Genomic DNA, 72089 nt, shown 5'->3' on the forward strand with positions numbered 1-72089 from the left:
GATGTTTTACTTAGAAACAGGAATCTTTCCTCTGAAGACTTACACATAGCCACCAAAGTATGTCACCACCACAACCACCACCACCAACAACAACAAAGCCTTTTAATCCCAAGTAGGCTAGGGTAGGCTAGAGTTGAAACCCAACATGAGCCCCTGGTCACGGTTCAGAAAATTAATGTCAAACATGTCCTCAGCTTCTATATTTTGAAAAAAAAATGTTACTAACACACAACGCCATCCACACCTTTTACCTGGCCTGCACCCCAGTCAACGAGAGCTGGTTCAGCGAGAAGGGCGACTCGTAGCTGTCGCTCGTGAAATTTTTGTATTTTAGTCTTTTTTGAAAATATTTTTTACAAAAAGACCTACGCCAAAATGTTTGCTGAAAAATAGACCATTTTTAGACGTCTTAGGACATGATGCCGAGGTATGAGGGTCGGCGTCGACTGATACGACGCCGAGGTCTTGCCACGTCACGGACGACCCCGGTCGACGGCGACACGGTGACGCATGGGGCCCACTACGTCGGCGTCGTGTCAGCCAACGCCACAGGCCTAAACTCGGCGCTGTGGGGAGTCACGCCGAGCTATTGCCACCATCCGACGCGCGGCCCAGCGGCCCAACAACGCTTCGTGGCCCAATAGCTCGGCGTGCAATCAGATGACGCCAAGACGCTAACCTCGGCGCGGCTCAACTCAACGCCGAGGTTCGATCAGAACCCCACCCCACGCATCACGATTCATGAGATCAGAGAAGCATGCATGCAGCTCGATCGGTTTCATTCCACTAGTGATGGACACATGGCATGTTCGTCTGTGGGTGCTGGGAGACAATTTAGAGCGGCAGAGACCGGAGGTAGTGCATGCCCGCTGCCTAGCCTGTTGCGGGATTGCGGCAAGCCGAGGTAACGTCTCGGCGTCATAGGTCATGGCGCCGACCTCTAAATTTAACCTAACACCCTAGTTTTACCGTAGGATTTGGCTAAGTCTTTAAATTTACCATGAGATGGACATGCTGAAATTTGTAGGACAGACATATGCAAAAATGGACTAGAATTTTACCATGACTTGGACATTGACAAATTTAAAATTTTACCATGACTTGGATATTGAGAAATATGGCTAACTCTAGAGTTTTACACTGACTTGATATTTGAGCACTTAAAACAACATAGAAATACTTAGGATAAAAATGATCTAAGGTTCATGTTGATGAACGAGCCTAAAAATGTTTCTAAGTGTTGGATCAGTAGTTAACACCATTTTTCATGATGCAGTTTTGACCACAGTAAAACTATAGTTTCTTTTCTAGATATAAAGTTTGACCTTTAATAGAAGTTGTAGTTTGAGTTGAGTACAACAAACTTTGTTTTTGGACCTAAACCTAAATCAGTTTTTAATATGGCCAAATAGTGACCACAAGTTTGAATACAGTGCTATTTTGTAGCAGTGAATTAACATGTTTGCGATATTTTATCTTCCAAATAGTGACCACGAGTTTGAGTACTCTCTGAGGATATGACAACAAAACAAGTCTCGTCAAGTTTGGATTTAGCCACGGTAAAAAATCAGACCATCTCGTGGTAAATATACATATGTCCATCTCATGATAAAATCACAGATTTAGACAGATTGTAACATATCCATGTCACAATAAAATTCAATATGGCATTGCCATGGTAAAAATTCAAATTACATATCCATGGTAATTCTAGTCTATAAGTCATAGCAAAAATTCAGACTTTAGAGCCATTTTTGCATATGTCTGTCCCACGGTAAAAATCAAATTTGACAATGTCCAAGTCATGGTAAAATTCCAGGCTTAGCAAATTTCAGCATGTCCATCTCATAGTAAATTTAAAGACTTAGCCAAAATTTTATATATCCATCTCACGGTAAAACTAGGGTGTTAGGTTAAATTTAGTGGTCGGCGCCATGACCTATGTCTCCATCACTAGTGGAATGAAACCGATCGAGCTGCATGCATGCTTCTCCGAACCTCGGCGTTGAGTCGGGCCGCGCCGATGTTAGCATCTCGGCGTCATCTGATCGCACGCCGAGCTATTGGGCCACGAAGCGTTGTTGGGCTGCCTGGACCACACGCCAATAGCTCGGCGTGTAGTCCCACCGCGTCGAGGTTGGGCCTGTGGCGTTGGTTGACACGACGCTGACGTAGTGGGCCCCATGCGTCACCGTGTCGCCGTCGACCGGGGTCGTCCGTGACGTGGCAAGACCTCGGCGTCGTGTCAGTCGATGCCGACCCTCATACCTCGGCGTCATGTCCTAAGACGCCTAAAAATTGTCTATTTTGAGCAAACGTTTTGACGTAGGTCTTTTTGTAAAAAATGTTTTCAAAAGGGACCCAAATACAAAAATTTCACCTGTCGCTCTTGGCGTTGGCGTTGGACCCCTTGACGTTGATGAACGGAGGCTGGGTGGGCCGAGGAAGCACCACCGTGTGATCCCTGCAGCTCAACATCTCCACCACCTTCCACATCGGCGGCGACGCCTGGGCGCACAGCAGCCCGACGTGGAACACCCGGAGGGCGCCCTCCTCCGAGCACTGCTCGCGGAGATCCGGGTCCAGCAGCTCCATCAGGGTGCCGGCGTTGCAGTGTCTCCATATCTGAAGAAAGTAACATACCTCTATCAGATATTTTTTTTTCTGAAATGCTACAGTGACAGCAAGAGCCTTTCAAGCAAAAACTCACTTTTTTTTAAATTTCTTTTACCATTGTTGATTCGGTTAAATTTTGTTATGCCTTGTAAAATTCAATCGCCAGATTTATCTGAGCTATTACTTCTTATCAACTAACCGGAGTGCCGTAGCATTGCTTCCATACCAGTGCCATGAGTGAAAGGCCTTCTTCCGACAACGCCACCGAGTTGTGGCTCTTCCTGCCGGTGACGATCTCGAGGACCAGCACGCCGTAGCTGTAGATGTCGGCCTTCTCCGTAAGCTGCCCATGGACGATGTACTCTGGAGCCATGTATCCACTGCGCAAAAAATTTGGTGATACTTTTATGATGATTCAGTCATGCAATTGGTTGCAATCACTCAAAATTTTTTTGATTGCACTCACAAAGTTCCGGCGAGGCCGGTGCTGAGATGGCTCTGGTCGTCCATGAAGTTCCTAGCGAGGCCGAAGTCGGCGATCTTCGGCCTAAACCTCTCGTCCAGCAGGATGTTGCCGGCCTTTATGTCCCGGTGTATGATCCTGACCTCCGAAGCGCTGTGCAGGTAGGAGAGGCCCTCTGCCGTGCCCAGCACGATCTCGATCCTCCGCTCCCAATCCAGCGCGGTCTTCTTGAACTCGTCTGCATTGCATTACATGCATCGAAATGTCAGTCAGAATCCATCCAATGAGCCCAATTGAGTGTAACAAGTAGCATATACAGTACCAAAGAGGTAGTGGTCGTGGCTGGTGTTGCAGAGGTACTCGTAGACGAGGAGGCTCTCGGGGCCCTCCATGCTGCAGCCCAGCAGCTTGACCAGGTTCTTGTGCATCACCTGGCTCCCCAGCTTCCCCTCGTTGAACAACTGCTCCGCCCACTGCTGCCTGTTGAAGAAGAGCCGCTTCACCGCCACCTCCCGCCCGTCTGCCAGCACGCCCTTGTAGACGGAGCCGTAGCCTCCCTGGCCGAGCTTGTTGATCTCGCTGAACTCGTCGGTGGCCGTGCGCAGCTCCTGGTACTTGAAGCTCAGGTGCGACGCGGTGATGGCGCGGATCATCCCACCGGAGCCGTCCTTGTCTGTATCATATATGTCGTAGAGTTTATTCATTATTTCACGCGCGGCGTCAAAGACTCGGAGGGGTTTCAGGTTTGCGTTGTATTGCATACCGTCATGATGGAGATCGTCTCTTGATGTGGACCTCATTCTTGTCCAGATGAATGCTATGCTCATGACGACCGCCAGTGCCGTCAAGACCGAAGCGACCACGATGACAGCATTGCGCCGTGCTGCCATGAAGAAAACCCAAAAGAGCATCTGTGAGAATTTCTTTGGAGGGGAGGCGGCTGGTGTTCTTCTTCTCTACTGATTTTGCAGTTTAGTCCTTTCGATCTTTTGTTTTTGCATGATACTAGCTCGCATCCACGATTTTTGGAGTTGATATCGCTCAAATTCAGACACGACACGCTTGTCTGATCTTCCCCGTGAAACATTTTGGACCAACAAGAACAGACCACAAAGTCTAACCGATGACGTCTATATCAAGTGAAACGGGGAAATTCAAAGGGCGGTATTGTTGGTCCCGAGATCTCTTGGACGGGTGAACCGACTGTTTCCGGCATTCTCACACACTATGGTTAGAGGTAGAAGAAGATATTGAGAATAGCTCACACACAGTACAAGCCCAGCGATGGCCGGAGCTCTGTAGAGCATATGGCAAAACTGAACTCTCTCTTTACTGAGTTGCAGTGGGAAGCTATATATACAACTCTATCCATCTAATCTTAGTACACAGATATGCCAGACTGTCATGCTGTTACAGTGACTGATGTGATAGCATGACTGACTTTGGCGTCTGCTCCTGCTGTGGGTACAGTGCGGCAGGGGAGCCTTTCGACGTCTGTCCCTGTCGCGGCTACAGTGCAGCAGCAGGGGAGCCCTTTTGGCGCCTGCCCCTGCCGCGCGTATAGATGGAGAGCAGCAGATTACTTTACAATTCTTCCTCTAATCCTGCTGCTAACCCTAAAACCTCCAGCATTCTGATAATCTTCTTCAGCTCCGTGAACCGAAGATGGTCGAGCGGCTTGGTGAGGACGTCCGCGAGTTGCCGACCAGTTTTGACGAACTCGATGACGATCTGCCCTCCATTGACACAGTCCCTGAGGAAGTGAAACTTGACGTCGATGTGCTTGCTCCGGTCGTGGAGAACAGGATTCTTCGTGAGGACGATGGCGGACTGGTTGTCTACCATCAGTGCTGGTGGGTGAGCTTCCACACCGGTCAGCTCGCCCAGCAGTCGTTCGCGGTTACCGCCATGCGCGTAGTTTGATCGTCCGAATTTTTTGTTTTTAGCCCTTTCTTTGAATTTTTTTCACAAATATGCTCCTAAAGGTATGCTTTCAAAATATGGACCCTTAGCTCGGTGCCATTGTTGGTGGCGCCGAGCTTACATATCTCAGTGCCATAGATTTTGATGTCTAGATCTTGAGCTCGGTGCAGACGTGGCGGTGACTTGGCAGGCACCATAATGCCGTAGATCTTGGCCCCGAGCTTGGCGCTGTAGATCTTGGCCCCGAGCTTGGCGTCGTGGTTATTGGCGCCAAGCTTGGCGCTGTGGTTATTAGCGCCGAAAACGACGCCAAGATCTATGACGCCGAGATGGTGTTTTAACCCGGCGTCCAACCTTATTGTCCGAGCCTTCTTCCTCTTCTTTCTCCTCCCTCTCGGGTTTTTCTCTCCCCACTTCGTCCTACCTCACGAATTGACATATTGGACCTTGAAAACTTTAATTTGATTCATAGATCTTCGAGAGCAAGGTATTCTCGCTCTCTTCTAGTTTTTTTTCAAATCGATTCGGTATATATTAGTCGGATTTTTTCAACTTAAGAATCGTCATTACTTAGGGTTCTTTGCAATTTTAATATTTATAACCGTAGAATGCCAAGGCGTGAAAAAGCTACCAAACCAAGGTAATCTCAGCGCACGTTGTTATGATATGGGTTTATTGTTGTGGATCAAATGGGAAACCCTAGGTGTAGGGTTTAATGTTAATTGCTTTCGGTTCTTAGAACGAAAATGGCTAAATTGTAGTTATGGCTGGATAATCAGAAATGCCTTCGACCCATTGCCTCTGCCTAGTGGTGTTTCAGTGCCCATGTTCTTTTGCGGCGATTCTTGCAAGGTAGCCAAGTCCGATGAAGAGGACTTGTATAGGCAGAGGTATTGGATGTGTTCCAATTTTGTGTTTGAGCCTACACTTCGTCAGTGCCGCATTAACAAAATGGTAAGGAATTGATGTTTGTGTCATATGACATCTTGCATGATTTTTTGTTTTGTAACAATTGCATTTTGAAAGTGCATCTAGACCTATAGTGAATTTTGGATGATTGAATGACAACACGATTAAAGGTCTAACATGTTTGCTAAGTGTGAAACAGAAAATTGAAAGTCTCACATACACTTGAGTTCAAATATAAAGCCAAAATGATGTGTTGTTGTATAAACAATCTAATTCAAGCATAAGACAACAATTCAAATGGAATTCATGTAAAGGCTTATTTATTGTGGGATTTCAATGATTGATGAAGATGGTGTTCTATGGAATTCATTGTATGATTCAACACAAGATGTGACTTGATGGTTTAAGATGGTGAAAATAGCAAGAAAAGGCTTCGAGGTACTAAGCAAGGATGGCGGCTGAAGAACCTAGCTAGGGTGAAGAAGAAAGTACTTGCATTTAGTTGAGATACTAATCAAGCTCTGAAGGTCATATTGAAGTGGAGGATCAAATCTATATTAGACAAGTTGATGGAAGTGACTTGATGTATTTGGAGTTATTCATATTGGATGAATAGAATCAAGTCACATGCTCAAGATGGCTATGCTCAAGTAAAAAGATCAATATCGATATATTGGACCCTCACTTGATGAAGATTGAAAAAGACGACATCAATTCAAAAGAAATCAACTCAAGCGGTATAATCTTATTTTTCCTTTTAATATTGAGTTTATAGGAACGTTGTACTATTAAGAGGGATGCATCATGTTGATAGATGATTATTCATAAGTGCTCAAGCCAACATATGTGAGGTTTGAGTGAGAGAGACAAGAGATTCTAACTCTCTGCACAGTACCCGTGCATACCGGATGTGTCCGGTATTTGGGGTGTGCACTTTCTGTCTTTGTAGTTTTGGAAGAGTTGTGTGTTGGAAGTCCTAACATGTGTCGGGAGTTCCAGGGGTCGGAAGTCTCAGAAAGCATCGGGAGTCCCAACACCTTACTGACTTGAGAGTTCACTGTCCGAATCATACCGGACATGTCTGGTATGGCCGACTAGGGCCCAACAGCTAGTTTTCAAATGAGCTGAGGGTCGGGAGTTCCAACTTGAGTTGGTCGGGAGTTTCGGTAGTTGGAAGTCTCAGAAAGTGTCGGGAGTTCTGACACCTCGCATACTTTAACTCAGTGACCATTGGCGCAATGCAAGTCATACCGGACATGTCCGATATGCATACCAGACGTGTCCGGTATGGCAACGGCTAGAAAACAACTAGTTTTTTTAGGGAGGCTATAAATACCCCCAAGCCTCCACCATTGGAGGTTGCTGATTCTGCTGATCCTCTAGCATGTTTTTGAGCCTTGCAAACACTCTCCAACCCTCTCTTAGTGAGTGATTCATCCAAATTGCCAAATACTTTTGTGGGTTGAGAGAGAATTCGAAAAAGAGAGCAAGCCACCACTTGAGCGCTTGTGCATATTGTCAATCTCATGATTTGCATTTGTTACTCTTGGACTCTTCTGTTCTAGACGGTTAGGCATCGCCAAAGAGCACCCAAGAGATTGTGGTGTGCCTCAGAAAGTTTGTAACGGTCGATTCCACCACTGCAAGGGAAGGAATCAACTTGTGGAAGGAGGAAAAGGAGTTGGAAAAGACTCCCTCTAGGGCTAACCTTCGCTGGGTTGCCCGTAGCCTCCTCAACGGATAGTAGGACCCAACTGAGTCTGAACTTCGGTAAAACAAATATCGTGTCTCAATTCACATTTCTTTTGATATGTGTGTTGCTCTAGCTCTTCTGTAAGTTATCTGTATATCATATCATTTCTAGTAGGTACCTGCAGCTTGGATTGAAGATTGAAATCGAAAGGAGCAAGTTTGGGTCCGTTCCACTGAATATGTGTATACTGGACACGTCCGGTATTGGTGCCTATGCAAAACTTAATTGTATTTTGATTTAACTCTTTGGTTGTAGGTGTCTAGCTCCCTAGATTTATTTAGTATCTTTTACATACCCTGTGGCTAACTTGTGAGGGGTGGTATTACTCTTATTTAGAGTTTCCATTTTGGAAACTTCCATTACTAATCGCTTCCGCATTTAAAGGTGTTAATTATCATAAATGCCTATTCACCCCCTCTAGGTGGCATCCTAGGTCCTTTCAAGTGGTATCAGAGCTAGAACTCACCTAAAGCTTCACCGCCGTGAGAAAAGGATGTCGACGCCTATCGAGTTGGAGCCGGTGCTTCTCCAAAATTATGGTTCAAACTTTCTACCTTGGTCAATTAATGTACTCAATGCTTTTAGGGATATTAGTCTTGTTGTTGAGCATATTATGGATGCAAGCATGCCTCTTCCTATAGTTGATTGGAGCAACTACAAAAATTTGTCAAAATAGGAAGAGATATGCGTGCAACTCAATGCTCAAGCTATTAATATCATTTTGAGTACATTGAGTGCAGAGGTTTAAGATGAGGCAATCTTTAATGGACAACCACCTCTAAAGAGTGCTCATCTCATTTGGACTAGACTTGTTGAATTATATGGAAAATCTAAATGTGATGATGCTATTGAGTGCAATTCAATGGAAAGTATGTTCATTATGTCTTCATGCAGCGAAGAAGCCTCACAAGACCTCAAGAGCGCCGAGCTAGAGCAAGAAGTGCAAGCAGTGCATGACCTGCTATCTGCCTACACATACCAGACGTGTTCGGTATTCCTACCGAACGTGTCCAGTATGGCCGAGGCAGCAGAGCAGCAAGCAGCTGTTTGCAAGGATGCAAGACTGGTGGTGACCAAGTGATGAGTCAACCTTAGTATCTCATGATTCTCATCACTTGTGTCTCAGGGCCAAGAAAAGCAAGAAGACTAACAAGAAAGAACAAGCCAAGGGGATAGCACAAATAGATGATCAAGTGGAGAATGATATTGAAATTGAAGATAGTTACACTCTTAATCATCTAAGTAGCAAAGATAAGCTCATCCTCATGAAGCTAGTTGAGAAGAATGATGAGCTAGAGGAAGAGAATGAGAAGCAAGAGCAATCACTTCAATGACAAGAAATGTTTCTCATCTCCAAGTTAGAAGAACTAAAGGAAATCAATTAGAGGTATGAAAAATTGTCAATTGAGCATACTTTAGTTACTAACTCCTTTTCTAGTGTTTCACAACTAGAGAAGGACAACTTTGAGCTCAAGGCAAGGCTAGATGAACTATCAAGCAAGTATAATGTGCTACAAGCAAACTATGTTCATCTAAAGTGCTCTCATGAGGAAGTAGTAGAATCAAGCATCATGCTTGAGGTGGCTCATGAGGTTGTGATCACATCGGTAAAATTTTCTCAACCTCTCACACATTCACTCACTAGTACACTATCTCAATTAAATATTTCTTGTACTAATGAGTGTGCTCCTCAAGCAAGCCAATCTTTGATTGAGCTAAATCTCATAGAAAACATAGATGTCGCACCCAATTTTGCAAAGCAAAACTAAGTACTCATATATGTGCGCCCAGGATACCCAATTTTCGCCTGGAGGGGAACGCGGCGTCCGGGGAGGCTCCGAGGCTGGTCGTCGACGGCGGCCGCGAGCTAGAGAGAGAAAAGGTGCGCGGGTGAGGGTGTAGCCGGGCAAAACAACGCCAAAACGCGAAATGGGGAGTACCTACAGGTGCGGGAAGATCCGGCGGTGCTTCGGGTGGCCTTGGCGTCGGCGTTCATGCTCGGAAGTGGGGGGTTCTCACCGGCGGCGGTAGCTCTCGGTAGCGGGCAAAGATGGAGAAGGGCTGAGGGGAGGCTCGGCCTTTATAGGCGGGCGACTGCGGCAAGAAAGGAAGGGAAGCAGGGAGGGGCTCGGCACCTTCCAAACAGTGCCGGTGGCTTTCCATCGGTGACGTGCCATGGCCGGGCAATAGAAGGAAGGGGGCGCCGGGGATGGAAGGTGGACGATGCGGCTGACGAGTGGGTCTAGACGCGCAGCAAGAGAGAGAAGGCAATGCGCTCACGGGTGAAGCCAAGGCGGGCCGCGGCTAAGCTGGCTGCGCTGGTGGGCTGGCAAACTGGGCCACGCGGGGTGCGGGCCAGCGCGCCGATGCGGGTCGCATGCGGTGCAGGCCGGTGTGCCGATGCGGGCTGCGGGCGGTGTGGGCCGGTGTGACAGGCCGCCGAGACAGGCCAGCGGGGGGGGGAAATGAAAGAGAAAAGGGCTGGGCTGATTCAGTTGGGCTGAAAAGGGAAGGAGATGAATTTTTTTCAAAATCAAATCCTTTTCCAAATCTATTTCTCCATTTTAAATTTTAAGCCAATTTCAAATGGAATTTGAATTTAACTTCAAACCAACTAGCCCTACACTCAACCAAACACAATATGCTTTGGCATGAATGCAACAAACATGTTTCTAAACCTTATAGTTTATTTTATTTAACCAACATTTATTATTTGGCCTAAGTAAAAAAAATACTTAGAAAATGTAATAAAGGCTAAGAATTAATTGCTAATTTGTAGTAAAAATTTTGGGTGTTACAAACCTACCCCCCTTAGGATGAATCTCGTCCTCGAGATTCGGATGGTTCAAAGAGATTGGGATAGTCAGTTCTCAGATCTCCCTCTCTTTCCCACGTTGCCTCATCCACTGAGTGTCTGTTCCACTGAACCTTGCACATTCTTATTATTTTGCTCCTTGTGATTCTCTCCGCTGTTTCTAGGATTCTTACTAGATATTCTTTGTATGATAGATCCCCTCAGATATCCAGTTCTTCCAAGAGTAGTTGTTCCTCAGGTACTCTCAAACATTTCTTAAGTTGTGACACATGGAAAACATCATGAACACCTAAGAGCTGCTCCGGTAACTCTAACTGGTAAGCAACTTCTCCTCTCCTATTGATGACCTTGAATGGTCCCACATACCTGGGTGACAACTTTCCCTTAGTATGGAATCTCTTTACTCCTTTCATAGGTGAAACTTTGAGATAGACAAAATCACCAATTTCAAATGCCAAATCTCTTCTCCTTGTGTCTGCATAGCTTTTCTGTCGGGACTGTGCAACCTTTAGGTTTTGCCTTATTGTTTGCACTTGTTTTTCTGCCAGTTGCAAAACATCTGGTCCAAAGACTTGGCTTTCCCCCATTTGATTCCAAAACAATGGTGTTCTGCACTTCCTGCCATACAATGCCTCAAACGGTGCCATTTTAAGACTCTTTTGGTAGCTATTATTGTAGGAGAATTCGGCATAAGGTAAACTCTTATCCCAACTTGTCCCATACTGCAGAGCACAAGCTCTTAGCATATCCTCTAAGATCTGATTTGTCCTTTCAGTCTATCCATCTGTTTGAGGATGGTAAGCTAAGCTGAAGTTCAACTTCGTATCCATTGATTCATGCAATTTCTGCCAAAAATGTGATGTGAACTGTGTACACATATCCGAAACAATCTTCTTTGGTACACCATGTAAACATACAATCCTTTCCATATATAACTCTGTTAACTTTGCACTCGAATAAGTTACCTTGACCAGAATGAAATGGGCCACTTTTGTCAATCGGTCAACAATCACCTAGATAGAGTCAAATCCTCTCTGTGTATGGGGTAATCTAACTATAAAGTCCATTCCAACTTCTTCCCATTTCCACTCGGGTATCTTCATAGGTTGTAGTAAACCTGCTGGCCTCTGATGTTCTGCTTTCACTCTTTGGCATGTGTCACATATAGCCATATGTTCTGCTACGTCTCTCTTTAGTCCATACCACCAATACCTCTCTTTAAGATCAAGATACATTTTAGTACTTCCTGGGTGTATGGAATAGGTTGAGTCATGAGCTTTCCTCAAGATAGACTCCCTAATAGATTTTACTTCTAGCACACAAATCCTTTTACCGCACCATACTGTCCCTTGATCATCCATATGGAATCCTGGGGCTTTACCAATCACTATACGCTCTGCAATATCCTTGATCCTCTCATCACCCAACTGTCCTTTATGAATCTCTTGTTCCAGAGTGGATTCTACCTCTAACTCCATGGCGTTGGCCACAATACCCAAATTCAAGTATTTGAACTCCTCACACAACTCTTCATGTAGTTGAATTGTATAGGCCATGTTCACATAACTCCTTCTACTCAAGACATCTGCTACAACATTAGCCTTTCTCGGGTGATAGTGGATATCCAAATCATAATCCTTGATTAACTCGAGCCATCTACGCTGCCTCAGATTCAGATCTAACTGCGTGAATATATACTTTAGACTCTTATGGTCTGTGTAAATCTCGCACTTATGACCAATCAAGTAGTGCCTCCAAATCTTAAGAGCATGCACCACAGCTGCCAATTCCAGATCATGAGTCGGATAATTTAGCTCATGTTTTCTCAGCTGTCTAGATGCGTAGGCAACAACTCTGCCTTCTTGTATAAGAACACCTCCTAGACCTTGCCGTGAGGCATCACAATAGATAGAGAAACTTTTGGTGAGATTAGGTAAGATGAGCACTGGAGCAGAAGTCAGTCTCTTCTTCAACTCCTCAAAACTGTCCTAGCATTGTTTAGTCCATACAAATTTGGCATTCTTCTCCAACAACGCAGTCATGGGCTTGGCTAACTTAGAGAATCCCTCGATGAATCTCCTATAATACCCAGCCATACCTAGAAAGCTCCAAATCTCACTAACATCTTTAGGTGGCTTCCAACTCAACACATCTCTAACCTTCTTGGGATCTACTGCTACTCCTCCATTAGAGATTATGTGACCAAGGAAAGATACTTCTTTTAACCAGAACTCACATTTGCTGAACTTGGCATAAAGTTGATGTTCTCTAAGCTTTTGCAACACCAATCTCAAATGTCCTTCATGTTCTTCTTCATTCTTAGAATACACTAGTATGTCATCAATGAACACGACGACAAACTTATCAAGGTACTCCATGAATACTTTGTTCATCAAATACATGAAGTATGCAGGTGCATTAGTCAGACCAAAAGACATGACTGTGAACTCATACAGTCCATAGCGGGTCACAAAGGTGGTCTTGGGGATGTCAATACGCCTTATCCTCAACTGATGGTATCCAGATCGAAGATCAATCTTGGAAAACACACAAGCCTCTTTCAATTGGTCAAATAGGTCATCAATTCTAGGCAATGGGTACTTGTTCTTAATTATGACCTCATTAAGTGACCTGTAGTCTATGCACATCCTTTGTGTACCATCCTTCTTTTCTACAAATAGTACTGGTGCACCCCATGGTGATGAACTAGGTTGAACATAACCCTTACCTAACAATTCCCTTAGTTGTTTCTTAAGTTCTGCTAATTCATTCACTCCCATTCTATAGGGTCTCTTAGCTATGGGTGCAGTTCCAGGTAAAAATTCAATTATAAACTCGATGTCTCGGTCAGGTGGCATACCTGGTAATTCCTCAGGAAAGACATCCGGGTACTCATTTGCTATCCTTATATCTTCTAAGGTTGTGCCCTCCAACTGATTAACCCGACAGATTTCTGTAGCAGACTGAGTTGCCACAAACACCACTTCTTCTCTAGTTGAAGTGATAAGATTCACCGAGCTATTATCACAATTAATAACTGCTTTCTGCAACCTTAGCCAATCCATACCCAAGATGACATTGATACCGGTGGAATTTATGACTACAAGATTTGCTTGAAATTCTACCCCCCTTATGCTGAGACTAGCAGCTAAGCATATCCATTCTGCTTTCATTATCCCACCAGGTGAGCTTACTAACATGTGTTTCTTCATAACACTTACTGGAATACCATGCTTCTTTATGAATGTATATGTTATGAAGGAATGCGAAGCACCAGAATCAAAAAGTATTGTAGCTGAGTTTGAGTTGACCGAAAACATACCGATCACCACATCCGGTGCCTCCTGAGCTGTTTCAGCAGTAACATGGTTCACCTTTCCCCAAACGTAGTTCTGCTGTGTGTTAGTCTTCTTGGGGCATCTATTAGAGTAATGTCCCGGCTCTCCACAATTGAAGCACTTGTTGTCATTAACTGCATTTGGCGCTTTTGGTGCGCCATTCCTCTGCGGAGCATTGGGGGCATTATTCCTCACTAGTACATTGTTGGGTTGCTGCTGGCGCTGAGCTGGTGCCTTATACTGCTGTTGCTGCTGCTGTGCACGCTGCTACTACTGGTTGTGGTTGAGACCTGTCTGACCTTGATAGCGCTGCTGAGATTGAGTTTGTTGAGGGTTGGTACGGAAGAGAGAGTTGCTCCCAGATTGCTGTCCTTGAAATTTTCTCTTCTTGTCCTCCATCTGGCGGCGCTTGTTCTCAATCACTAAAGCTTTGTCCACCAGCTGCTGGAAGTTAGCAAAGGTATGGGACAACAGCTGGTACTGGAGACCATCATTCAAGCCCTCCATAAACAGCTCCTGCCTCTTTCCATCCTCGTCTACCTCAGTAGGTGCATACCGTGACAATTGTATAAACTTGTCACGATATTCAGCAACAGTCATGCCCCCCTGCTTGAGAGCTAAGAACTCCTTCTTCTTCAGCTTCATCAGTCCTGCAGGCACGTGATGAGTGCGAAAAGCACTGCGGAACTCAGCCTAAGTGATGGGATTAACTTCGGTGCGGCCGAAGCGGAATGAGTCCCACCAATCCTGTGCAGCTCCCTGCAACTGTCCAGAAGCATATAAAACTTTCTCCCTATCATCACATTGGGCAATCTCCAGTTGCCTCTCAATGGCACGTAGCCAATCATTAGCTTGGAGTGGATCGGCAGAGTGCTTGAATACAGGTGGGTGCCCTTTCAGAAACTCTCCCCTCTTATCCCTGATATGAGGGGTGCATTTCCATTCCCTTGCCCTATGTTCTGCATGTTCTGGGCCATCTGCTGAAGCAACTGGGTCTGCATCATCATCAGCTGCTCCATGGAGACTAGGGGTGGTGGTGGTGGTTCCTCGCCTCCCTGGTGGTTCCTCCTGGTGTTCACCATCTGTAGAGGCATCATATAAGTCTTACATGTCCAAGCATATAACTCTTACAAGATACTGGTGTAACAAGAGTAGGTGTAGACAAGAGATATATGTAGGGTATGCAAGAAGATATTTGTTCTGAATTTTTCCAGCGAGTTGGATAACAGCAGTGCTGTAAAACGAGCATATCTCAGTCTCTGTTTATCATATGATTGCTTAGCATACCTTTCTGGAAAGCTTATGAAATTCTCTACAACTTTCGTTTAGAACACTTTTTTAGATTCCAACGTTTACTTAGTCAATTTCAGACGATAAGAAGTACTGTTCCGGAATCCTGACAGCACAGAAACCTCGACTTACAACAGTTGTATCTCACAATTTATAATAGCTATTGAGGTGATTCCAGAGCCAGAAGAAAGATGTTGAAGTCTACTTATCTCCAAAAAAATTTCATGACCTTTGAGTATCTAGATTACGAGATATGAACCGATAAAGACAGACTGTTCCAAAAGATACAGAATAGACAGCATGATAAAACGAAACCCAACTATTTATTCATAATATCCCTAAACCTTAACCTTAACTAAATGACCGTGGACATGCCCACAAGTCATCACAATCATATCAAAGATCCAAATCAAACATTAATCATAATGATAAACATCCAACCATGCAACTAACACTTGTCCAACCATTAAAAAGAAAGAAACTAAATACTCTCTCGCGTAGCTACGCGTGCTTATTACATATTTTTATGACTCTCCTATGGGTACGGGTCGATGGTGGTGCTGGTGCTGGGGTCTCCAAACTTTCCTCTGGTCCTCGGGGATGACTGAGCGGGTACTCCTGAATCTTCCACATCTGGACCTCCTAGCTGCTGCTTCAGTGTAGCGTTCTCACGAGCCAGCTGCATGTAGGCCCTTCCCATGACATCGAGCTCATCCAGGGCCTGATCCAAGTCAGTGTGGGTTTCAGCCAAGCACAACAGGGTAGGCCTCAGTCTCAGGTTTGCCTCTCCAAGTGGGGTAGCGATGTTGCACGTAGACTGTCCGCTCCGACGGCGGGGAAGATAGCGGTCATCCTCCCAGGCGATGTCGTCGAAGTGACGGTCACGGTTGACCATCAATGCCTGTCGAGCTGCATCCCTGATGACGGCCGCACGTGTGAGCCGTGCAGTGGTGGCGCGGTGGATGTAGCGCACCCGAGTCCCCTCTCGGATGTACACTTCTGTCTCCCAGAAGCCGGTGTAGTCGGGGTGGGTCCAATGCTCCGTCCTGTACTGAACAGTGCCTCTAGGGTGGTAGCGATGCATAAGTGCGAGAAGCCTAGGGTGGTAGTAGCCATCACCCTCCAAGTCATAGTGGATCTCCGCAGTCCATCCCTGAGCTAACGGTGCATTATGATCATCATCATTGTCATCATCCCCATCGTCTCCACCGTCTCCATCGTCTCCACCATCTCCACCATCTCCACCATTACCATCATCACCTCCATCAGCATCAGAATCATTAGAACCATCTCCATCATCGAGGTCACCTGCTCCCTCCTGGCCACCTTGTTCCTATACTTCCTCGGGATCTTCCTTAGACTCCTCTATCTCAATGGGTCCCTCGAACATGGGTCCCTCCTCTGTTTCTTCATCCATCGGATCCTCCAACAAGTCCTCTAGAGGTTCCCCCATGGGTACCTCCACAGGCGGTTCCTCCTCTTGGTTCCTTAGAGCCTCCACAAGGTGTGTCGGGACACGCTTGCCCAAAGTGAACCTGGTCCTCCTAGTGGGCATCAGAATGGTCCTCTTGCGTGGGGTTTTCTTGGTACGGGCCATCTACAAGAATGAAAAGGTTGAGTATTAGAACAAAATAATTTTGGCAACAGATAAAGAACAGGATATAAGCAAAAATTTTATAGCAAAGTAAAAGTAGTAAAATAAAGATAATGAAATCCTAAAAACGTCTATTTCTATCTAGGTTGTTCGTCCTACAGTCAGTTATAGCTCTGATACCAATTTGTTGCACCCAATTTTGCAAAGCAAAACCAAGTACTCATATATGTGCGCCCAGGATGTCCAATCACACACATATATCACAAATTACAGTAGTATCAAAGTAAAGTACTTATTACATCGCATATCTCATCATAAGTTAAATACAAAGTTTGCTCGAAGGCAATATTATTACAAACACAGCGGAAAAAACTAGCCCAACTGCCACAGGGACTCCAACTGGTGAACGTCTTCCTAGTAGTCTTGGACATCCTCTGGAAACTCTTCATATCCATTATCTGTTACCCATCCAGGATTTTCATTGGATGTAAAGCAAGTGTAAGCTCACCATGCTTAGCAAGTATAACAAAGGGATCTATGAGGCTCAAAACAGGCTTGACACTGTTTGACTGCGGTTCGCAATTTTAGTTGATCAATTTTTAGCAACCTGAATTACTACTTTAATGAACAGTCCCAATTCCCAAGTGGTATTAAAGTATCATCCAGCTTTGTCTCAATTCCCAACCATCCATCATCCACAGTAACCACTAATCTCGAAGGATCCAGACCGCTCGTATCCGTGAGCACGGCTGTTATAACAGGTTAATTATTTCTGTAGAAATTGTACATCTTTACCCACCGAGCCGTGATTCCCAATGCCGGGGTTCGTGAGACCCACTACACCTCTTCCCAGGAAGTGTGGCAGAGTTTCACTATGAAACCCTTAGCTAGTTGCACTAACAAATCGTAGCTACAAAGGAATGGCACACGTGGGCATCGCAGCACAGTGCACACCCTAACAGAAAAAGGAAAGATACCCTCTTACCCCTTACTGGAGCTACAGACAAGCTAGTACAAACTAGATAATAGGTTAAAGTCAGAGCCATTTGACACTCGGGGTTGTACGGTCCCTCCTGGGTTGCCGCTTTAGGATAAAGTCCTTATAGAGAGGCACTAGAGTACTCAACCCCGTACTCCAGCCCCTATCTATTGCTAAAAAGTTCCATTTTATCACATTGCATATAGTCTTTAAATATGTTTAACAATTACTTCATGTTAAGCGCTGCAACATCTATCCAAAATGCCTACCCAATAAACCCAAGTATCAAGGATATGTGATACAATGAATCATCTAGGTAAAGTCCTTAAAGGCAATTCAAATTAAACTCATGCATAAATGTAAGTGGTAGTAGTTCATAGGTAACAAGGGGCCTTTGGTACACTTGCCTTCCTCAAAGTCGTCCTAGGAATACTGCTGATCCTGCTGGGGGTCCTCAGTCACCTTGAATGGCTCACCCTCTAACCGTGATCCAATCATCAATCAAGCATCATTCCAATCATTACATGCATACAAGATAGAACTCTATTAGAACAGTACACCAAACAGTGAAAACATATGTTGAAAAGCTTACAGATCTGTTCTACGCATTTCTACGAACACATGAGCAAAAAAATCACTCAAATCGGACTTAAAACGTGAAAGTTATGCATGAAATAAGATGTAATGGCAATTCTGTAAATAAACTAACCTATTTTCGAATTAAAATAATTAAAAATCTGAATTTAAATGAAATCTGGACTGGGCTTACTATTTCTGGAAACTTCAGGGACTTGAATGAATAAAAACAGGACTAAATAAAAATTAGTTTGAACTGGACTGGACCGCGGGTTGATTACTGGAAAAAACGGGGGCTTTTCTGCAAAACGCGCTTGGTTGACTGGGGTTTGACCCGATGGCTGACCAGGCTGCTGACTCATCGACACGTGGCGGCTGTTCATTGGGCGCGGTGCACCACACGGGCGTGGGCGCGCTGACGCGGCACGGTGCGCCGGGTCCACGGGTCTATAGTGGACCGACCACTTAAACCCAACCGGTACCTAATCCTAGCCATCCACGCTAGATCCAACGGCGCAGGGCGAAATCCGGGCGGTGGCTCGCCGGGGAAGAAAGAGAGGCCGGCGGCGCCATGGCCGGTGCGTCGGGACCTTGAGCTACGGCTTCCTAGGGCGCCAAAGCGAGATCTGAGGGCACAGGAAGGTGGAGGGGCTCACCGTGAGTCGCCTGGAGGGGAACGCGGCGTCCGGGGAGGCTCCGAGGCTGGTCGTCGACGGCGGCCGCGAGCTGGAGAGAGAAAAGGTGCGCAGGTGAGGGTGTAGCCAGGCAAAACAATGCCAAAACGCGAAATGGGGAGTACCTATAGGCGCGGGAAGATCCGGCGGTGCTTCGGGTGGCCTTGGCGTCGGCGTTCGTGCTCGGAAGTGGGGGGGGGTTCTCACCGGTGGCGGTAGCTCTCGGTAGCGGGCAAAGATGGAGAAGGGCTGAGGGGAGGCTCGGCCTTTATAGGCGGGCGGCTGCGGCAAGAAAGGAAGGGAAGCAGGGAGGGGCTCGGCACCTTCCAAATAGCGCTGGTGGCTTTCCATCGGTGACGTGCCATGGCCGGGCAATAGAAGGAAGGGGGCGCCGGGGATGGAAGGTGGACGACGTGGCTGACGAGTGGGTCCAGACGCGCAGCGAGAGAGAGAGAAGGCAATGCGCTCGCGGGTGAAGCCAAGGTGGGCCGCGGCCAAGCTGGCTGCGCTGGTGGGCTGGCAAACTGGGCCGCACAGGGTGCGGGCCAGCGCACCGATGTGGGTCACATGCGGTGCGGGCCAGTGTGCCGATGCGGGCCGCGGGCGGTGCGGGCCGGTGTGACAGGCCGCCGAGACAGGCCAGCGGGGGGGGGGGGGAAATGAAAGAGAAAAGGGCTGGGCTGATTCAGTTGGGCTGAAAAGGGAAGGAGATGAATTTTTTTCAAAATCAAATCCTTTTCCAAATCTATTTCTCCATTTTAAATTTTAAGCCAATTTCAAATGGAATTTGAATTCAACTTCAAATCAACTAGCCCTACACTCAACCAAACACAATATGCTTCGGCATGAATGCAACAAACATGTTTCTAAACCTTATAGTTTATTTTATTTAACCAACATTTATTATTTGGCCTAAGTAAAAAAATACTTAGAAAATGTAATAAAGGCTAAGAATTAATTGCTAATTTGTGGTAAAAATTTTGGGTGTTACAATAGAGCTCAAAGAAGAGGTGGAAAGATTAAAGAAAGATGTGAGTCAGTTGAAGGGTAAGGAGAAAGCACAACCTTCTCAAGATAACTGTGATAACATGGTAAAGAAGCTTGAGAAGGGTTCAAACCTTGCTTCCTCCAAAGCCCAACAAAAGAATCACATTTCAAGCAAGGCCAACACAACCAAGAGCAAGAAACATGGAAAAAGGTTATGCTATGGCTGTGTATTATATGGACATGAGTGGGCTATGTGTCCATATAAGAGTTGGGCCGACAAGTGTGAAGCGGCCGAACAAAAGGCTTCAAACAAGTTGGCCAACCAAAAGAAAAGTGATGGACAAAGCGCTTGTCTCATGTGCAAGAAATTGGGGCATCCTACCAGGAAATGCCCAATGTACAAAGAGACAAGAAAGGAAGCCCAAGTTGCAACAAGAAGATGCTATGGATGCAATGAGATAGGCCACAAGGTTGATAGATGTCCATACAAGCAAAATAAGCATAGAGCAAACAAAGGCCACATATGCTATGCTTGTAGAAGAAAGGGGCATCCAAGCTATGAATGCCCAAATGGTAACACTCCTAAGCCAAACACATTTGTTTATAATGATATGCTTAGGAAGACCACAAATGGAGTTAGCACTAGCAAGATGATGTGTTCACCACAAACTAGTACTAAAGTCGTTTGGGTACCTAAGCACTTATTGACTAACCCAAAAGGACCCAACAAGAGTTGGGTACCAAAGTGTGCTTAGGTTAATGATGTAGGTACTTGGTGATGAGATGAAGGCTTTGAGGTGGTTGAGCAAGCAAATTGAAAATATTCACTCAATCTATCAACCAATTCTTATCATAATATCTTATATGGTTGACCCAAAGATAAATTATTAAACAAATCATCTACTTCATCCTCACCATTGGTAACAAGTGCCTAAACCTTTTAGGATAGCCACTTTGTGTGTTTTGCGCTCAATAGCTCACAAATTGGTCTATTTGTGAAATATTGAAAGTGACTAATTAGATTCAATTGAAAAGTATTTTATTTTGCCATATGATGCTTTTAATGGCTCTCTAGTATAGCGATTCATTTGTTGAGATGCAGGGCATATAAGAAATACTAGATATAAAACAAAGAATCACAAGTAGTGCTTTAATTGTTTCTGTCCTGTACCTACTGGGCGTGTCCGGTATGGCTAGGGACAGAAAGAGAAGTGTTTATGTTCTGCACATGCCAAACGTGTCTGGTATGTCTACCGGACGTGTTTGGTATTGCAGGAACCAGAACATTGATTGGATTGCAACTGAGTCTTTCATCCATATATTTTCATATATCCTTAATTTACTCCAAAGCGTGTGATTTATCAAATCTAAGTGGATTGTGAGCATCTCTTGAACTCAATTCTAAATATGGCATTATTACTTCGTGTTGGTCAAAATAGAAAATTGACTCCCACAATTCTTAATAGAATAAAGTGCTTGTTGAAAGTCATTCAAATTACTTGAGACGCTTATTTAAGGGGAGCTCAGTTTTTATTTTACACCACTATGGACTAATAAATTTATCTAGCACTCTTTGTAGTCCTTTGGATGAAAACCAATTTCATATATGACATGACTACTTGGCAAATGAGGTCAACATAATGATTATCATGCTATGTATCTCAGTGGTGATATTATGGGCTCAAGGCAAAGGTATGTATTTACATACATGCATTGTAAGTGCATCTAAGGCCCCTTATATGTTAGAATGTGCATTTGTGTGACATAGGATAGATGTATTTCAAAATCCCTAACTAGAATGCATAGGTGGTGTGATTTTGGAAAACCTATTTGGTTCTTGGTCTTTGTGACCTAAGTCATGCCATTTGTGATTATTGCTCCCATTGATTGCTTGCTTAACTAATCACAAATGGAATGACTCTCTCAAGTCCATAAACTCATATATATCTCTTTATCATATCTCAATGTCTCACTAAGTCTCTCTCAAATATTTAAAATCATAAATATGCCAAATATTTGGAAAAGAGAATATCAAATCATGTCATTGGATAAGGAAAATAACTATACTTAGTTTGGATCAAGATTGTATATCTTTTGGACTAAGTTTTTGACCTAGAAGGGGTTTTGGAATCAAGAGAATGAATTTTGGAAGAAAGATAGCCAGCCCGCAAATATCGGACGTGTCCGGTATGCGCAGGGTAATAAAACTGAACGTACCTGTTTGGCCACTGTCTGCCCTATCCTTCTTTCTCCTAGAAAAAACACCTAGCCACCCTTTCTTCTCCCCATATTGGTGATCCATTGATTCAACCGTGCAAAGAGGAGAGTAGAGATTGGATTGGAGGAGGCTTGCATCTAGATTGAAGGCTCTGGGACTTGGATTTCGAATCTCATCTTCATCCTCACTATCAAGGTACCCTAATCCCATACCTCATCCGATCTCAGTGGTTAATGCTTCAAAGTCAAATTCCTTTGGTAGAGATGCTACATTACCTATCTAGAAGCAATGTCTAGAGTTTGAATTGGATTGGTTGAAGATTGAGCCAAGGGCCCAGGTTAGGGTTGCTGTCTGCTCATACCGGACGTCCGGTATGAGGCAGCAGAGCAAGCTTTGCTCCCTTGTTTCAATCTTCTCAGTGGTTGATTCTTAGGACTAAGTTTAATTGTCTTATATTTTGTGAACCTTGTGACCTAGTTTGGTTGAGGTGATTGCAAAGTATAGGATAATTAATCTTATTTCTATATTTCAACCGAAATAAGCTATCTCTTGGGCATGTATCTAAAATTCTTTACAAATTCATTTGGATACAGGGAAACAGACATGAGTGGGAGAAAGGAGCCCATATCCAAGCATAGGCATGATCCAGCTTTGGATAGATACAAGAAAGTAAGGCAGGATATGCACCCCAGACTGAGTGAGCAGACTAGCAGGAGGTCTGCTAGAGCAGCTGCCAGCATAGCTCCACAGTATAAAGAGGGAGATAGCAGTTCATCCTCTGACACAGATACAGAGGAGTATAGAGTGGATCCTAGAGATAGAGGAAGAGCACTGACAGAGGTTCTGATGGTGGTAGCTCAGATGATGAGCAAGAGATTGAGGAGGAGCATGCAGTACCTCTGGTTCAGCACCAACTAGGTTAGGGTATGCACTATGGCTTACTTGAGACACATCCACCTAGTGTACCCTCTTATGTTTCTAGGTTGACTATCGAGGGAAAGGCATGACCAGAAGAGCCGGAGACGAGAGGAGAATTGATCCAAGGAGCTTGCCTAGGATTTAGTTTGATCATCGATTTTAGACAACCTTTCACATGGATTTCTACTCTAGTGTGATACTCACCAGGAATCTAGTGGTTTCTATATCTCAGTGGATTGACTGGCAGTACGTTAGAGAATTGTAGAAGCCCTCCATAGATCATGTAGTTGCCATTTGTCGGCATATAGGGGTATATGAGATCATGGAGTTCTAGCATGACTGGAACACAGAGGTGATAGCTCAGTTCTATGCCACCCTATTTGTTGAGGAGGATGAGAGGTGGATGCACTAGATGCTTGAGGGTCAGTGGTACATTGTTGATTACGACACCTTCATAGCTCTACTTGGTTTCTCAGAGGATGATCTCCAAAGAGATAGGATCCACTTAGAGCAGGTGCTACCTCTAGAGCAGCTTGCCTACATGTATCCACCAGGGGTGAGAAAGGAGCAATAGGGAAGGTTCTAGGTCTTCACCCTACCTATAGATAGCTAGACATGATGTTTAGGAAGACCATTGACTGCAAGGGTGGATACAAGGGCAACATAACAGACTATTCTAGGAACTTACTCAATAGGATGGCACCAGATGCACGACCCTTTAGTGTATTTGACTTCATCTGGTGTGAGATTAGGAGTGTTGGAGAGAGGCCCCTCAAGGGCTATGGTTTTGCTCTGTACTATATCATATGATTGAGCAGGTGATAGGGCATACCTTTGACTATGATAAGATTCATAAGGCCTAACGATAGTTGTAGATTTGCCTAAGATTGGAGTACCTCCAACAGGTCAAGGGGAAGTAGTAGTAGTAGAGGCAGATGCACCTGTAGGTGGTGCAATAGCAGGAGGAGCTTCCCCTCCGCCACGTGCTTCTCCACGTTCTTCTTCACGTTGTGGCGATCCTTCCTCACCTATCCACAGGTTTTTTAGCTCCATATTTGGAATGTGCAAAGACATAGGTTAGGCAGCAGAAGGAGAGGGAGGATAGGAGAAAGGACACTCGGACTCTTAAGTAGATTGCTGCTAGACTTGAGCTTGATCCTCATAAGTCTCCACTATCAGATGACACAGCTAGTGAGCCTAAGACTAAGGAGCAGCAGTAGGCCTAGTATGACAGATAGTTTACTGAGTTCTTTCAGCGTCAGTAGGCTCAGCAGGAGACTCAACAGCAGTAGATTCAGGAGCAGGCACAGCAACAACCACGTCCTAGTGCTAGAGAGGAGTTTGGTTCCACTTTCTGGCAAGATATTTTTGGTAGTGGTCCCGGGTACTCGACTAGCGACTATGGCTTAGGTGGTCAGGGCTTCTACAAAGGTCTTGGTGCTCTAGGTCAGAGTTCTTCTCTCCCACCTAGTGCTCTACACTTAGATGATGACAAAGAAGGTAGAGATAGATATGATGATGATGATGAGTGATCTCAGTGATTAGATGCAGCTTGCAGCCCCTCTTTGTGCTTAGTTCTTTTTGTCAAACCTTTTATGGTGATGGATGACAAAGGGGGAGAATTTGTGATTAAAGCTTCTGGGTTGTGCTTTATGAGTTTATCTTTTATACCTAAAGATATATACTGCAACTGTAGTCTTTTCAAGTGGTATCATCTTTGTTATATCTTGTTGAGACGGGACAGCTTATGAGCTTTATCTATGTATCTCATGAGACATGATTTAAATTAGTGGCTTGTGGACTTGAGAAATATTTGTGATGAGTGCTATGTGTGTGATATATATGATGTATTTACTTTCATAAGGACCATGCATGTTTTAGATTGAAAATGTATGGTGTGATGCTTTCTATTTATTCTTATGTGATATATCATGCCATATGCATCCTGATTTTTATTTTGTCACACACACTTGCATCCCACGTATGCAATGATTTAGGGGGAGTCTCCTATGTGTTTTAGTATGTGCAAATCAACATTTGTGGTCATTTGTGAATTCAATTCATATTGCACATATTAAGGGGGAGCCTTCCATAAATCATTGAACCCAAAATCCTAATTGTTTATATCATTTTGTAAGCTTTAATCGGGTTGTTATCAATCATCAAAAAGGGGAAGATTGAAAGTGCATCTAGCCCTTTAGTGGATTTTGGATGATTGAATGTCAACATGGTTAAAGATCTAACATTTTCTCTAAGTGTGAAACAGGAAATTGGTTATCTCACAGATGCTTGATGAAGCCAAAATGATGTGTTATTGTATAAGCAGTCTAGTTCAAGCAAAAGACAATAATGCAAATGTAATTCATGCAAAGGCTTAATTATGGTGGGATATCAATGATTGATGGTGTTATATGGAATTCATTGTATGATTCAACACAAGGTGTGACTTGATGGCTTGAGATGATGAAGATAGCAGGGAAAGGCTTCGAGGTACTAAGCAAGGGTGAAGGGCAAGCGATGGCTTGGCGGCCGAAGAACCTAGCTAGGGTGAAGAAGGAAGTACTTACATTTAGTTGAGGTACTAATCAAGCTATGAAGGTCATATTGATGTGGAGGATCAAATCTATATTAGACAAGTTGATGGAAGTGACTTGATGCATTTGGAGTTATTCATATTTGATGAATGGAATCAAGTCACATGCTCAAGTTGGCAATGCTCAAGTAAAAAGATCAATATCAACATGTTGGCACCCTCACTAGATGAAGATTGAAAGAGACGGCATCAATTCGAAAGAAATCAACTCAAGCGGTATATTCTCATTTTTCCTTTCTTGAGTTTATAGGAACGTCGTACTATTAAGAGGGATGCATCATGTTGATAGATGATTATTCATAAGTGCTCAAGCCAACCTACATGAGGTTTGATTGAGAGAGACAAGAGATTCTAACTCTTTGCACAGTACCGGACGTGTCCAGTATTTGGGGTATGCACTTTTCTATCTTTGTAGTTTTGGAAGAGTTGTGTGTCGGAAGTACTAACATGTGTCGGGAGTTTCGGGGGGGGGGGTCGGAAGTCCCAAAAAGCGTCGGGAGTCCCAACACCTTACTGACTTGAGAGTTCACTATCCTGGTCATACCAGACATGTCCGGTATTCATACCGGCTAGAGTCCAACGGCTAGTTTTCAAATGAGCTGAGGATCAGGAGTTCCGACTTGAGTTGGTCAGGAGTTCGAGCAGTCGGAAGTCTCAGAAAGCGTCGGGAGTTTTGACACCTCGCATACTTTAACTCAGTGACCATTGACGCAGTGCAAGTCATACCGGACGTGTTCGGTATGGCAACGGCTACATAACGGCTAGTTTTTCAAAGGGGCTATAAATACCCCTTAGCCTCCACCTTTGGAGACTACTAATTCTACTGGTTGCAATACACGTTTTTAAGCCTTGTCAACTCTCTCAACCCTTTCTTAGTAAGTGTGTGATCCAAATCACAAAATCCATTTGTGGTTGAGAGAGAATTCAAAAAAGAGAGCAAGTCACCACTTGAGCACTTATGCATACTGTCTATTTCGTGATTCATATTTTTTACTCTTGGACTCTTTGGTCCTAGATGGCTAGGCGTCGCCGGAGAGCACCCGAGAGATTGTGGTTGCCTCAGAAAGTCTATAACGATCGATTCCGCCACCACAAGGGAAGGAATCATCTAGTGGATGGAGGAAAAGGAATTGGAAAAGACTCTGCTAGAGTGACCTTCATGGTACCCTTTAGGGATGACCTTTGCTGGGTCACCCGTAGCCCCCTCAATGGAGAGTAGGACTCAACGGAGTCCGAACTTCGGTAAAACAAATATCGTGTCTCAATTCGTATTTCATTTGATATTTGTGTTGCTCTAGCTCTTGTGTAGGTTACCTATGTGTGGCACTATCTTTAGTGGGTGCCTATAGGTTGGTCTAAATATTGAAATCAAAAGGAACAAGTTTGAGGCTGTTCTGTAGAACACATGTATACCGGACGGACACCTACCAGACACGTCCAGTGTTAGAGCCAGGGGCGGAGCTACAGGGTGGTCCCTGTGGGCCACGGACCACCCTGCGCTCGGCCCAACCGAAGCCCATCCATGCTATACGAATTGATCGTGTACACGCTTGGACGGCCTTCTGGAATTGCAGAGACCGACGGTTCACGTTATCACGTATTCTCCTCCGTACGGCGCGGGTGCGGGCGTGCAGCCATCAAGATCGGATCGAGCACAGCCTGCACAGGGAGCGGCGACTCACGAGACCTCGAGTCCACGACGGCAAAACGACGGCAAAACGCAAACGCTAACTCACTAAGCCGTGAGCAGGTCCGTCTCCGTGAGCAGCAACCAGCACCCCAGCAGCCAGGATCAGGTACGTACGTACATCAGTACATCAAAAACCTAAGATGAAGACTCAATTGCTATTTGCTAAGTTAAAGCCCTACTCTGTACTCACGTTTCTCCTTTTTCTTTCAGCTTCTTTTTCTTTCAGCCAGGATTGGAGATTTGGAGGATCCACGTTTCTGCAATTGGCAAGCCAGGAACAGCAAAAGTGCACAGGGTATGGGTATATAAAACTGATTTAATTTTAATTATATATTTTTTATGGTACTGGATTATTGGTTTGGTAAATTGAAGCGTCATATAATTCTCATGCAGATTTGTTAAAAATGAAGAGGAGTGGTGATATTGCCTCTCTTTTCCAGAAATATGAATCAAAGAAGAAGGCTTGTTCTCAATCTCCTTCTGTGGCTGCAGCTGTTCCAGAAGAGCAAATGGAAGAACAAGAAGATGGACAAGATCAAGATAGAGTGATCGAAGAAAATGTAACTCCAACTCCAATGTCTGAACAAGAAGATGGTACAGATCAAGATAGAGTGATTGAAGAAAATGTAACTCCAACTCCAATGCCTCCAAATCCACCTCCAGTTGCCCAAAAAGAACCTATTTATGATATCAGTCGGCTTCCACTTGATCCGGGGGAAAGACAACCCATTGCAAATTATCCAGTCAATGATCAAGATGCAGTTCGACGATCATATATTATTAAAGGTCCATTCCAACCTTATGCACATCAATTTGAAAGTAGAAAAATTGGAAATAGGGATCGACAATTCAATCCTATGTGGTTTTATAAATATCCATGGATTGAATACAGTGTCAAGAAGGAAGCATCATTTTGCTTTGTGTGCTACTTATTTGGAAAGGAGAAAAGTAAGAAATCTGCATTTGTTGAAGGTGGTTGGAGAAATTGGAATAGAAATGATGCACTTGATTTACATGTGGGAGGTGTAACAAGTGCTCACAACGCAGCTCAAGAAAGATATAACTTATTTATGACTCCCCATGGAGCAATTGATGATAAAATTGTGAAGGTGGATAATGAGGAGCGCCGTCTCTACAAGATTAGGTTGACTTATTCACTTAGATGTTTGAGATTTCTTTTGCAGCAAGGATTAGCATTCCGTGGGCATGATGAAAGTGAAGAGTCTAGCAACAGAGGGAACTTCATTGAGCTTTTGAAGTGGCTTGCAGCAAATAATGAAGAGGTCGACAAGTTTGTTTTGAAGAATGCTCCAGGTAATTGCACATTAACTAGCCCAGACATACAAAAAGAAATTATTCAATGTTGTGCAATGGAGACTAGAGATCAAATCATTAAGGAAATTGGGGATGATCACTATACAATTTTAGCTGATGAGTCTAGTGATGTCTCTCATAAAGAACAACTAGCCCTTTGCTTGCGTTATGTTGATAAATCAGGAAGGCCATGTGAGCGGTTTCTTGGAATTGTTCATGTAGATGATACTACTTCTTCATCACTTAAGGAAGCAATTCAATCTTTACTAGTTAGTCATGGTTTGACGATAACTCAAATCCGTGGTCAAGGCTATGATGGGGCTAGTAACATGAAAGGAGAGATTAAAGGGCTGAAAACCTTGATTATGAAAGAATCACCATCTGCTTATTATGTTCACTGTTTTGCACATCAACTCCAATTGGTTCTTGTTGCTGTTGCCAAAGACAATGATGATTGTGTGTGGTTTTTTGATCGAGTATCACTCTTGCTAAATATTGTTGGTAGCTCTTGTAAGCGTCATGGCATGCTTCGACATCACCAATATGCCAATGTCATGAAAGCACTTGAGTGTGGTATATTAGAATCTGGAAGTGGGTTAAATCAAGAGATGGGGCTGCCTAGACCTGGTGACACTCGGTGGGGCTCTCATTATAAAACTGTGGTCAACATGATTGCTATGTATCCCACAATTCGTGATGTACTCATAGCTCTTGGACGAGATACTTCACAAAGGGGTGAATGGCCAAAAATACATACTATGGTTGGAGTGTTTGAGTCATTTGATTTCATTTTCAGTGCTCATTTGATGCTTGATATTCTTGGACATACAAATGAATTATCTGAGTGTTTGCAAAGAAAAGACCAAGATATCCTTAATGCAATGTCACTTGTCCGTTTGGCAAAAAGTAAAATGCAGCAAATGAGGTCTGAAGGGTGGGTTTCATTTTTTCAAAGGGTTACAATATTTTGCAACAAATATGGTATTCAAGTTCCTGGAATGGAACATAATTATGTGCCATATGGAAGATCAGCACGTTTTGCTCAGGACCAAACAAATGATGATCACTTCAGAAGAGAAGTATATATTGGAGTCATTGATAAAATTAGTCAAGAGCTTGACAGTCGGTTTGATGAGGTAAATATGGAGTTGCTTACTTGTATGGCTGCTTTGAATCCAGCAGATTCCTTCGCTTCTTTTGATGCAAACAAGGTACATAGACTTGCTAAATTTTACCCTAATGATTTTTCAAGCTCTGACTTGCTAAGACTCGATCTGCAACTTGAAACTTTTATTGATGACATGAGGAAAGATGAAATGTTCAAAGGCCTAAACAATCTTGTTGACCTCTCAGTAAAACTTGTTGAAACAAAGAGGGATAAAGTTTATCATTGGGTCTATTTACTTATCAAATTGGTATTGCTTCTACCGGTGGCTACTGCAAGTGTTGAAAGAATATTTTCTGCAATGACCTTTATCAAGAATAAGTTGAGAAATAAGATGGGTGATAATCTTCTCGATGATTGTTTAGTGACTTTTATTGAGCGAGATATGTTCTTACAATTGAGTGAAGAAGAGATCATCAACACTTTCATGGCTATTAGAAGGCGAAGGCCTGACAAGAAGAAGAAGTAGTGACATATTTTTTTTTCAACTATTATAGGTATGTAATATTTCGATCAATTCTACGTTAAGAAAGCTATACTCGTCTATTTTACGAACTCTATTTGTCCTTTTTTCCCTTAATTGTATTTTGTAATTCATATACTTGTGTACTGATAAGTTAAATTTATAGCGGTTAAAAAAATTTAGACAATGGACCACCCTAGCTACAAATCCTAGCTACGCCACTGGTTAGAGCTCAGTGCTGAATTTATTTGATCCGTATTCTAACTCTTGTGTTATAGGTTCTAGGCTCCTACGATTATTTAATATTGTTTATTTACTCGTTGGCTAACTTGCGAGGGGTTGTATTACTCTGATTTGGAGTTTCCACTCGAAAACTTCTATTACTAAATTGTTTTCGCTTTTAAAGGTGTTAATTTTTAGAAACGCCTATTCATCCCTCTCTAGGCGGCATCCTAGGTCCATTCAAGTACACATCCGTCAGCGAGCGATGCTCACCATTCTGGCACCTAAAGATGATGGTGCCGCGCTCTCGGATCACCACCCTTGAGTCGTCACCGAACTTCACCGTGCCGGTCACGTTGCCGTCGAGCTCAGAGAAGGCTTCTTTGGAGCCCGTAATGTGGTTGTTGGCGTTAGAGTCCAGGTACCACCGCTGCTCCTGGTCGCCGCTCACACGTCCGAGGTGGACTTGGGCGCGCGGTTCGTCGAGGTTGACAGCCTTCAGAGCCTTCCAGTGCTCTTCCACTGCCATCACCTCTCTCTTCTCCTTAATCTCAACGTCGTACAGTGCACAGAACGTCACCATCAGGAGTGTGGCCTCATCATCCTCATCAGCCTACGCTAAATGAGCCTCAGCCTTATTCTCCTACTTACGATTTGGACGCTCCTTTGTCCAATGGCCTGTCTTTCCGTAGTGCCGATAGGTGTTGGGGTCGACCTTCTTCTTCTTCTTCTTCTTCAAAGACGCCTTGCCGCGGCGCTTACCATCGCCACCGCGGCTAGAGTAGGCTTCCCCAGACTTCTTCATCTAGGCAGCCTACTCCTCTTCTGTCAGCAATAGCTTGATGTTGTCCGTCGTTGCTGTGGCCTGCTCCATGTGCTCGTCCATCGTCCGCAGATGGCCTATAACATCCTTAATGGTGAGGGTGGACAAGTCCAGCATCGTCTCCATAGAGAGAGGGATCTGGATGTACTTCACCGGCATGGAGTGAAGGTACTTGGAGACCTCCTCTTCTTCATCGATGGTGATGCCATGGATCCTTAGCTTGCTGATGAGCGACTGCATGCAGAGAGAGAAGTCCTCCACCGACTCACCATCCTTGAACTTGATGTTAACGTACTCCTGCTTCAGCAGCTGGGCCGTCATCTTCTTTGCGTAGTCGGAGCCTACGCGCATCGCTGTAATAGCCTCCTACGCCTAGCCTCCTACGCCTCCTTAGCAGAGTTCTTCGCCCACAACGACTCTCAGTACTCTGCTGGCACAATAGCGAGGATAGCCTCCAACGCTGACATGTTATCTTCTTCGTTGTCGGTGCCCTTGTCAATTGTATTCCAGAGCCGTCGGGCTCTGAGCTTGACCTTCATAGTCACTGCTCACTCGTCATAGTTGGTGCGAGTCAGCGTCATCCAACTGGTGCCGTTGACCTCCCGCACCATGCGCACGACGAACTCCTATTGTGGCTGGACAGCCATAGCAGTGCCGCTACTGTCGCCCATCTCCAAACCGTCCGTCATCGCCGGCGGTTAGTCCGGCGACGACGCTTGTATGATTCTGATACCACTTGTTGGTCCCGAGATCTTCCGCATGGTTGAGCTAACCGCTCACCGGTGTTCTCGTACACTATGGCTATGGGTAGAAGAAGATATTAAGAACAGCTCACACACACAGCACAAGCTCAGCGCTGGCCAGAGCTCTGCAAAGGAGATGGCAAAACTGAATTCTCTGTCTTTACTGAGTTACAGTGAGAAACTATATATGCAACTCTACCCATCTGATCCTAGTATACAGATATGTCAGGCAGCCATGCTACTACAGCGACTAGATATGACAGCTGAGTCTGACTTTGACGCCTGCCCCTGCTATGACTACAGTGCGGTAAGGGAGCCTTTCGGTGCCTGTCCCTGCCATGGCTACAGTGCAGCAGCAGATGAGCCCTTTCAGTGCCTACTCCTACTGCACGTACAGAGAGAGAGTAGCAGATTAGTTTACAGGTATGTGGTAGAAAATGTAATCACCTGACGATCCACCGTCCCCGCCGCCGCCGGCAGGTAGAACGGCCGCGTGGAGTAGACGACGCACCCAGCGTTGAGGCCGGCCGCGTGGAGTACCTGACGGCGCACCCAGCGTTGAGGCCGAGCAGGCACTTGCGGGCAAGCTGGTCGTGCGCGCTGGCCATGCACGCGTCGCACGCGCCGGCGTTGAGCGACCTCCAGCACGGACGCTGATGACGCCGCCGCGTAGTAGTAGTCCTTGGCGCCCAGCGCGGCCGCCGTGACGTTCCGCACCAGCGCGGCGGCGGCCGCAGCAAACCCGACCGACGCGGTGGCGTTGGAGCACGCTGCTGTGTCGCTGGAGTCGGTGGCGGCGGCCGTGAAGTTGTCGCCGCCGTAGCGGAGGAAGCAGCCGTCGAGGTAGATGCGGCCTCCGTCGGCGGGGTGGCAGTGCGGCAGCTTGACGCGGCTCTGCGCGTAGCAGAGCAGGCAGTCGGGGGGTAGAGGTAGCTCATGCACTGCCCGAGGCCGAACACCGTGTTGTTGCCCTCGTCGGAGCTGACGGCTCCAAAGCCCGAGCGCTTCACGTTCGGGTAGATCATCACCATGGTGGTGTCGAAGCTCACGTCGAAGGCCTCCGGGTCCGCCGTCTGCGTTGCCGCGCACACCGTGTCCAGAATCGCCGGCGTGCCCGCGTCATCGGCGCCGGCAGCGGACACGGCGCTGAGGAGGAGGAGGTGGATGTGGATCGAGGCGGCCGCCGCCGTGAGGAAGGGGCGGCGGTGCGCTGCTCGTGGTCGTCGCCGCTGCATGGCGCCGAGCGCACACGCCGCACAGCACTGCAGCAGGAGTCCTCGCGCGAGTGCTTAATTTTTGTACGTGTCGCGTGGGGTGCCCGGCCGGATCAAAGTTTGTAGTCTGTCTGTCTGGTCGACAGCGTGACGTCGAATAATCAACATTTCTTTTATTTTGATTTATTATTTTATTGTATTGCTGTAAATGTAAGTAAAGGTATATAATGCTTCAGTGCTGACTTAGTCAGTGACGAATTTGACCTCCCCAGAATCAATCAAAGAATTCATTCATCGTCTGTACATCTACAGTAGAACGTGATCATGTACGTGCAAGTGGACATTTCAAACAGGTGGTTGCATTATCCTAAAACTGTCTAGCTTGTGTGTTGACTGTGGAACGCTGTTCACTTGTTAAGGCACAAAAAACTGAAAACACTCTATGGTCAAGTGGTCATGAGGATTTTTTAGATAAGTGAAAATTTTGCATTTTGGTCTTTTTTGGATTTTTTATACAAATAGACCCCGGCAAATCTTTTCTAACAATGGACCCCAAGCTCGACATCATAGAACACACCGAAGTTCGTGGTTCGACGTATTGTCAGTCCATGCTGAACCCTGCCACGTCAGATAGGACGCCGGGCGCCGTAGCCGGCGTGGCGCTGGGCACATAGAGCTCAACGTCATAATATGGTCAATAATAAATATTCGTTCGAATACAATGGTAGCAAAATTATACTTAAACCTATGGCTGCTACTGAAATTTTAAAAGATCTCATAAAAGTAGAGAGAAGAAAGAATGAGCCTTTTAGCAAAGAACGAGCAATTTCAGATGATATAATATTTTCATCCAAATCTGATTTTTTTACAAAATAAACATTTTGCAGCGTGTACAAAAAAAAGAACAATGTGATAAAAAAAAGAACAGGTAATTATCTCAGGTAAGAGCTCTCTTGGTGTGTTGGATTTGTCCATCAATGATGCTATATTAGAATCTTCTCTTGATTTACCTTTGTCACGTGATGATCGTTTGCTGATCTTTGTGATAAAGAAGAGTTGTATGATAGCGCTTTTGTTATTCCTGTGCCACAACTTGTGAAGGAAATTGATTCTTCTGTTTTGGATCAAAATACTTGTGCTGAAAATAAACAATTGTTTCCCATTGCTACTGAAAAGGGTGAGCTAAAATTATCGTCTTCTTTAAATACTTTGGGTTATATTGAGTTCGATACTCTGTGTGCTCTGAGTAGTTTGAAAGAGAAATTTGTATGCGCCGAATTGCTATGGTTATCTAGATGTACATATCACTTTATTGGCAAATATAATTGTAAAGGATACTATATGGTGCATCGTGTCGACATTTTTTTAGATCTGAAATTTCCTTTTATTTTGCAAAAATATAATCAACTAGAGTGTTGCAGACTTGCAGTAGTTATAATCTTATCATGTTGAGTTCCTCTGGTTTTGTTTTAAAGAAATATGATAAGTCACAAAAAGGAGAGCATTCTTGGCTGCTACGTACAACATGTCCTCCAACTAAGTTTAAAACGAGGACGGTTTGCTGTCAAGAATGGGGTAAGATGAGGACATACGACCTTCGAATACAAACATTGATTATAATGGGAGCTCGTTCATATGTTTGCATAATGATAAAACTAAGAATTGGTTGTTAACTAATATTGATATTTTAAATGTGCTTAGGAACAAATGATGATTATGATGATGGAGTATAAATATGCCATGAACAAGATTGGTCTCAAAGTGCAAGTCCATCTAAGTAGAACATTCGGTTTGTCGGTAGCCCAGCACTACTTCATTTCGATGGCCATCACTCTTTCATACTAAGTGCGATTGAGGCAAATGAGTACATAATGAAAAGCTTATTTGATAAGCTTTCAAATGGATCTGGTTTGACCTCAAGAACACGTCGGCAAGGCTTCCAAACCATCAAGACAAGTTGCCACTCATGTTTCTAAACTACTTCACTTTACGTTCTTTGTGGAAATTCAATACCTTGGAATACTCCTGCATAAAGGCTACATTAATATCCGTGCACTTGCGTATTTATTTGTTTGCCATAGTAAGTGTCCACATTCGGCAGCACGGCCGGATCTGACACTGCCATGTCGCACGGTAGGCAAGGGGCCAAGTCATCAACGACTCCAGTGCCACTGCCAATATCTCCATCAGCTGGTGCCTTGGCGGCCGCCCTCGCCACTACCTATGAAAACCCCACCACCTGGCATCAGCTCTCCTTGGCAGCATCGACAATACTCTTGGTCGCCAGCGGTGGAAGCATTGACAGATCTAGGATTCCGACATGTGTAGCCCTGTCTTCCGTTTGAAGAAGAATGGCATGAACGTCGACACATCGGAGCCCATGACCTTAAATTGCAAGAGAGCACTGTCAGCGCCATGGGACCTGGCCTCCAACAATCTCCACTTGTCTAGCTTCTCCGATCATAAAGCACCAAACTTTTAGGCCATTAATGCGCTCAAAGTTAGCTCCACACGCGTTGGGCAAGTGGTGGTGTGTGTGCACCCAGTGTGGCAGTGGTGCCCGCGCATAGGGCCGACGACGGTGGTTCTAAAGTGAACCAACACCCTTATCCACTTGAAGTCGGAGGGCAATACTATCCATATGGAAATACCTGTATGCCACGTAGGCCTGCAGCTGGGTCCAAGACCTCCCTGAACATATAGAGTGGCATATTTTAAAGAAAGAGGGAACAACAATGACATGTTTCAGAATACATGAGTTATGATGGTATTTCTTTCTTTTGGGGAAGATTGTAATGGTACCTATCCAAATAAGTCTAGAAAAGTAGGCCACACTAGAAAGTGGCCTTTGGTCGAAAAGAACATGACCTTGAAGAGGAAAACAAAGAAAAAAAAGCAGCCATGGACGTTGTTCCCAGAGGGGTGACTCAGGCAGTGGCGATCCCGTCACAGCACCAGGCTCTCTCTTGTGGGGCCTCCATCTCGTTGCCACCAGAGTAACCCTGGACTCTGATACAAGTGGCCACGAGGAGAGCGGCGGCGGGGACTTACCTAGCGGCATTGTAGCAGATCTCTGGTCGGGGCAATGTGACCTGGTGGCACGCGGGCATTTTGAGTGGAGCAGCGTGTTGAGGTGAGGCAGCGCAAGAGCGAGGTGAAGTGGTTCGGTGGAGCACACATGTGTTGTGAGCGGTGCCAAGTAGAGGGTTGCGTAGCTGCCAGAGTAGCGGGGGTGCTGCTCTAGCTCTCTATAAAAACCAGATCCGTTGGGTGTAGGGTAGCTTCTTTGGTGGTGGCTAGATGCGTTGGCTCCCTAGCTCGATGGCTTCTCCTTGGCTCTAGCCCCTGGATCCAAATTTAGAAGAAGCTCGAACAAAGACACACCAAGAAACAAAGTTAAATGGAGGTTGTTGTGCAGCACCGGATCTGTTTGGTGTTATCTAAGAAAGAGCACCAAACTATGCTTGTGCATTGTTCTTGGGCGTCTGCAACAGGAGCGCTGGATTGGTACGGTGCACAGTGATGAGATGCACTAGAACACGAGGTATCGGCCAGTGGAGAATACAAAGGCTGAAGACTTCACCAGATACGTAAAGTGGCATCACTAGAATGCTCAATAGAGCATTCTACCGGACATGTTACAACGCGGGAAAGAGGTGGCTTCAATGCACCGAATCAGTTCGGTGGTACACCGGATCAATCAACCTCCAACTGTCATTTTCCAATGGCTAGCTAATGTGGTTGCACCAAATCTGTTTGGTACCACCACTAGACTAGTCCGGTGAGTGCACAGACTATCCAGTCTGGTGCCAATGGTTGGTTTTGGAGTTGGAGGCTATAAATACCACCCTCAATAGGGCATTTGAGGTGTGTAGGAGTTGAGGGACATATCAAGGGAGATGATGCTCCCTCTAGTGCTCTTGGGACCAATAGTGCTTAAGGAATAGATGATTAGTGTAGGTGGGTTCAGTCTAAAGAAACAAAGAGGACAATTACAAGATAAATCTAGTTCAAAGTTGGAACGACTAGTAAAATGTAAATGCATAGTATCCTTTCATCCATTGTCCAGGAAGAGTTAATGTGTAACATTCTACTTTGTGCAAATAAGCTGACACAAAGATGAGATGCTATTATTATATTCGATTCAATTTGTGAAACCAAGTTAGCAAAATGGGAATACATTGCTTACCATAACTAAAAGGGTAAAGTCTAATTTACACCCTCCAACTTTCACCAAAGTCCGGATTTCAACCTCGAACTTCAAAATCGGATAACTTTGGCCCTCCAACTCTCGAAACCGTTCAACTTTCAACCTGCTGGGCGGTTTTGTGGGTGAACAGTAACTTTTGATATTTTCGGGTGGCGCCGAAATTTTATATTATTTTTTCAAGCATCTTAACATCCTCAAATGAAAAAACTCAAAACTACAAAGCTGTAGATCTCATCGAGGTCTACAATTTACATATAAAACTTATCTTCATCCGACATCTTATTGAAGGGTTTTCTATTTTTTGAAATTTGAGTCTCATCACGCGATAAAATATGGTGCTGAAATTTTATATTATTTTTTCGAGCATCTTACTGTCCTCAAATGAAAAAACTCAAAACTACAAAGTTGTAGATCTCATCGAGGTCTACAATTTACATATAAAAATTGTCTTCATCCGATATCGTATTGAAGGGTTTTCTATTTTTGAAATTTGAGTCTCATCACATGACAAATTGTTTTGTCGCGTGATGAGACTCAAATTTCAAAAAATAGAAAACCCTTCAATAGGATGTCGGATGAAGTTAATTTTTATATGTAAATTATAGACCTCGACGAGATCTACAACTTTGTAGTTTTGAGTTTTTTCATTTGAGGATGTTAAGATGCTTGAAAAAATAATATAAAATTTCGGCGCCATCCGAAAATATCAAAAGTTACTGTTCACCCACAAAACCGCCCAGCAGGTTGAAAGTTGAACGGTTTTGAGAGTTGGAGGGCCAAAGTTATCCGGTTTTGAAGTTCGAGGTTGAAATCCGGACTTTGGTGAAATTTGGAGGGTGTAAATTGGACTTTACCCTAACTAAAAACAATTTAATGGCACAACACAACACAATAGATAGAAACGCATTCAACTCCAAATGACATGTGCATTGAAAGTTATGACATGTCCAAGTTGTCCAAGGTGTAAACTCCGGTGTCGAACCCAAGGAAATCAGTCACCTCGTATGATGTTGAACAACCCTTTCCAACGAATAGTATGTGGACCCGTTTGGAGGAGCTCCTAGAGGCTCCGGCTCCGGGGCTGTTCATGCACTGTAGCATGGAGCCGGCGGAGCTCGAAATTGTGGCTTCGCCGGCTCCTCCTCTTTTCGGCTTCTTTTCAGTTCATTTTGTGCTACAGTGTTGCTACAGTACCTCAAGGTGAGGAGCCGGAGCCGCCGGGAGCAGCGCCAAACGGGTCAAGGCACCATGAGCCAAGTGTAGATTATGTGACCGGGATCTGTCGTCTTGAGTTCGCGTCATTTGGAACACCATGAAACGCCACGTCTCACAAGGAGGCAATTTGACGACCATCTGCTGTTCCCCTCAGGACTCCATGAGATACTAAACATGGGGCTGCTGCTCGTAGGCGCAGTTCTTATGTGGCTGGACGAAGCAGAGCCCCTTGTTCACTGCTTCTAGAACTCCCTGTTGACTAAAAATGGGCCAGCAGAAAATAGATGCCCCCAAAATCCCCTGCAATCAGGAAATGAAACTCTCATTTGTAGTAGACGACATCCTCAGCCTTGCCAAACATACATCGTGAGGAGCCATGGCGAGCTGATGCCCCATGCGCCAGAACGTGATCTGCCGACGGTTTCAATTGTCAAAGGGCGCACAACGAACGATGGCAGCACCGACGCAGCTTTTGGGGCTGGCGTGGCTGCTTTTGGATCGTCCATGCACTGCGGCAGTAGATCAGGGACCAAATAGTTGCTTTTTTTAGTTGGATGATGTAGATGGAAATGTCTCAAAAATTTGAGGACCCTACATGCATTTTACTCTTTTAGATTTTTATCTAAAAAAAAAGGTTGGCTCGAGAGCTGTTGGCTTTTTGCTATTGGTTTTTATAATAAAATTTTAGTTTCTCAGCACACTAAAACTGGAATCTCCATTGCCTTCTCTACCTCTTAGTATTCTCATATTTGAAGATAGTGGTAGGTATCCAATTTTGTGAACCTCCTAGGCAGTAGAATGGTGGAACTCTTCATGGCCGATCATGGTTGTCATGGTCATCCATAGCTAGCATCCTATCTCACATCCAAAACAGAATCTTCATTGTCTGCTCTACCTCAGATCAAAGAATAGTGGCCGAGAGATTCAATTCTAGCAAACCTCCAAACAGCGACGGCAGTCAAGTGCGACGGTACTGGGGCACCCCAACACCAATTGGGAGTCACGATTGTTTGTGTTTTCCTAAGCGGGGTTAGATTGGGGGTTAGGATAGAGATTTGTTGGAGAAAGTTTTTTCATCTTGCCAAAAGACAAGATTGGAAGTGGATTACCAAACTGTTGGAGATGCTCCAAGGCCTTGCACCAGGGATGGAAGTGTGTATCCAATAGTCTTAGTCAGTTAACTTAGGTTATTTTTCCTAAATTAATTACTTGGTATGCCATTCTAACTCACTTTAGCTAGCAAGTTTAAGGTCCACCCATGTCACCCTAAAATTTCAATTCTGGGATATGAATAGAAAGCGCTAGATAAAATTTATGATTTCAATATTTAAAAAATGCAATATTAATTTATATTGTTGTCAATTTAGTGAGAGAAAAAGATTTCTTATTTTTTAAAATTAATTTCACAGGTTTTTGTTTGATGTGTTGCTTTCATGTTGGTTGTGTTTGGTGTTATGCATGTATAAGTTTTTAAAGGCCTGCTTGGTTCGCGACCAAAATTTGGCAAGTCAAATGTGAGAAGTTGGCAAGTTTTGATAGCCAACCAAATACTAGCCAAAATCACAACTTGCCAAATCCTTTGCTTGGTAAATTTTGAAAGTGAACCAAGTAGGCCCTAAAATACATTTAGGAGATGAGTATCTTTTTTTAGGAATTTTTCTAGACTTTTCTAGAATTCAAATTCCTTTCCCTCTCGACTATATCCTTGTATCTTAGATTCTAATGATCTTTTGTTGCGCCTCAAATGTTTCATTTTGGTTCATCGTGTTCCAAAATGCACTGTCAAAACATATTTTATTGAAAACTTCAATGAAACTAATTTAATGTTAGAGATCTTGGTGCATTTTTTTGTAAGCTTGGCCATACTTTAGGAAATTTAACTTAGCATAAAGTTAAAGTGGTCTATAATTTTGAACTAAGGGAGTAGTGGTTTTATGAGCCCACCACAGTCGTACTAATTAATACGACCTCTGCTAAAAACGATGCAATTCTAATTATTTATTTAGAAAAACTATCTAAAATTTGACTAAATTTATAAAAAATACTAATATTTATGACACCATATAGTTATACTATATAAATGTATATTTTTGGTACCATAAATATTGATACTTTTTGTCATGAATTTTTAGGTTTAAAATGGTTTGACTCTGGAGTACGCTACATTGTATTCTTTTTATTAGGTGGGAGTAATAGTTAAAGACTTTTTTTTAAGAAGCAACAACAATGCGTTTAAATTTGGGTAACATATCAGGTGCAAACCAACCAACCTGTGCAAACTTATAAACTACCGATCAAAACCACTAGATGTTGATCCAATGGATGGGATGAGGAGGCTTAAGCGCAAAAAAAAAAAGGCCAGCTGGTGAAGGGCTTGAGCGCAAAAAAAAATCCAACCTCTCACCACATCCATTGAATGAGCATCTATCACCACATCCATTGAATGAGCATCTAGTGGTCCTGATTAATAGTTTTTAAGTTTACAATAGTTGATTGGTTTACACCTAATACGTTACAATGTTATATATGAATATTTGCAAGAAGAAAAGTTTTTGACTTAAACAAATGATTTTAAGTGTTTATATCATGTACCGATGAGAAGGAAGTTTTTTAGAGTTATTGATTCAACTGATTTGCAGAGTGCCACGTCCAGACGTCCTATGGCAACCTCTTTGGTGCTATCGAACAGCTAGCCACGCTGGAACCAGCCCAGAATGCAACTTCTATCGAAGAGTTCCCATAAATTTCAGTTCCACATCAGAGTCTGACCCAAGAATTCTGAGCGAAAAACTTAAAAAGAATAAACCCTAACAGGAACGCAGCCTGAACTAGACCATTCATATCACATGAATACAGTCCCTTCTGCCTAAGATCACGTTACTGCTAAGGAAGGGCATTAGCAAAGTAAGGATATGAAAGAACCGCCAGGAAACTTTCCCATACCTGAACTGCTCAAAGAAAACTCTTTGCCTTTTGCTGAAGATCTTCTAAGAAACGTTTCATTTCCAATACCTAATGTACAAAGTCCAGCATTCTAAATACATGCTTAGCTTCTGCAAGCATACATTGGCACCATGTTGCCAACCTTGATTGGTTTGAAATACTTTACTGCTTTCTCGCTTTTATGCACAGAATGGTTACAAAATTTTGCTACAGCTACCCTAAAAGAATCAACAACTTTCCTGCTACCTCTGAATCATGTTGTGTACACACAGAGTAGTTGGTTGTACAAAATGCCTGGTTGTCAATGCGGTGGTCGTGGAGAGAAGCTATTCCCTGGCAGAAATCTGCTAGTTGAATGGAATATTGAAACATGATCAAGATAAGTCCAATTAACACACACACAAACACACACATGTAAACCAACCGCTAATTGAGTTCAAGTGACATTGAACTTACGCGTAAGTCAATCCTGTCTTGTTCAGTAAGTTCTCTGGAACTGTTCCATTTAAATTATTGTGCTGTAAAAATCTGATTAATGAAGAAAAAAAATCATCTGGTAAGTGGCATTACTGTAGATTAATTCAAAAGCATATGCTGACTGGAGTATTGGCATCCAGATACAAGGTGCATGAAGAGATAACACCAATCTCGGGCACTCTACACCTAACCAACAACATGGCAGCGTTACATTTAAATGTCACAAACTCCAGGATTGACTTGGTACTTGGGACACTTCCATTTTTGGTGCTGGGAACTCATATTGCATTACTCGTGGATAGAGTTACAAACAAATTCAGCTACTTTCAAGCGGGGTTAAGGTAGTATCCGACAAGTTTATCTCTTTCGTTTTGGCAGGATGTAGTGTATTTCATTGCACATGTTCTGCAGATGTACTGGGCTGACATTCGATCCGCACCAAGAAATTTGTCTACTATAATGCTAGCACATAGATCCCATGGCCCTTCATAGGATTTTCCATTCAAAATTGTAGTGGTGATAAGAGAATTGAAGCATGGCCTGACTAGCAAAGTTGTTCCTGTTTTCTATTCCAATTCCAGTTCCTATTTATATCTCCAGCTAGCTGCTATTAAAGTTTGCATCAGAGTACAAGTCACAGCAGCACCATTCTCTTGAAAGAAGGAATAAATGGTCAGTTGACCACAATTTTGTAAGACTGTGTTACAAAAACAATGGGGCAAACAATTGCACCATATCCCCAGTATTTTGCTGAAGCTAGGTTTTAGACTGTGTAACAAAACCATTCCCACCCATAAACTAAGGTTGAATTATCTGTCGGACAATTGCTCATGTAGAGCAAAGGGGAGGATGTCAAATCATGTAACTAACAAAAGAAAATTTTATAACATGCTATTCTCCTTTTCAATGGCTTGTTCAAACCATTGGCATACTCCGAACAGAGAGATACTGTAAGAAGTAAATCCCCATAAATTGGACAAATATTGTATACTGCGGGACTTGCAGAGATATGTTATATCATTCCGTTATATGTATAATAACAAACTTGAAAGGCATACCCATACAAACTAAGGACTAAAATACATCATATAACACTAACTCATGTCACAGGTTTACATCTACTGTCAACTTCTTGTGTTCTTCAAGCATGCAACACATATTTACTTGTCAGAATAGATGTGCAGCAATTCAAAGCATGAAAACACAACTAAATTGAAGATCATCAACCCACTATGCTGGTGCTGATAATTTGTTTCAACATGAAAGATATTCATGTCAAATTGTTGAAAATGAGAATAACAAACTATAAGCACAAAGTGATGAAATTAACTCACATTTCAAGCAATGTATTGATTGTCCCCAATGTCTCAGGTACCGATCCAGATAGCTGGTTTTCTTGCAGGTGCCTACAAGATAAACCCTTCTCCTAAGTAATGTACAGACACACATACAACTTTGACAATGACCTTGAAAATTACATAGGGTCTTACAGTCGTTGGAGATTTCTTAGGTTGCTAAGATTTGGAATAGACCCACCCAGTCTGTTGTGTGCGAAAGATCTGGAAATGGTAACAGTGTTATTTATTTTATTTTTAATTTTTGCTATTTTATTCAATAATCAATTACTTTTTTAAAAGAAAACATACATATTAGTCAAAGCAGTCAGATTGGCAATATCAGGTGAAAGAAATCCAGAGAGACCCATACTTGAAAAGTTCCTGTTATAAATCAATACAATGATGTCACTGCAAAAGGGGGAAGAACCATGCTACACAGATGGAAGCAGAATGAGTTCAACTCACAATGAGATGACACGTATTTTTGATCCTTCATCACATGTAACTCCGGTCCAAGAATATCCTGAAGGCATGCATGGATCTCCATTCCAATCTTCAGGTATATTTTGAAGGTTTTTCTTTATACTCTCCAGGGCAAGCACTGCAAAAGCATCCTAGAAGTAATTAATAGACTAGTTACATGATGCAAGGCAACTTATGCAGAATGTTATATGCAGTGCCGATTTATTTTCCTGCAATCATATTTTGGAATCCATGTGACTCCCTAAAAGATGTGTGCACTGATAAATTACAGGAACTATTTGACAACTAGGTGGTGTTAATGAAACATAATGCATTACACCTCAAGGTATCACATTGATGGTAATGCCACTGCTGTGCTAGCCATACAAGAGTTTCCGGTGACTCATAACATGGCAAGGGATTATGAACTTAATATGCATCATATTACATTTGCCATGAAATTTCTACAGAAAGAAAATGATAAGAGGCAATAAGTGTAGCAACTGCTATACCATCCCGGGCATGTGTCAATCTTCCTACAGGAAAAAGCCCAAAGACCTCGCCAGCATTAATAAGTGGAGGAAGAGCAGAAGGAGAAGCAGGTTTCAATATAATTGTGGTCAAGCCTGAGAGAATCCATTGCGTTGCAAAGACAGAAAGACCAGCTGACGTGAAATTTAGATCTTTGAAAAAGAGGTAATCATTTATATATACGTCAAAGGTCCTTGAATTATCAGGCAAAGTATCAGCAAAGTAGAGGGAAACATAATAGCTATCATTTTGAAGAGCCACTGGAGGCCATTGTAACACAAGGGGTGCATCTTGTTCTGCTACGAAAGCTGTGTTAAACACATCAGGAGGGGGAAGATTCCAGAAGTCAGCTGATGTAACATTTTGGGTGCTACTGACAGCATGCTTGTTGTCCGGGAATGGCTGCCAATAGCGATCAAAACTGTCATTAGGGTACCTAACATTAAACACAAGGAGGAATCAAGTCAGAACTCCAAACAAATACCATGATTCGTACGCATGCAGGAAATTAATAAACAGATATAGTACTTGCACTCTTAATCAATCCTATGTCGCAAATTCCATCTCTTTGATATTTTTTGGCCATATAATAATTCCCCCCCATACTCTATGAGTAAGACGCACCATGACCATAGGTCTTAAAAGATAAAACAATTTAAGAAAATAAACAAGTGAAAGAGCATCTCTCCTCCAAGTAATATCTACCAACTAATACAAAAGAAATCCTACTAGAAAATCAAGAGCATATCTCTATGATACATCGCAGATGATCTCACACAGAAGAATTAAATTATGTGGGAGCACATCAGCATTAAAAGTTCTGAAAGAACAAAAGCAGTCCGATCGACCTATGCCTACCCAATAAATGTTTTCAACAGATGATGTAAATTAAACTCTAATAAGAAAGGCTAAAACCAGAAAGTAGTAGGTATTTAGGTGCAGCAGAAATTAGCCCAAATGATGCTATCGGTTACAGACTTAAAATAGTCCTGTCGACTACAGATCACTAAATTTGAGACACCCCGTTCAACAATTCAACTCTCGATGCCGCCCCGTTTAACAATTCAACAATTTGAGACACCCCGTTTAAGCCACAAAGGCCGGTCACTCACCTCTCGATGCCGCCAGTGGAGCCAAACTTGGTGCGAGCAATGAGGCCCATGGCGCTGGTCGAGAAATCCGTGGCGTTGTACACGGAATCGTCGAGCTGGATCACCTGCAGCGCGGAGATGAACGGGCTGGCGTCGGTGTAGTCCGGGTTCACCCCGAGACAGAAGCTCATGTTCCTGCCACTCGCAGGGAACACGCCCTCGTAGGACGACGCGGCGCCGGCGCGCACGTCGTCGGTGGTGTTGACAGCGGTCCAGAAGGTGCCGTCCACGATCAGGTCGAAGACGGGCGGCGGCGGCGCGGAGTAGGAGGCGAAGAGCGCGCCGTAGAAGAAGGTGGGGCGGACGAGGTAGCGGCGGTTCCGGTCGACGGGGAGCTCGTAGCAGAACTTGGCCCCGTGACGGAGCGGGAAGCTGCGGAGCGTGGCGAGCGTGGGATCGATGAGGCCCGGGAGCGAGACCGTGCCGGGGGTGCCGGCAGAGACGTAGTTCCCGTCGGGATCCCAGCGGAGGCCGCGGCCGTCGGTGATGGGGGACGCCGCGCCACAGTTGAGGAGGTACGAGAAGCCGCGAAACCCCTGCGCGGCGGCGAGGCCGAGGTGGACAGGGAGGAGGATGAGGAGGACGGCGGCGGCGGCCACGAGGTGGGGGCGGGCAGGCGGCATTTTGGTTGGGCTTTTTCGCTGGAATTTTGAGGGGGAATGGAAGGGAATCGGGAGTTTTCGGAGGCGTGTATGCAGGTGGGAGCGGCAGGGCAGCAGAGTCGTTGACTCGGCTAGCACCCCGCGAGGAAAGCGGACGCGGTCATAGTCGTAGGAGCTGCAATGCGCATTGCGCGTCCCGGCGGCTCCGTGTCGATCGGGCTACGCGGTGACGCAGGTGCACGACCAGTTCTAGACCTCGATTAAACGCTAGGTCAGGTCGGATTTGGGTTGGACCACGAGAAACCATGTTGGCTCAAAATTTTTGTTCCGGCTATCGATGATATGTGAGATCAAGCTATTTCATAGATTCTTTATTATAAACTAATAATGCTCGTGCGACTCAGGCACCGGCCGAAGCAATGGTTTATCCAAACTTTAACAAATAATGCAATATATTTTGTAATCTGTTTATGAGAAAGAGCCTAGAGACTTGAATTTAAGGCTTCAACAGTCATAATTATACGAAATTTACATACTAATTCGAATTAGCCAGTAAATTGGCTATCATCTTTTCAATATAAATTATTGCAATATCAATGAGTTACAAAAACATGATATTCAACAAGTAAATAGTAAATATTTCATCGAAAACTTTACAACAGCGTGCCAAACAAACGCTAATAGAAAAAAAAGAGTACTGGTATGACGGGCATAACATCTAGGATTGGGTTGAAAATGGCATAAGCTTCGGGTAATTTGGCGAAGAAAAAACATTTTTTTAATTGCGAAGAAAAAATTAGTCAAACAAAGAACAGAATTAAAACAGATACAGGTTAAACTAAGTATATTAGGCATAACAAGCGGTCATTCTTGTAGAGTAGATAATTGGATTTTGATTGAGTTATTTTTCTAAGGGAAAAGCAAAAAAAAGGTAGATTCCAAATCCTTTTTTCTTCGGACTTTCCCAAACACAAAATACCTCATTGTATTCACATTCTCAAATGATAATACAAGAAATTCGACTTTCATATAATATCTTAAGTATGTATTTATAAAAACTATTTTGAATACGATGGTAATATCAATTGAATCCTCGATATGTCAATTCATATATATTATCAATAATATCTTTAAATACAAAAATACAATCATAAATTATATATCGAATCTATAAAATGTTAAAGAAATTATAAAGTTATATGAATAAGTGGCACCAACCTAATGGAGCTAATGTTGTTGGCAAGGACGGAGGGAAGGGGACCAGGGGGGCCACACATCCCCCCAACTTCCTAGTACCCCACTATATAACCCCTTAATTAGTTAATGAAAATTACTAATTAGTGTTGTTTTTATTTATCATCTGTTCTTTGTGTTAGTCTTTATTGATATCTATGAGATTTGTCTAATATTTATGTTATATTCTCTCTCTATGTTGTTCTTGTTGTAGTTTTTCCTACACAACATCTTAGTTGATCTGCATAATATACGGCTAATTAGCTAGTTATGACGTTAATTAGTGTTTTATCTTTTCCCTCTCTTTTATTCTAGTTATTACAGTGATTTTGTTCTATGAATTAGATTAGTTAGGTAGAGATTTGAGACTGGGCTATTTTTTTTCTTTCGATATAATTTTCAGTATCATTTTAGACTTTTAACTTTCTTTTGTATCGCAAAACAAATATTGATTTTGTTATTATTTATACTCTTTCTAACTCAATATACATATATGTGTATGTATGCACGTATATTTTATCATACGTGGTTATCATTGGTATATCAAAGCGGCCTGCCCCCTATGGTCAAAACCTAGCTCCGTCCCTGGTTGTTGGTTCACTGGTGCCAAAAAAACAAAAGATTTTGAAGTGAGGCCTGCGGACCAGGCGGTGTTCTGCACGGTGCTTCGAAGCTATGTACATATGGGGGCGGTAGCAGAGTCGTTGACTCGACTAGCGCCCGGCGGGGAAAGCGGGTGTGGTCGTAGCCGGAGTAGTTGCAATGTTGTCTCGTCGGCTCGGTGTCGATCTAGTTGCACGGTGACGTGGGTGCGCGACCAGTTCTAGACCTTGATTAAGTGCTAGGTCATGTCGAATTTGGGTTGGACCACGAGAAAAATGTTGGCTCAAAAATTTTGTTCCACGACTATCAATGATGGCTGTGTTCGGTGAGAGGAGGCAGCTACAGCAGCAGCCCCAACAGCTGCGAAAACAGGCTGCGACCGCTCACTGAACACTGTTAAAACAACCAGCAGAAGTTGTTTTAACAGATAGCCAAACAGGCCGGATATGTCCGGTCAAGCTATTTATTATATTTTCATAAATCGATGAGTCAGGTATTTTAGAGTTAGATCGGGTTACAAGTTAGAAATTATAGCCTGATTTCACCCGATGTATTGATAGGTCGAATTGGATAGTGTTTTTTCAGACGGAGTAGTCGGGTTGGTAGTTCCATGATCATGTTTAGTTATGTTCTTTGATTTTCTTGAATCAACCACTTCGAGAACAGTCAGCAAGTTTAGGACTGGTAAATAGTTGGAAATTTGGATATCCAAAGTAGCTGTCCAAAACTAATTATATCCTTAAAATAGGGACGGTCCACAACAAAACCTCTAAATCAACCTCTCCATTTTTTAAAGTCACCACGTTAGCATAACAACAACCACCACTAGAAAAATCTCGCCAAATTATTTTATTCTCGAGTAGGACCAAAACCAGAAATGATTCACTATCCGCGACGGACATGGATTGAATGACTTTTTCACGCTGTGATTTTATCTCCATCCTCAATGGTTGTTTTCCATCCAAGGGCTCCAGCATTCCTCGTCTAAAGGCAGATTTAGTGCATGCATTCAACCTTGGCGTACTGTCTTATACTTTCATTCAATACATGGCTGAAACATTCATTATAGAGCACGTTAGTAGTAGTTGCCTTCAGTATGGATGCTTAGCATGTCGAGCATATCAGAGTATCAGACATCTCTTATTGAATCGTTAACATTCAAGCTGAATTTACAAAGCAGGTTCATTCAGTGTACAATATCAGAATTCTTAGTTTCTCAACAGAGACATACATGTATTGTCAGCACTAGGCAAGCATTAACACAAGTAAAGTCTACTAGCAGTATAGCACTCAAGTAGTATTACACTGCTCCAATTCTGCTTATGCCGTCACTTTCTTGTCCTTCCTTGGCTCTTCTTGAACTCCAACACCTCATGCTTAAATAGCTTGGACTTATGCCTTCTGGTACTCCTTCGCACCATATCATCCACAATTGGAGTGGGGAGCTTTCTGTTCCGCCTCTTGAGGAGCATCCTGGTGAGGGGAGGGATTCTGGGTGCTGGGGATCCCACCCTGAGGAGCCATTTGATTTGCGCTCTTGACATTCTGAACCTGCGGTTGGCTTGGATCATGAAGGACCAATTGGTGACGGTTCTCCTGCGAAGGCAGAAAATGGGAAGCAGAGGAAGAGGCCTCCCAATTGTTACCCCAGAAGGGATCCACTGAAACCGACTGACTGGCATGCCAATTGACTAAAAGCCTAGGAAGCAAGGCTGTTCAGAAAGGCAAACTGAGAGAGGCCAAGTGTAGACAACCAAAACTGGTTAAAGTTTATAATGGACTCCATTATCATATTTCTATCGTTAAAATGGTTAGAAAACATATTTGCATGATCTTATTTGGAGCCTGGACAAAGAAACAACAGTTTAGGGGTGCTGGTTCAATTTAGGGGTGCTGGTTCAGCCAGAACCGGCCGGGCCGGTTTAGAAACCTGGCCGGTTTAGAAACCGGCCAGGCAAGCTTTTCAAATGCAAGATTGAACAGTATCATTGTGTTCCTCTCGTCGAGCCGATCGAAAAACATATATGGTTTACCCTGTTCGGAGTCCGGACGAATTAATTATAATATTCGGAAGCCGTTCTGCACTAGATGCATAGCAGAATCGGCCGGGCCAGGCTAGGCCGGTTTGCCTGGCTGTAGGGCTGCGCAGCCCCCGCAAAAACAGGCTAGGCCAGTTCGTGAACTGGCTAGGCCGGTTTGCATGTGCAAGTCCGAACCAAACGCTTTACAAATTGATTTTTGTACGTGTTTTCGTATAGGGAACTTGAAGATCACAATCTGGAGATGTTACCTATTGGGATAAGACCATCCCCTCTATATATACGAGAAGATCATGACCGATTGAAAGATCCAACACTCATGTAGGATCTCTGGTACGCCTAGGGTGGTGAATAGGCCTGTAAAAATTCAACTCAAACCGAAGTCAAATTCACCCACGACACTGCCGCTCTGTGAGCGCGGCACTGCCGCACCTGTAGAAGAGATTAATTCACAGTTCAAAATCTTCCCAACGAAATTTAGATCGGGTATATTTCTTAGTTTTCTTCAGAGTAGTAGATCACAGATCGACAGCTAAAAGTGGTGGGAACACTACACACAAGTAGATCAGCCTTAAACTCTAGAAATCACCTCAATCAACAAATATGTCATGCAAGTAATATAAATCAAGCACGAGTGACACAATGTTTTATCCCATGGTTTGGCTCGCCACCAAGGCTTGCCTACCTCCACGTTGTAGAGGTTAGCTACTAAAGCTTAGAGCTTTCTAGCCCTTCCTCGTTCTTAAGTTAAGAGACTTAACTCTTGAGATGATAGGTGAGTTTACTAACTTCAAGAGATGGTTACAAACCTCCCGGGACTGCCACACAAGTTGGCAAGCTCCATGGGCAACGCTTTAGCCGGCTAGGAGCCAAGCTCCAAGAGTAACAAACACAACCGTCGGCCAAAACGTGAACCAAGTGCTCTTTGAAGTTTGGGAATCAATGGAGCTGCTCTCTAATCGAGTTTGGAACCCTTTTTCCTCAAGGATTGATGGGAAAATCAATGGATTTGCTTGAGGGCTTGAGGTCAACAATGGAGTGAGAGAGAGAGAGCTCCTGCTCTATTTTGGACATGCTGAAGTGAGGAAGAAGAGAGTTGGTTTGTTACCGTTGGGAAGGAAGGGGAAATGTATATATACCCCTGGTCCCCAATGGTCACTAAAATCGCAGATAGCTGTTGGGAAGGAAAGGGAAAAGTATATATTTCCCTAGCTCTCAATGGACACTTCACCCAAGAGGTCGGGCGAGATGAGGACACGACCAAAGGGTCAGGCAAGCCAGAGCCCGCGACCTTAGGGTTGGGCGAGATGGAGCCCACGACCGAGGGGTCGGGTGAACCAGAGCCCGCGACTAAGGGGTCGGGGGAGAAGGAGCCTGCGACCAAGGGGTCGGGCGAACCGGAGCCCATAGCCAAGGGGTCGGGTGAACCGGAGCCCACGGCCAAGGGGTCGGGCGAACTAGAGCCCACGACCATGGGGTTGAGTGAGCCTCTCTTCAAGTGCGGCAGTACCGCACCACGCAAGACAACAAAGGTAATAGTGAAGTATAAATTGTCTTGGCTATGAATCTGAGGATGCTTGTGGTTGTTTGAGCACTTGGTAGCACATATTAGCTTAAGCATTGTGCCCCTTTTATAGTATGACTTTTCCTATACTCAAATTCAATATATAAAAGAATTTAAACCTCCTTTGAGTTTGAAGCCATCTATATTTGTAATTGGGGACTCCTCCGTTCCGTGTAGCATCCTCAAATATAAGTTCCCTGCTTGTCATCTCGATAAATCTCATTAGTTCTCTAATTGCGTTGTCATTATCACCAAAACCTACAATTAAGGCTTGATTGCATTTTCAATCTCTCCTTTTTAGTGATTGATGACAACCCAATTAGAGCTTACAAAAGATACGAAATAAATACTGAGACTTTCGAGCCATGGGTGTAGAGCCTCCTCCTAAGTATGTGAATAGACAATTGAATTCTCAAATTGGCATAAGAAGCCAAGATTCATATTTTAGTGAAAGTGATGGGGCTCCTCCTACATCCATGCTTCTATGAAGTGCTGCATATTGTGTCAGGTATGTAAAATGTGATGCAAATGACAGTTTATGCACAATATGGTTTGCTGTTGCAGCAGAGTGCGGCACTGCCGCACTTGCTGTAACAGCACAGATCAGAACAAACACCACACAACATGTGATACATATAACGATATACATTCTAGCACAATTGTATCACAAGTGACAGCATAGATTAATATATGTCCATATCCCACACAAAGAGTCAAATAGTAGCATTATTTCACAATTTAGAGTTTTGAGCGACTCTCAAACTTTCACCTAACGAAGACTACCCTAAACGGATACGAACATGACTCTAGCTACAGCAACCTCCATGGCGTCGAAAATGTTGTTGACACCTCTAATTTTCTCCCCATTTGGCATAAAGCACCAAAAAGAGAAGAAAAGAAGAAAGATCAACACATACTCGTCATCTTCCTGGATGTCCATCCAATCAATATCATCACCTCCTGCAGCCCTAGCACCTCCTGCGGCAGTCCTGGCACCACCATCACCATCATCGTCGTCAGAGTCAATACGTGCATGGCCCTAACGGTGAGTAGTGGTAGTGTAGTGAGTGGAACGAGTGGAATGCCTTGACTCCTGTCTTTGACGGTATCCCTCTAGGGTCTCATCCCAATCTGTTGCTCGTCCCTGCTGCTCCTCATCATCATCATCATCCTCATCATCTGAATCTGTGTCGAAGAGACTCGGAAGGTCATACCGTGGAGGAGGTGGAATAGGACTATAGGAGGAAGTGGTGGAAGGTCCTGTCCACGCTGCTGACACTGCTCAAGCTGTGTCTCATATGCTATGTCAGCTGCATAGGTGCACTTGCCAAAGATTGCTTTCAACCACTTGCCAAACTTCTTCATCTTTCCTCCTCTACAAGACCTAGAGCGGGAAGACTCAGGGATATCTACATGAGCATGAGAGCTCCCCACTCCCTGAGTAGCTACAGCTAGCTGGGTCTTCTCAATTTTGTAGACGGTGTGCATCCCATCCTTCAAAAAATAAAATCCAGTGACCCTCTCAATCATGAACATGAGGTAAGGGGCACAGGACAGATCCCTCCTCCCATCCTCCACTGCAAATCTCAACTCAGTCCACATAAATCTAGGGACATTGAACCTATCCCCACCTAGAGCAAATCTAGCCAACACATTTCTCACATAGCCATTAATATCTGATGCTGCTCCATCCTTTGAGTTGATGGTGTTCCTGATGAGGTTGTTGAGAATGTAATAGAAGCTGTGTAGACCACTCCTCTTGCCATCTATAATCCTTCTGTCTCTCCACATGTAACTGATGTCACGGATCTCAGCTCGAGGCTCATCATGAATGTAAGTGTAACCTTTGTGCTCCTCCCCAAAGCCAAGAATCCAGCTGAAAGTGATAAAATTGACTCGGTAGTGCCGACCATCAGTTATTTAGTGAATCTCATTAGAGGTCGGGTCATAGAAGTATGTGGCATGAAACTGTGCAAGAAACTCCTCATTCTAGTTATACTAGAAACCCATGATGTCTAAAAGCTGGAACCTGTCACAAATCTTGATTACCTTGTCAAACTCAGGCTCCTCCTCCTACATCTCATCCTAATCAATGTACTGTATCTTGATGATCTTGGTTTTCTTGGATGCAAGAATGGCAGTGGCATAAAAGTTGGAATGAAACTCATTCCAGAATCTATAATCAATGCCCAAATCCTTGCGCACTTCATAGGGATTGATCCTCCTTGCCTCTTCCACCAGCTTCCAACTCTTGGAATAGTTGACAACTGCATGCTGGCGAGAGTCATTTGAAGGTCTCATGATGATCTCACCCTCAAAATCTCTCATGTATCTGCCATCAAAACAAGAGAGATGTTGTGGGGTGTCAGAAATGGCATCAATGGTATGACCTGTCATCTCCAGCCTCTCCTCATTTTCAATGTATTGCTCGTGCCTCCCCCTATCACCAAGTCCCCTTAGAGCTGCACTACTGCCTGCTGTTGTTGACCTCCCTTGACCACAGCAAGGTGGATCATTGTCTCTTTGCTCATTCATCTTTCTTTTCCCCCTTTGGCCATTATCTCCATGCTCCATCTTCTCAAACGAGGATGAGAGAAGAGAGGGAAGAAACTACTCAGGCCAGGGGTAGTAGCAGTCGTCAGCGATGTTGAGAGAGGTCTAGCAGCTACCGCGGCACTGCCTGAGATTAGCAACGCGTGGCCAAGCTATGGCGATGGCGCGGGCGCGATAGGAGAGAGAGGCGTGGGCGTCGGCATCAGGGGTAAGAGAGAGAGAGGGAAAGAAGTAACTATGGACCTGAGGATAAGAGGAAGAATGAATGGGCCCAGTAGTAAAACCATTTGGGCCGAATCTCAATTGAGATTCAAAGTGCGGCACTGCCGCACGGCAGGCGCGGCACTGCCACACTCTCCAAAATAGTGGGAGTTAGCTATAATCTATATGACTCTCTCTGTATAAGATATGGACACATATCACTTATATACCATGACTAGAAACATATAATCAATATAGACCATGATCATGATGCATAAGTTGCCTTTTAGAGATAATTTTCAAGCATAATATGAAAATTTTCAACTCTTTTGTCTAGATACTAGTTTATCAAATAGAGGCATGCTAAAATTCAAACCATGTTACGAGAATCAAGTATATTTAGCTCACTACACAAAGCACAAAATCTTCACTCGTCGAGGGGTTTTGTGAAGATATTGGCTAGTTGCATTTCTGTGCTCATATGGTGAATTTTGATATCTCCTTTGGTTTCATGGTCTCTCAAAAAATGATGATGGATGTCTATGTGCTTGGTTCTAGAGTGGCTTACGGGATTATTTGCAAGCTTAATGGCACTCTCATTGTCACATAATAATGGGATTTTGGTAAAAAGACATCTGAAATCACAAAGAATTTGCCTCATCCAAAGTAGTTGGGCACAACATGCACTAGCCACAACATACTCGGCCTCAGCAGTGGAAAGGGCTACACAATTTTGCTTTTTAGAACTCCAAGACACTAGGGATCGTCCAAGGAATTGACATGTCCCCAAAGTGCTTTTTCGATCTACTTTGCAACCGACGTAATTAGAATCCAAATACCCAAGTAGATCAAACTTAGAGCCCTTAGGATACCACAAACCAAGGTTAGGAGTGTGTACTAAATATCTCAAGATTCTCTTAACGGCCACCAAGTGACACTCTTTTGGGTTAGCTTAAAATCTAGCACACATGCACACACTAGGCATAATATCGGGCCTAGATGCGCACAAATAAAGTAGAGAGCCGATCATGGAACAATATACCTTGGTATCCACGGCTTTCCCTTCAATGTTGAGATCAAGATGTCCATTGGTTGGCATGGAAGTTTTGATAGGCTAGGCATTCACCATGTCAAACTTCTTGAGCATATCATGGGTGCACTTCGTTTGACTAATAAAAGTTCAAACACATGTCAACCGGAGCCCGCGACCAAGGGGTCGGGTGAGCCTCTCTTCAAGTGCAGCAGTGCCGCACCACACAAGATAGCAAGGGTAATAGTAAAGTGTAGACTATCTTAGCTGTGAATCTGAGGATGCTTGTGGTTGTTTGAGCACTTGGTAGCACATATTAGCTTAAGCATTGTGCCCTCCTTTATAGTACGGCTTTTCCTATACTCAAATTCAATATATAAAAGAATTTAAACCTCCTTTGAGTTTGAAGCCATCTACATTTGTAATTGGGGACTCCTCCGTTCTGTGTAGCATCCTCGAATATAAGTTCCCTGTTTGTCATCTCGATAAATCTCATTAGTTCTCTAATTGTGTTGTCATTATCACCAAAACCCACAATTAAGGCTTGATTGCACTTTCAACTCAATCATTAAAAAATACATCTACTACCTAGTTTTACCCTTTTCCAACCCTCTTGCTATTCATTGCATCTCTCCACGAGATTCATCGGCATTCTCGATGGCTTTGCTGGTCCTAGAACAACCCTAGGTGTGGTCCTCCCCGATGGGTCCTCCCAGGACGCGTTCCTATGCTTTTGCGACGTTGGACGAGCTCTAGATCGGCCTAACCATTCTCTAGATCGGTTTAGTCATTCTTCAAGTCACTTGCTACGTGGTTCAGGTTGTTTGCAACCTAGGGCGAGCTAGTCCTTGCTGGTTGAAAGCCCTAGTTTGGTTTTGGTGAATTAATGAAACCCTAAGTGCTAACCTAGTTTATCAAAGTGATTATGAGATAGGTAGCACTATTCTAAGTGGTGAAGCAATGGTGAAGATCATGATGATGGTGTGACCATGGTGATGATCAAGTGCTCGGCTTGGAAAAGAAGAAAGAGAAAAATAAAAAGCTCAAGGCAAAGATAAAACTTGATAGGAGCTTTTTGGTTTGGTGATCGAGACACTTAGCGAGTGTGATCAAATTTAGGATAGATGGTCGTACTATTAAGAGGGGAGCTCTTATCGGACAACTTGATCATCTAGTGCCACTAGGTGTTGGAATACTTGCATTGCATTTTAGGCCTAGTGCATAATTAGTGAGATGTGATTAACCTTTGAAAAATAATTGTGAAAATGCTAACACACTTGCACATGATGGTGAAACACTTGGAGTGTTAGCACATTTACAAAGGTAAAAAGGTGAAGAAAAGGAGGCGTTGTTGGGCTTGGGGTGCTGCCATAGGGGCACCGACATGCCCTATCCGGTGCACCACCATCCCTGTGGTAGTGATCGGCTGGGAGGCTGAGAGCAGCGAGTTGCCCTAGGGGCACCACTATTGCTAGGGCGGTGCCCACCTGGACTTGGCCATTGAGCAGCAGCATGAGCGTGGGCACCGGTGCGTTTGGTGTACACCGCCGCCATGAGAGCGGTTGTAACACCTCGGGTGTTTGAATACTAAAACAGGACATGTCATCATATGCATTGCAAAGCATTTGGTTATATGGAAAACTTTGATATGCATTCACTAAAACAAGTCTACATTTATGTTATGAGTGTTGCCTTGTATGGTTTGAATTGAGTTAAAAATTTGGTTTGGATTTTGAATTTTCAAGAAAACCTTGATTTTTCAGTATTTAAAGCCTACCCTGAAAAACTCATTTCAAAATCTAAGCATATTTTGGGGTTGAGCCTAAAAGCAAAAGTGTAGAGCTTGTCAAGTTATACAAAGTTTGTTTTTGGAGTTTTCAAAGTTGTTTAGAAAAAATTGATGTAATTTGAAAAGGCGAGATTCTTTAAATGTTCCCTTTTCGAATTCAAATTTGCATTTCAAAATGTAGACCGAATTTGGGTATGGTTATAAAAGCAAAGTTGTAGAACTTTAAATTTGGAACAACTTTTATTTTTGGAGATTTTTGAGTTGTTACATAAATTTGGGAGTAATTTGGATTTTTAAATCGAATGGTAGTTTGGTAATTCTGATGAACAGTAACCGCGGAAGCCAAATCATCGTCCACGATCTTCCTTCTGCTTCCAGACGCGACTGTGGCCATCCTTGGCTTTGCGCTGGCATGGGAAAGGCCCCTGCGTGGCTTCTCTTTGCTTCCTGGCCGTCCTATAAAGCCTGTGCAGTCGTCGTTCTTCGTTTTCCCTTCTCTGTTTTCTCCCGTCGCCATCGCCGCTGCTCTGTCGAGCTTTCACCGTCGATTCAGCGCCGTTGCCGTCCCAGCAAAGCCTGTCCTAGCTTCGCCTGATCCTTGCGCACCCAGCCAGCTAGTTTTGGTCACTTGATTTCATCGGGAACCCCCGTTCGTTGCTCTTCTTCCTCGCGGCCGGCAGCACCGCCGTCGTGAGCGTGTCGCCGTGGCCAGAGCTCTCTGGTGCGTATTTGTCCTTGCTCGGCATAGCTCCAGCTTTGCTTTGATGCCGTGGTGCTTAATACCTTGTTGCTTGGTAGTTTTGTCCACCGCAGTCGCCGGAGCACCGCCACCGTCGACGTTTTGCTCCACCATGGTTGCTCGGATCGTCGACCTGCTTCACCGTTGCTTCTCCAGCCCTGTTCTTTGCTCCATCGAGTTTAGGGTGAGCTACTGGTGCTTCCTGTGCACGTCGAACCACTCATCCATTGCTCTTTTGATCCAGCTTTATGCTCCAGTGCGTTCGGGGTGAGCTCCAGGTTCTTTTCCGAGTTGTTTTTGTGAGCTCCAGGTTTTTTTTCCGAGTTGTTTTTGTGAGCTCCAGGTTCTTTTCCGAGTAGTTTTTGTGAGCTCCAGGTTCTTTTTCGAGTAGTTTTTGTGAGCTCCAGGTTCTTTTCCGAGTAGTTTTTGTGAGCTCCAGGTTCTTTTCCGAGTTGTTTTTGTGAGCTCCAGGTTCTTTTACGAGTTGTTTGTGTGAGCTCTAGGTTCTTTTTCCGAGTTGTTTTTGTGACCTCCAGGTTCTTTTCCGAGTAGTTTTTGTGAGCTCCAGGTTCTTTTCCGAGTTGTTTTTGTGAGCTCCAGGTTCTTTTCCGAGTTGTTTGTGTGAGCTCTAGGTTCTTTTTCCGAGTTGTTTTTGTGAGCTCCAGGTTCTTTTCCGAGTTGTTTTTGTGAGCTCCAGGTTCTTTTCCGAGTAGTTTTTGTGAGCTCCAGGTTCTTTTCCGAGTTGTTTGTGTGAGCTCCAGGTTCTTTTTCCGAGTTGTTTGTGTGAGCTCTAGGTTCTTTTTCCGAGTTGTTTGTGTGACTCCTGGTTCTTTCCGAGTTGTTTGTGTGAGCGGGTGAGTTCAAAATGGAATTTTTCCTTTTTCAGAAATGATTGAATAGTGCTGTAATTTGTTATTTTTGTGTAGATTTATTTAGAGCTCCAAAAATTATGAAAATTTTTGTGTGACCTCTCTGTGATGTATATTATTTAGGAAAAATATTAAATGTTACTTTTCAGTCATTTTTGAATGTGATAAAAATTGCTTAATTAATTAATAAATGAGTTTTCATGATTTTTCTAGGCTTAATTAATTATCCAAAAATTATGAAAATTGTTTTGCCACTTAGTTATCATGTGATGAACTTTTACAAAAAAAAAATTTTGAGTTCAATTGAAATAAGTTTTATGAATATGTTTAATTAGTTGTTAATTAGCATCCATCATCGAGCATCATATTTTGTATCTCGCATCATGTTAAACATGGCAATGTTACTACGTGTAGTGAACGAAGGTGAGCACGTGGTAGTTAATCAAGTTGTGGAGGAGGTTAATCCGTCTGTTGAGGTGGGATCGAATACTTGTGTAACGTCGCAGGAGCCGGACTTTTCCATCAACGAAGGCAAGCCCCGGATGCATACAACCCTACCTTGTGTTTTACAAATTAAATTCGCTTTTGCTTTCTGTTACTGCATTAAGTGATTAGGAGTTAAGTGGAAACCTAATTGGTGCATTACCAACCTTGTTTTTCCATATCTACCTTGTTACTAGTTTTAATTCGAAAATGACTAGATATGCTTAGTCATGCTTAGCCAGGTGATTACCTGTCACCTGCAGGTTTTAAATGGATCTTTGGTTACTTATGTTATCATGAAATATGAGCATGTGGAGTAATAAATCTAGACCGGGTGGACTCGGTGTGTGTGAGCCACAAGACATGGAGGTCTTGTGAGCGGGTTCTTTCCGCCTGGGTCGATTAAGGCACGTCCGTTGTTGAACTGTGTGCGGTGAGACTTTGTAGTACTAACCACATACTCTGGTAAGCCTGAACTTGGCGATTCTATTACGAGAATGGCTACTCGCGCACTGGGAGTGGAGAGATGGCGGGAATAGCATGTACCCACGTGGCAATGGGCTGGATTGGTGGAGTACTGTATTCTCGGGTGGCGCGGACCCATTCTTATTTAGAGGATCCGAGGGTAGGTTGGTATATGTAGGTCGGGGACCTGCATATATCGTGTGGTCTGGAATCCCCAGCTGGGTTTTAATCGGTTTGAATCATCGTTGCTCCTCGGTTATGGAGACTCACTTCTCTGTTCATCATCGTAGTATTAATAACTGGAACTCGAATAAGGCTTGTGAAGGTGTTGGATATGAAGTTTCATGATCTCAACATGGATCATGTCAGCTTTGTATATGTTTTTATGAAGTTTTCTATATGAAGAATTTTGTTAAAGAGCTTTTATGCAAAAGAACTTTGATTATTGTTAAAGCTATACCTTGAATCCCTGAGCCTGCATTCCTGAGTCTTCTCAATTTTGTTTTGGTTAAGTCTTGTTGAGTACTTTTGTACTCAGGGTTCATTGACCCCTTGTTGCAGGTGAGCCTCATGAGCAGATCTGTTTTGGATCGTGCTGCATGACTATCATTCGTTCTGACGATGAGAAGTAAAATGTGTGATCCTTGGGCATGATGTTTATTTTGTGTGTTATGTATATATTAATTATGCCGCTCCACTACTACTATGGTTTGTAATAATTATCGAACTTAGTTTGTAAGGTTTGAAACAACTAGTTTGTAAACTATGCTATCGTAAGACTTCCGCTGTTTTTACTCTGGTATTGATACTTGAATAAATGTTGTAATACTGCAATGACTCTGTAACGTGATCCTGCTCAGAAATCGTGGATGATTCGGGGTTCCCCGAGGACACCCGACAGTCTTTTTAAGTTCATGGAAACATATGCATAGATGTCAAAGGTCGTCGGACAGTGACAGGTGCATGTGGGCCCTATAACTTAGGAGGTTCTGCCACAGAATGGTATCAGAGCGATCGTTATAAGGTTTTTGTTGTATTGATTTACAAAAACTTCAAAATGATTTGGGATAACTAAATTTAACTTGCTAATTTGGTCCAAATTGCTTCTGACTTATCTTATTTCTTTCTCACCATTCCTTATTTGATTAAAAAGGTTTTGTGTGGTGGAGTAGTAATATTACGATGCCCTACATAAAAATAAATGTTGTTTATGTGCATTATAAGCTTTGATGATTTTGTTCGTAAGAACGATTCATGCATCATTATTAATTCACTCGTTACTTCCTTCACCTCTGAGTCTAGAGTTGAGTAGTGAGTCTGGTTTAAGTAATGTAATCCATCATAGCTGCTCTTTAGACTTTGATCAAGTGGTCTTACTTGGATTAAATTAGCTTCCTACAGTATGGCTCGTACCAAGATGACGCCCCGTAAGTCCACTGGACCCAAAGGAGTTCCTCATCACCAACTTGCCCCTAGGAATGATGGTGCTAGTAGTAGCAGCTCTAGGCCTGATCCCCAGGCGGAGATACAGAGAATTTCTGCAGAATTAGCACAAGCTACTAGAGATAGGGCTTTGGATGCTATACAGGTAGGAGAATTGCAGGATCAATTAAGGCGTCTCACCACCGCACACAGGAACTATGAAAGCATGTTAGTTCGTATGGTGGAGGGACGAAATGAGGCTTGGCATAGGGAAAATGTAGCTAGAGCTAGAACTCATGAGCTAGAATTCTATGTAGAAGATTTAGAAGAACATAATACCTATCTACATGAGGAAGTTCATAGGCTTAGCAATTTACTAAATCCAAATCATGAGCCTCAAGCTGATGCCATGGACCCCGGTGTCATCCTTGCCGATGATAACGAATCGGAAGAGGAAGAAGAAGAAGATCCTGAAGAATTAGTAATGATCAATGAAAGTGATGATGAAGGCGGTAATAATTCCGGAATGGATACCGAGCCTGAAGTTTGAAGTAATCACGGAAAAGAGTAGAGTTGTATAATAGTTAATTATGGTTAAGCTATGTATCTTGTTTTGGTACTTATAGGGTCTGGTGTTTATAGTAGTACACCCTATGTAATATGTCTGGAGTAAGCTTTTGTGCAATTCAATAAAGGCTTGTGAGTAAAGTTTGGTTTGTTATGAGCAGATTCGTCGTACGCGGGGTTCATATGTTCCTGGAACTTCACAAGATGAGGATGGTATTCCAGATCTGCCACCAGTTCCAACAAATCTAGCTGATGCTATAACTGCACTTGTCAATGTGACGGCTGAAAATTCCCGTTTGCTTCATGAGATCGCCCTAAGTAATCAAAATCAGATGCAAGGAAACTGTGGTCGTCACCATAATAGACAGGAGGCTACATATGTTGATTTTACAGACACAAGACCACCGGTGTTCACCGAGGCAGATGAACCATTGGAGGCTGATGACTGGCTTCGAACCATGGAGCAGAAATTTGACCTTATTCCATGCACGGAGTATCAGAAACCTACGTTTGCCGCCCAGCAACTTAGAGGAGCAGTAAGTGCTTGGTGGGCAAACTTAGTGGCTATGCAACCAGCTGGCATTCCAATAACTTGGGCTGAGTTCCGTACTGCCTTCAGAGCCCATTATATCCCTGAAGGAGTGATGGCAATGAAGCTAGATGAATTCCTTGCTTTGAAACAAGGAGATCAAACAGTGATGTAGTATGTGGGAAGATTCAATCACCTGTCACAATATGCATCCGAACATGTTAATACTGATGCCAAGAAGAAGAGGTGGTTTATGAGAGGTTTACATACCAAGCTGCAAACAATGATGACAACTTGCACCAATGTCACTTATCATGAGGCAGTAAATATTGCAATTGCTTCAGAGTCAAAGTATCGGCAGCATAAGGAGCTCAAAAAGAAAAAGAGTGTGCTGTCTGGATCTTTTGGGGGAAATCAGAAGAGGCAGAGGGTGATTTATCATCCAGTACATCATAATCGTCCTCCTTATCGTCCGCTGCAGTTTCAGGCTGGGCAACAGTCAAATGTCCGTCCTGCTATAACCTATCCGAATTCACAGTCAACCAATGCTTCTGGTGGCAATGCTCCAACGTCCCAGGGTCACAACTACCCATGCTACAATTTTGGAAGGACTGGTCATTTCTCCAGGGAATGTCCATATCCTAGGCAGGCTAATCAAAATTATCAGAAGGCCCCTGCCAATCGACAACAGGGTCAGGCACCAAACAAGAACCCCAATTAGAATGCTCAGAAGGGCAAAGATGAGAGGAAGACAGGACGGGTGTTCTATATTCAAGCTGGAGAAATTCCAGAAGGGGAGCCAGTGATGATGGGTATGTTTCCTGTTGCCAATCACCCTGCAGTTATACTTTTTGATTCTGGTGCATCGCATTCATTCATCAATAGAACATTTGTCGTGAAGCATGAAATTTCAATTGGGGCAACAAAGGAAAGTTTCTTTATACAGTCGCCCGGGGGACGTCTGTGTACTAAGGAAATGGTATACCAGGTACCCGTAAACCTGGGTGGGCATATTTTTCCCACTACCATGATTATCCTTAAGGATCAGGATATAGATGTAATCTTGGGAATGAATTGGATGTATCAGCATAAGGCTGTTATAGATGCTTTGAATAGGACTTTAAGAGTAAGTTTGCCTGATAGTAATTCTCAACTTGTCATCCAACTTCCAACTCTAAGAAGATCAATGGGTAAGGTTTGTGCAACTGTTGTCAAAGAGATTAGAGATATTCCGGTAGTGTGTGAATTTCCGGATGTGTTTCCAGAAGATCTACCCGGTCTACCACCTGATAGGGATGTCTAGTTTAACATAGAATTGCAACCTGGAATAGCTCCGATTTCTCGGAGGGCTTATAGGATGCCACCTAAGGAATTGGCCGAGTTGAAGACTCAGTTACAAGAATTGATTAAGAAGGGGTTTATCCAACCTAGTTCCTCACCTTGGGGATGTCCGGCAATATTTGTGAAAAAGAAAGATGAGACCCTAAGGTTATGTGTTGACTATCGCCCGTTGAATGAAGTGACTATCAAGAATAAGTATCCCTTACCTCGGATAGATTTGCTTTTTGATCAACTGGCTGGAGCCAAAGTTTTCTCCAAGATAGATTTGAGGTCAGGCTATCACCAAATCAAGATTAAGTCTCAGGATATTCCCAAAACGGCATTTACCACAAGATATGGATTGTATGAATACTTGGTAATGTCTTTTGGTTTGACAAATGCTCCAGCTCATTTTATGTATCTGATGAACTCAGTATTCATGCCTGAGCTAGATAAGTTTGTAGTGGTGTTTATTGATGACATTCTAGTATATTCCAAGAATAAGAAAGAACATGCGGAACATCTTAGGATTGTTCTGACCCGCTTGAGAGAACATCAACTATATGCCAAGTTCAGCAAGTGTGATTTTTGGCTTAAGGAAGTGCAATTTCTTGGACATGTCTTGTCAGCCGAAGGAGTTGTAGTTGATCCTAGCAAAGTGAAGGATGTGCTTGATTGGAAACCGCCAACCACAGTTCATCAAGTTCGGAGTTTTCTTGGATTGGCGGGGTATTACCGTCGGTTTATTCCAGAATTCTCTAAAGTATCAAAGCCCATAACTAAGTTGTTGAAGAATCAAGTCAAGTTTGTCTGGTCATCAGAGTGTGAGGAGGCTTTCCAGACTTTAAAGAGGCTGTTGACTACTGCACCAGTATTAGCCCAACCTGATATCGAGAAGCCATTTGATGTTTATTGTGATGTTTCAGGTATTGGTATTGGATGTGTGTTGATGCAAGAAGGCCGAGTCATTGCCTATGCATCTAGGCAACTTAAGCAACATGAAGAACACTATCCGACTCATGATCTAGAGTTAGCCGCAGTTGTCCATGCTCTGAAGATTTGGCGGCATTACCTGCTTGGTAATACGTGCCATATTTATACAGATCACAAGAGTTTAAAGTATATCTTTACTCAATCGGATTTGAACATGCGACAAAGAAGATGGTTAGAACTGATTAAGGATTATGATTTGGAAGTACATTATCACCCGGGTAAAGCAAATGTGGTTGCAGATGCCCTTAGTCGCAAAAGTTATTGCAATTGTCTGACAGTGAGAACAATGGGTTTGACGCTATGTCAAGAAATGGAGAAGTTGAATGTAGAGGTAATTCAACAAGGTAGTTTGACCAACATAATTGTTGAAGCCACTATTCGAGATCAAGTTATTGTTGCTCAGAAGGAAAACAAGGGTATAGCCCATATCAAGGAAAGAGTCAAGAATGGAAAAGCAGAATGCTTTAGCATAGATGATGAAGATGTGTTATGGTTCAAGGATCGCCTAGTGGTACCAAAAGTTCCTGAGTTGCGGCAGTCAATTCTAGAAGAGGCACATGCTACTAGGTTATCTATCCATCCGGGAAGCAACAAGATGTACCATGACTTAAAGCAAAGATTTTGGTGGACTAAAATGAAAATAGAGATTGCTAGATATATAGCGAAGTGTGATACTTGTCAAAAGGTGAAAGCAATACATTTGAGGTCTACTGGTGAATTACAACCATTACCTATTCCATCTTGGAAATGGGAGGACATAAGTATGGATTTTATTGTTGGTCTACCCAAGACATCAAAGGGATTTGATTCAGTATGGGTTATTGTAGATCGACTAACCAAATCAGCACATTTTCTTCCAGTCCAGAATACATATCCCACTATACGGTATGCCAAGATGTATTTAGAGCGAATTGTGAGTCTCCATGGAGTACCCAAGACTATTGTGTCAGATAGGGGTACACAGTTTGTCTCCAACTTTTGGAAACAATTGCATTCTTCATTGGGTACCAAACTTCTGTATAGTACAACTTATCATCCACAGACTGATGGATAGACTGAAAGAGTCAATCAAGTACTTGAAGATATGTTAAGGTGTTGTGTCCTTAACTATTCCAATAAGTGGGATGAGTGCTTACCTTTGGCTGAGTTCTCATACAACAATAGTTATCAGGAAAGCATTAGAATGGCTCCATTTGAAGCACTCTATGGTCGTAGATGCAGAACATCATGGAGTTGGTCTGAGCCGGGAGAGAGAAGATTCTTTGGAGTTGACCTTGTGAATGAAACAGAAGACAAGGTTAGACAAATACAAAGTAATCTAAAGATAGCTCAGTCCCGCCAAAAGAGTTATGCGGATAGACGGCGGAGACCATTGGTATTCAACAAAGGAGATTTTGTATATCTGAAAGTATCACCAATGAAGGGAGTCAACCGTTTTGGTGTTAAAGGAAAGTTGGCACCCCGATACATTGGACCATATCAAATTTTGAAGAGGTATGGAAAAGTGGCATATCGCTTGAAATTACCTGAACATCTCGCAACTGTGCATGATGTGTTCCATGTTTCTCAATTGAAAAAGTGTCTCCGAGTGCCTAAACAGAATGTTGAAGTTGAAGGAGTGGAACTAGAACCGGATTTAACTTATTCCGAATATCCTATCCGAGTGTTAGATCAGAAAGATCGTGTTACTCGAAGATGGACAATCAAGTTCTACAAAATATAATGGAATCAACATTCAGAAGAAGAAGCTACTTGGGAATCCGAAGATTACTTGTTAGAAAAATTTCCAGAGTTTCTTGCGGCAATATAGAATAATGTTAGTGTACTATGTTGTTACCAATCAAGTTTGTAAAGGAACCTCAGCTGTTTTATGAACAAATTTTGGATATTTTTGGACTGACACATTTCCTTTTCCATTACTTACCCTATGACTTTGAATCTCGGGACGAGATTTCTTTTAGGGGGAAGGATTGTAACACCTCGGGTGTTTAAATACTAAAACAGGACATGTCATCATATGCATTGCAAAGCATTTGGTTATATGGAAAACTTTGATATGCATTCACTAAAACAAGTCTACATTTATGTTATGAGTGTTGCCTTGTATGGTTTGAATTGAGTTAAAAATTTGGTTTGGATTTTGAATTTTCAAGAAAACCTTGATTTTTCAGTATTTAAAGCCTACCCTGAAAAACTCATTTCAAAATCTAAGCATATTTTGGGGTTGAGCCTAAAAGCAAAAGTGTAGAGCTTGTCAAGTTATACAAAGTTTGTTTTTGGAGTTTTCAAAGTTGTTTAGAAAAAATTGATGTAATTTGAAAAGGCGAGATTATTTAAATGTTCCCTTTTCGAATTCAAATTTGCATTTCAAAATGTAGACCGAATTTGGGTATGGTTATAAAAGCAAAGTTGTAGAACTTTAAATTTGGAACAACTTTTATTTTTGGAGATTTTTGAGTTGTTACATAAATTTGGGAGTAATTTGGATTTTTAAATCGAATGGCAGTTTGGTAATTCTGATGAACAGTAACCGCGGAAGCCAAATCACCATCCACGATCTTCCTTCTGCTTCCAGACGCGACTGTGGCCGTCCTTGGCTTTGCGCTGGCATGGGAAAGGCCCCTGCGTGGCTTCTCTTTGCTTCCTGGCCATCCTATAAAGCCTGTGCAGTCGTCGTTCTTCGTTTTCCCTTCTCTGTTTTCTCCCGTCGCCATCGTCGCTGCTCTGTCGAGCTTTCACCATCGATTCAGCGCCGTTGCCATCCCAGCAAAGCCTGTCCTAGCTTCGCCTGATCCTTGCGTACCCAGCCAGCTAGTTTTGGTCACTTGATTTCATCGGGAACCCCTGTTCGTTGCTCTTCTTCCTCGCGGCCGGCAGCACCGCCGTCGTGAGCGTGTCGCCGTGGCCAGAGCTCTCTGGTGCGTATTTGTCCTTGCTCGGCGTAGCTCCAGCTTTGCTTTGATGCCGTGGTGCTTAATACCTTGTTGCTTGGTAGTTTTGTCCACCGCAGTCGCCGGAGCACCGCCACCATCGACGTTTTGCTCCGCCGTGGTTGCTCGGATCGTCGACCTGCTTCACCGTTGCTTCTCCAGCCCTGTTCTTTGCTCCATCGAGTTTAGGGTGAGCTACTGGTGCTTCCTGTGCACGTCGAACCACTCATCCATTGCGCTTTTGATCCAGCTTTATGCTCCAGTGCGTTCGGGGTGAGCTCCAGGTTCTTTTCCGAGTTGTTTTTGTGAGCTCCAGGTTTTTTTTTCCGAGTTGTTTTTGTGAGCTCCAGGTTCTTTTCCGAGTAGTTTTTGTGAGCTCCAGGTTCTTTTCTGAGTAGTTTTTGTGAGCTCCAGGTTCTTTTCCGAGTAGTTTTTGTGAGCTCCAGGTTCTTTTCCGAGTTGTTTTTGTGAGCTCCAGGTTCTTTTCCGAGTTGTTTGTGTGAGCTCTAGGTTCTTTTTCTGAGTTGTTTTTGTGAGCTCCAGGTTCTTTTCCGAGTAGTTTTTGTGAGCTCCAAGTTCTTTTCCGAGTTGTTTTTGTGAGCTCCAGGTTCTTTTCCGAGTTGTTTGTGTGAGCTCTAGGTTCTTTTTCTGAGTTGTTTTTGTGAGCTCCAGGTTCTTTTCCGAGTTGTTTTTGTGAGCTCCAGGTTCTTTTCCGAGTAGTTTTTGTGAGCTCTAGGTTCTTTTCCGAGTTGTTTGTGTGAGCTCCAGGTTCTTTTTCCGAGTTGTTTATGTGAGCTCTAGGTTCTTTTTCCGAGTTGTTTGTGTGACTCCTGGTTCTTTCCGAGTTGTTTGTGTGAGCGGGTGAGTTCAAAATGGAATTTTTCCTTTTTCAGAAATGATTGAATAGTGCTGTAATTTGTTATTTTTGTGTAGATTTATTTAGAGCTCCAAAAATTATGAAAATTTTTGTGTGACCTCTCTGTGATGTATATTATTTAGGAAAAATATTAAATGTTACTTTTCAGTCATTTTTGAATGTGATAAAAATTGCTTAATTAATTAATAAATGAGTTTTCATGATTTTTCTAGGCTTAATTAATTATCCAAAAATTATGAAAATTGTTTTGCCACTTAGTTATCATGTGATGAACTTTTACAAAAAGAAAAATTTTGAGTTCAATTGAAATAAGTTTTATGAATATGTTTAATTAGTTGTTAATTGGCATCCATCATCGAGCATCATATTTTGTATCTCGCATCATGTTAAACATGGCAATGTTACTACGTGTAGTGAACGAAGGTGAGCACGTGGTAGTTAATCAAGTTGTGGAGGAGGTTAATCCATCTGTTGAGGTGGGATCGAATACTTGTGTAACGTCGCAGGAGCCGGACTTTTCCATCAACGAAGGCAAGCCCCGGATGCATACAACCCTACCTTGTGTTTTACAAATTAAATTCGCTTTTGCTTTCCGTTACTGCATTAAGTGATTAGGAGTTAAGTGGAAACCTAATTGGTGCATTACCAACCTTGTTTTTCCATATCTACCTTGTTACTAGTTTTAATTCGAAAATGACTAGATATGCTTAGTCATGCTTAGCCAGGTGATTACCTGTCACCTGCAGGTTTTAAATGGATCTTTGGTTACTTATGTTATCATGAAATATGAGCATGTGGAGTAATAAATCTAGACCGGGTGGACTCAGTGTGTGTGAGCCACAAGACATGGAGGTCTTGTGAGCGGGTTCTTTCCGCCTGGGTCGATTAAGGCATGTCCGTTGTTGAACTGTGTGCGGTGAGACTTTGTAGTACTAACCACATACTCTGGTAAGCCTGAACTTGGCGATTCTATTACGAGAATGGCTACTCGCGCACTGGGAGTGGAGAGATGGCGGGAATAGCATGTACCCACGTGGCAATGGGCTGGATTGGTGGAGTACTGTATTCTCGGGTGGCGCGGACCCGTTCTTGTTTAGAGGATCCGAGGGTAGGTTGGTATATGTAGGTCGGGGACCTGCATATATCGTGTGGTCTGGAATCCCTAGCTGGGTTTTAATCGGTTTGAATCGTCGTTGCTCCTCGGTTATGGAGACTCACTTCTCTGTTCATCATCGTAGTATTAATAACTGGAACTCAAATAAGGCTTGTGAAGGTGTTGGATATGAAGTTTCATGATCTCAACATGGATCATGTCAGCTTTGTATATGTTTTTATGAAGTTTTCTATATGAAGAATTTTGTTAAAGAGCTTTTACGCAAAAGAACTTTGATTATTGTTAAAGCTATACCTTGAATCCCTGAGCCTGCATTCCTGAGTCTTCTCAATTTTGTTTCGGTTAAGTCTTGTTGAGTACTTTTGTACTCAGGGTTCGTTGACCCCTTGTTGCAGGTGAGCCTCATGAGCAGATCTGTTTTGGATCGTGCTGCATGACTATCGTTCGTTCTGACGATGAGAAGTAAAATGTGTGATCCTTGGGCAGGATGTTTATTTTGTGTGTTATGTATATATTAATTATGCCGCTCCACTACTACTATGGTTTGTAATAATTATCGAACTTAGTTTGTAAGGTTTGAAACAACTGGTTTGTAAACTATGCTATCGTAAGACTTCCGCTGTTTTTACTCTGGTATTGATACTTGAATAAATGTTGTAATACTGCAATGACTCTGTAACGTGATCCTGCTCAGAAATCGTGGATGATTCGGGGTTCCCCGAGGACACCCGACAGTCTTTTTAAGTTCATGGAAACATATGCATAGATGTCAAAGGTCGTCGGACAGTGACAGGTGCATGTGGGCCCTATAACTTAGGAGGTTCTGCCACAGCGGTGCACTGCCTGGTCACCACCATTGGTGGGGCAGTGCCACTACTGTTTTTCACCCAAGAGCGAGGGAAGCCGAGCTGGTCACCACCGCGGGCACCGCTGCCCTAAAGGCAGTGCACTACCATAAAATTCTAGAGAGGTGGTACTCCGGGCAGTTGGTTGGGTGGTCACTGCCACCCTAGGGGCGGTGCCACCGCCACCCTGTCCGGTGCCCCAATGGCTAGTTTCTAGCCATTGGAAAGTGACCGTTGGGAGGGGCACCGCCATGTCCGGTGCCCCCGCAGAAAGCTGTTCCAAAGGGGTAACGACTCTATTTGCTTGTGGGCTTATAAATAGAGCTAGTGGTCAGCCTTGGTTATTCTCTTGGCACTTCTAACATTGTATACACCCTTTAAGAACTGAGCACACCACTCCACTCTCTTGCACACTTGATTTGATTATCTTGAGTGAGTTTGGAGAGCCTCTAGTGCATTGCTTAGTGGTCTAGCATCTTGTGGCACTAGTTGGGCGATTTGGGCTGGTGGAGATCTTGTTACTCTTGGTGTTTGCCGATGCCTAGATGGCCTGATGATTGGTGGATCATCGAGTGGAGGAAGGTGATTGTCTCTAGCTCCGATCATTATGATTGTGAGGCGTTCTTGTGCCTTCCCCGGTGGAGCGCCAAAGGTAGCTCTTATGGATTGCTCGTGGCTTGTGTGATCCCCATCTTGTGTTGGTTGTGCAGCACCCGATTGTGGTTTGGCGTGTGATGCCAATTAGCGCTTGAACCTCCAAGTGGGTGAATCTCCATAACGAGGACTAGCTTGCCGGCAAGCATGTGAACCTTGGTAAAAAATCTTGTGTCATCTTGTCTAAGGATTTCATTGGTTATCTTGTGATTGATTGATTGGCTTCATCTTGTGATTGGCTCACACCTTGACACATCGGTATAATCACCATCCTCTCTTGTATTTACATTTTTAGTGTTGCTTCGCTCTTTAGTGTAGTTAGTCTTGAGAACAAGCTTGTGTCGGGTCTAGTGGTTAGTGAGGATCTTTAGTTAGTCTTTGAGAACCCACTAACTTAGTGTAGTGACATAGCCTTTGTGTGGATAGAGACTATAGTTACTAGAATTGTAATAGGTGGCTTGCATTTTTAGTCGGCTAGCGCAATATTCGCTTCACCTCATATTTATCTAACCGGTTTGTTTAGTGTTGTTGTAGAAATTTTTAATAGGCTATTCACCCCCCTCTAGCCATTAGGACCTTTCACTGGTGTGTGGCTTAGATCACAATCTAACGTCAACATACTTTTTGATGACTCCGATGGGGAAGAAGATCAGTCAAGAAGCCCATATGGCAGACGATAAGCCCAAGGATGGTAAAATCACCAAGTCGTCTAGTGAGGATAACATCATCCGTCCTACTACTTTGGATCAACTTCTAGAGTATCTTCGCAAAGATGTGGAGGCCAAGAACGCTGCCAATGTAGCGGTTGCATTGGCAGCATGCTTGTTCAAGACCGTTCAAGTAAGGTGGCTGAACAAGATAAGCAAATCAATCTACAAGTCTTCACCTTCGATGGAACATCTACCACATTGTTGATGGTAGTTAATGTTAATTATAAACCATCAATATACCTTCCATAAATGACTAAAATGGATCACCAACATAAACTTAGGGGTTTAAACAGATAATTTCCATGAGTTTTGGTGAATCTGTGTTTTCCACAGGATTTAATCAAAAAACCAC

At 43.5% G+C, this 72089-nt stretch overlaps 2 protein-coding genes and 1 pseudogene across 2 annotated transcripts; 1 reads left to right on the top strand and 2 right to left on the bottom strand.

Annotated features, from left to right (window-relative positions):
* Positions 1 to 247: 247 nt before the first annotated feature.
* On the bottom strand, positions 248 to 33301 carry LOC136519003 (cysteine-rich receptor-like protein kinase 2; annotated as a pseudogene).
* LOC136518233 (uncharacterized) lies at positions 27617 to 30284 on the top strand. The gene is made up of 2 exons (XM_066511876.1): positions 27617 to 27631; positions 27730 to 30284. Exon 2 carries the CDS (start codon positions 27741 to 27743, stop codon positions 30282 to 30284), a length of 2544 nt encoding a protein of 847 aa, XP_066367973.1. The 5' UTR covers positions 27617 to 27631; positions 27730 to 27740.
* An 8389-nt stretch (positions 33302 to 41690) lies between the features above and the next one.
* On the bottom strand, positions 41691 to 46331 carry LOC136516577 (putative leucine-rich repeat receptor-like serine/threonine-protein kinase At2g14440). Its single transcript, XM_066510010.1, has 8 exons — positions 45568 to 46331; positions 44437 to 44891; positions 43928 to 44063; positions 43772 to 43843; positions 43616 to 43684; positions 43460 to 43531; positions 42105 to 42176; positions 41691 to 41992 (listed from the first exon to the last, which is right to left on the bottom strand). Exons 1-8 carry the CDS (start codon positions 46227 to 46229, stop codon positions 41950 to 41952), a joined length of 1581 nt encoding a protein of 526 aa, XP_066366107.1. The 5' UTR covers positions 46230 to 46331; the 3' UTR covers positions 41691 to 41949.
* Between the last annotated feature and the right edge of the window lie 25758 nt (positions 46332 to 72089).

Source organism: Miscanthus floridulus, chromosome 17 (genome assembly GCF_019320115.1).
Source record: "Miscanthus floridulus cultivar M001 chromosome 17, ASM1932011v1, whole genome shotgun sequence".
NCBI classification, from domain to species: Eukaryota; Viridiplantae; Streptophyta; class Magnoliopsida; order Poales; family Poaceae; genus Miscanthus; species Miscanthus floridulus.

Excerpts from the sequence above, each read along its gene's own strand:
- LOC136518233 (XM_066511876.1), top strand. The coding sequence starts at position 27,741 with ATGAAGAGGAGTGGTGATATTGCCTCTCTTTTCCAGAAATATGAATCA.
- LOC136516577 (XM_066510010.1), bottom strand. The coding sequence starts at position 46,229 with ATGCCGCCTGCCCGCCCCCACCTCGTGGCCGCCGCCGCCGTCCTCCTC. Across the intron at positions 43,685-43,771 it reads CTGACTGCTTTGACTAATAT|ATCTTTCGCACACAACAGAC; the intron begins GTATGTTTTCTT and ends TACCATTTCCAG. Across the intron at positions 43,532-43,615 it reads CTAAGAAATCTCCAACGACT|GCACCTGCAAGAAAACCAGC; the intron begins GTAAGACCCTAT and ends TTTATCTTGTAG.